The sequence below is a fragment of the Oncorhynchus mykiss genome, chromosome 5 (assembly GCF_057628025.1).
Source record: "Oncorhynchus mykiss isolate SJ-2025 chromosome 5, ASM5762802v1, whole genome shotgun sequence".
NCBI classification, from domain to species: Eukaryota; Metazoa; Chordata; class Actinopteri; order Salmoniformes; family Salmonidae; genus Oncorhynchus; species Oncorhynchus mykiss.
This window is the reverse complement of record NC_143026.1, coordinates 1,487,220-1,559,308: the sequence shown is the minus strand read 5'-3', so window position 1 is coordinate 1,559,308 and position 72,089 is coordinate 1,487,220. Positions and strand designations below refer to the sequence as shown.

The window sequence follows — 72,089 nt, the reverse complement described above, 5'->3', positions numbered from 1 at the left end:
AATCAGATATTCAGGGCCTTGCATAACTGAGAGGACTGTTACTGAGGGGACTGTTACTGAGGGGACTGTTACTGCCAGTGAAAATCAGATATTCAGAGCCTTGCAGAACTGAGAGGACTGTTACTGAGGGGACTGTTACTGCCAGTGAAAATCAGATATTCAGAGCCTTGCAGAACTGTAAAGGAATTCCAGAGCAGATCCATATCATCCACAGGGGAATCCGGTGAGAGATTTAACCGTACACTATTTTCAATGTTGCGCACACTAGATGAAGAGAAAAGAGACAACTGGGGTGAATATCTAGAAAAAGGTCAGTCAACTGGGGTGATTATCTAGAAAAAAGGTTTATATAATAGCACCACCAGTGTTGCTACTGGGTTCTCACCTTATTTCCTGCCATTCAGAAGGGCTCCACTGCTACCTGTTGACCTTGTCTTTGGGTTACAGATAAAGGAACAGGATAAATCATGTTTATTATGCTAAGAAGTGGCAGCAAGAGATGCCAGAAACCTACGACATTCCCATAAGAAACATAGAGAAATCAACAGTAAAGGGAGAAGCCTACTACGATGGGAATAAAAATTAGTTATGGTGAGGAACATGTCAGGAACATGTCAGAAAGCAGGGGACCAAAGAGCTAAGATCACCCCAGCATAGAGATCACACTGGGAGGACTGAGGAAAGGTGATGACAGCACTGTCTATGAGGTCAAACCTGAGAGAGGTACTAGCAGGGCCTTGGTTATGCATCGCAATATGCTCATGTCATGTATTTCCCTACCATTTGAGGAACCAGTTCAAGCACAGAGTAAAGATCATTGGAGAAGGGAACCACTCCAGCATAGAGGACTGTGGAGAAGGGAACCAACCCAGCGTAGAGGACTGTGGAGAAGGGAACCACCCCAGCGTAGAGGACTGTGGAGAAGGGAACCAACCCAGCGTAGAGGACTGTGGAGAAGGGAACCACCCCAGCGTAGAGGACTGTGGAGAAGAGAACCACTCCAGCATAGAGGACTGTGGAGAAGGGAACCACCCCAGCGTAGAGGACTGTGGAGAAGGGAACCACCCCAGCGTAGAGGACTGTGGAGAAGGGAACCAACCCAGCGTAGAGGACTGTGGAGAAGGGAACCACCCCAGCGTAGAGGACTGTGGAGAAGGGAACTACCCCAGCAAAAGCAGCAATATGCTGGGAGCGCTGAGTCTGAGAGCTCAGACGAGGATTCTTAGCCAGTATTCATCAACAGGTCCCGAAGGGGTGAAGAGAGCAGACAGTGTAGTACACAGCTAGTATGTGATAATAGTGAGGAACAGGGTCAGAATGATAGAAACATCACTGTGAAGGAGTGCCAGCCTGTCCTCGGGGAGACCCCGTAGGCTCAGAGACTATAAAGTGGACACTAATTCATTGGGGTCACATATGACCTTGCCCTGCCATTCATCCCTGCAGAGGAGGCCCAGAAACATTCTAATCTATAACACTTTAGGTCTGCCAAGCTCTTATCAGGATACCAACTAGAGATTATCAGGTTTTTTCTTAACCTTAACTAATCCCAGCATGATAATGCTGCGTGTGGGTCTTTGTCCATACAGGTAGATATGTCTAACTAGTTATATGGCTGGTAGTTCAGCTTTCTCAGGTGTTCTCATGACTTATGTCCTCTGATTTTGTTTTGGGGCCAGTGAAATGTTTGGGATAACATTAACATTTTGATGGGAGGGTGTTGTAAAGGGGCTTAATACACCTGTATACACCTATTCTATTCCAGCCACTAGGGGGCGTGAAGCCCCACCTATTGTATTCCAGCCACTAGGGGGCGTGAAGCCCCACCTATTGTATTCCAGCCACTAGGGGGCGTGAAGCTCCGCCTATTGTATTCCAGCCACTAGGGGGGCGTGAAGCCCCACCTATTGTATTCCAGCCACTAGGGGGCGTGAAGCCCCACCTATTGTATTCCAGCCACTAGGGGGCGTGAAGCCCCACCTTTTGTATTCCAGCCACTAGGGGGCGTGAACCCCCACCTATTGTATTCCAGCCACTAGGGGGCGTGAAGCCCCACCTTTTGTATTCCAGCCACTAGGGGGCGTGAAGCCCCACCTATTGTATTCCAGCCACTAGGGGGCGTGAAGCCCCACCTATTGTATTCCAGCCACTAGGGGGCGTGAAGCCCCACCTATTGTATTCCAGCCACTAGGGGGCGTGAAGCCCCACCTATTGTATTCCAGCCACTAGGGGGCGTGAAGCCCCACCTATTGTATTCCAGCCACTAGGGGGCGTGAAGCCCCACCTATTGTATTCCAGCCACTAGGGGGCGTGAAGCCCCACCTATTGTATTCCAGCCACTAGGGGGCGTGAACCCCCACCTATTGTATTCCAGCCACTAGGGGGCGTGAAGCCCCACCTTTTGTGTTCCAGCCACTAGGGGGCGTGAAGCCCCACCTATTGTATTCCAGCCACTAGGGGGCGTGAAGCCCCACCTATTGTATTCCAGCCACTAGGGGGCGTGAAGCCCCACCTATTGTATTCCAGCCACTAGGGGGCGTGAAGCCCCACCTATTGTATTCCAGCCACTAGGGGGCGTGAAGCCCCACCTATTGTATTCCAGCCACTAGGGGGCGTGAAGCCCCACCTATTGTATTCCAGCCACTAGGGGGCGTGAAGCCCCACCTATTGTATTCCAGCCACTAGGGGGCGTGAAGCCCCACCTATTGTATTCCAGCCACTAGGGGGCGTGAAGCCCCACCTATTGTATTCCAGCCACTAGGGGGCGTGAAGCCCCACCTATTGTATTCCAGCCACTAGGGGGCGTGAAGCCCCGTGGGAAATAAATATGAAAAGTTGAAGTGGAGAGGAATAAAAACAAAGCAAAAATGCTGTAAACTGTTTCATCTAGGATTACAATTCACCTTTCACCTTTCACCTTGGAGTGTCTACTACATGCTCACAGGCAGGGAAACATAAGTATATAGGAGAACCTGTTTCTTTGTTAACGGAATAGCCGCATGTGTGCACTCCCTCAAATCGTTTGGAGTAAATATCATTTACATTTTTTTCATTTTTGTTCAATTGTATTTTTCATAATATATAAAGGCTGTAACGTATCAAAATGTGGAAAAAGTCAAGGGGTCTGAATACTTTCCGAAAACACTGCATGTTAATTAACGGTAAATTGCCGTGAGACCTGCAGTTATTTGCTTGACAATCACTGGCTGACAAAATGTCATGAACGCCACAGCCCTAGAACAGAGTGCCCCATGATGGCGGTGGCGTTATGGTGAGGGCAGGCATAAGATATGGACAACAAACACAATTGCATTTTATCAATGGCAAAGAGAGATGAACCTGGGGTAGAGTCCCCTAAGCCAACTGGTCCTGGGGCTCTGTTGACAAACACAAACATACCCCACAGAGCCCCAGGACAGCAAGACAATTAGACCCAATAAGAAGTTCAATACTTGGCACGTTGGAAAGAATTAACAAAAAAACAGAGTAAACTAGAATGCTATTTGGCCCTAAACAGAGAGTACACAGTGGCAGAATTCCTGACCACTGTGATTGACCCACAAATAAGGAAATCTTTGACAATGTACAGTGAGCATAGCCTTGATATTGAAAAAGGCCGCCGTAAGCAGACATGGCTCTCAAGAGAAGACATGCTATGTGCACACTGCCCACAAAATGAGGTGGAAACTGAGCTGCACTTCCTAACCTCCTGCCCAATGTATGACCATATTAGAGACACATAATTCCCTCAGATTACACAGATCCACAAAGAATTAGAAAACAATTTCCAATTTTGATAAACTTCCTCATCTACTGAGTGAAATATAGAAGGTAACTACACCCTGCACTGCCCTCTAGTGTTATAGAAGGTAACTACACCCTGCAATGCCTTCTAGTGTTATAGAAGGTAACTACACCCTGCACTACCCTATAGTGTTATAGAAGGGAACTACACCCTGCACTGCCCTCCAGTGTTATAGAAGGTAACTAACTACACCATGCACTGCCCTCTAGTGTTAGAGAAGGTAACTACACTCTGCACTGCCCTCTGGTGTTATAGAAGGTAACTACACCCTGCACTACCCTATAGTGTTATAGAAGGGAACTACACCCTGCACTGCCCTCCAGTGTTATAGAAGGTAACTAACTACACCATGCACTGCCCTCTAGTGTTAGAGAAGGTAACTACACTCTGCACTGCCCTCCAGTGTTATAGAAGGTAACTAACTACACCTTGCACTGCCTTCTGGTGTTATAGAAGGTAACTACACCCTGCACTGCCCTCTAGTGTTATAGAAGGTAACTACACCCTGCACTACCCTATAGTGTTATAGAAGGTAACTACACCCTGCACTGCCCTCCAGTGTTATAGAAGGTAACTACACCATGCACTGCCCTCTAGTGTTGGAGAAGGTAACTACACTCTGCACTGCCCTCTAGTGTTATAGAAGGTACCTACACCCTGCACTGCCCTCTAGTGTTATAGAAGGTAACTACACCCTGCACTACCCTATAGTGTTATAGAAGGTAACTACACCCTGCACTGCCCTCCAGTGTTATAGAAGGTAACTACACCATGCACTGCCCTCTAGTGTTGGAGAAGGTAACTACACTCTGCACTGCCCTCTAGTGTTATAGAAGGTACCTACACCCTGCACTGCCCTCTAGTGTTATAGAAGGTAACTACACCCTGCACTGCCCTCTAGTGTTAGAGAAGGTAACTACACCCTGCACTGCCCTCCAGTGTTATAGAAGGTAACTACACCATGCACTGCCCTCTAGTGTTAGAGAAGGCAACTACACCCTGCACTGCCCTCCAGTGTTACAGAAGGTAACTACACCCCACACTGCCCTCTAGTGTTATAGAAGGTAACTACACCCTGCACTGCCCTCTAGTGTTAGGGAAGGTAACTACACCCTGCACTGCCCTCTAGTGTTATAGAAGGTAACTACACCCTGCACTGCCCTCTAGTGTTATAGAAGGTAACTACACCATGCACTGCCCTCTAGTGTTAGAGAAGGTAACTACACCCTGCACTGCCCTCTAGTGTTATTAAAAGGTAACTACACCCTGCACTGCCCTCTAGTGTTAGGGAAGGTAACTACACACTGCACTGCCCTTTATGAGAAGTATGTTACTGAGGGGACTGTTACAGAGGAGACTGTTACAGAGGGGACTGTTACTGAGGGGACAGTTACTGAGGGGACTGTTACTGAAGGGACTGTTACTGATGGTACTGTAACTGAGAAGACTGTTACTGAGAGGACTTTTACTGCCATTGGGGATGTGTTACTGAGAGGACTGTTACTGAGAGGACGGTTACTGAGAAGACTGTTCCCTAGAGGACTGTTACTGCCAGTGTGGACGTGTTACTGAGGGGACTGTTACTGAGGGGACTGTTACTAAGAGGACTGTTACTGAGAGGAATGTTACTGAGAGGACTGTTACTGAGAGGAATGTTACTGCCAGTGGGGACGTGTTACTGAGAGGACTGTTACTGAGTGGAATGTTACTGAGGGGAATGTTACTGAGGGGACTGTTACTGAGGGGACTGTTACTGAGGGGACTGTTTCTGAGAGGACTGTTACTGAGAGGACTGTTACTGAGGGGACTGTTACTGAGGGGAATGTTACTGAGGGGACTGTTACTGAGAAGACTGTTACTGAGAGGAATGTTACTGAGAGGAATGTTACTGCCAGTGGGCACGTGTTACTGAGAGGACTGTTACTGAGAGGACTTTTACTGAGAGGACTGTTACTGAGAGGAATGTTACTGAGGGGAATGTTACTGAGGGGACTGTTACTGCCAGTGGGGACTGTAACTGCCAGAGGGGACTGTTACTGAGAGGACTTTTACTGAGGGGACTGTTACTGAGGGGACTGTTACTGAGGGGACTGTTACTGTCGATGGGGACTGTTACTGTCGATGGGGACTGTTACTGTCGATGGGGACTGTTACTGAGAGGACTGTTACTGTTGATGGGGACTGTTACTGAGAGAACTGTTACTGTTGATGGGGACTGTTACTGTGAGGACTGGTACTGTTGATTGGGACTGTTGCTGTGAGGACTGTTACTGTCAATGGGGATTGTTACTGAGGGGACTGTTACTGCCAGTGGGGATGTGTGACTGAGAGGACTGTTACTGAGAGGACTGTTACTGAGAGGACTGTTACTGAGAGGAATGTTACTTAGGGGACTGATACTGAGGGGAATGTTACTGCCAGTGGGGACATGTTACTGAGAGGACTGTTAATGAGAGGAATGTTACTGAGAGGACTGTTACTGAGAGGAATGTTACTGCCAGTGGGGACGTGATACTGAGAGGACTGTCACTGAGAGGACTGTTACTGAGAGGACTGTTACTGGGGGGACTATTATTACCAGTGGGGACGTATTACTGAGAGGACTGTTACTGAGAGGACTGTTACTGAGAGGACTTACTGCCAGTGGGGACATGTTACAGAGAGGACTATCACTGAGAGGTCTGTTACTGAGAGGACTATTACTGAGGGGACTGTTACTGAGAGGACTGTTACTGAGAGGACTGTTACCGAGAGGACATTTACAGAGGGAACTGTTACTGAGCGGAATGTTACAGGGGGGACTGTTACAGAGGAGACTGTTACTGAGGGGACTGTTACTGAGAGGACTATTACTGAGAGGACTGTTACTGAGGGGACTGTTACTGAGAGGACTGTTTCTGTCAATGGGGACTATTACTGAGAGGACTGTTAATGTGAGGACTGGTACTGTTGATTGGGGACTGTTGCTGTGAGGACTGTTACTGTCACTGGGGATTGTTACTGAGGGGACTGTTACTGCCAGTGGGGATGTGTTACTTAGAGGACTGTTTCTAAGAGGAATGTTACTGAGGGGACTGTTACTGAGAGGACTGTTACTGCCAGTGGGGATGTGTTACTTAGAGGACTGTTTCTGAGAGGAATATTACTGAGGGGACTGTTACTGAGAGGACTGTTACTGCCAGTGGGGACGTGTTACTGAGAGGACTGTCACTGAGAGGACTGTTACTGAGAGGACTGTTACTGAGGGGGCTATTATTACCAGTGGGGACGTATTACTGAGAGGACTGTTACTGAGAAGACTGATACTGAGAGGACTTTTACTGAGAGGAATGTTACTGCCAGTGGGGACGTGTTACTGAGAGGACTGTTACTGAGGGGACTGTTACTGAGGGGACTGTTACTGAGGGGACTCTTACTGAGAGGACTGTTACTGAGGGGACTGTTACTGCCAGTGGGGACATGTTACTGAGAAGACTGTTAATGAGGGGACTGTTACTGCCAGTGGGGACGTGTTACTGAGAGGACTGTTCCTGAGAGGACTGTTACTGAGGGGACTCTTACTGAGGGGACTCTTACTGAGAGGACTGTTACTGAGAGGACTGTTACTGAGAGGACTGTTACTGCCAGTGGGGACATGTTACTGAGAGGACTGTTACTGAGAGGACTGTCACTGGGGGGACTGTTACTGAGAGGACTGTTACTGAGGGGACTGTTACTGAGGGGACTGTTACAGAGTGGACTGTTACTGAGAGGACTGTTACTGAGAGGACTGTTACTGTCAATGGGGACTGTTACTGAGAGAACTTTTACTGTTTATGGGGACTGTTACTGTGAGGACTGGTACTGTTGATTGGGACTGTTGCTGTGAGGACTGTTTCTGTCGATGGGGATGTGTTACTGAGAGGACTGTTACTGAGAGGACTGTTATTGAGGGGACTGTTACTGAGAGGACTGTTACTGAGGGGACTGTTACTGAGGGACTGTTACAGAGGGGACTGTTACTGAGGGGACTGTTACTGAGGGGACTGTTACTGAGAGGACTGTTACTGTTGGTGGGGACGTGTTACTGAGAGGACTGTTACTGAGAGGACTGTTACTGCCAGTGGGGACATGTTACTGAGAGGACTGTTACTGAGGGGACTGTTACTGAGGGGACTGTTACTGTCGATGGGGACTGTTCTGAGGGGACTGTTACTGAGAGGACTGTTACTGTCAGTGGGGACATGTTACGGAGAGGACTGTTACTGAGAGGAATGTTACTGAGAGGATTGTTACTGAGAGGAATGTTACTGCCAGTGGGGACGTGTCACTGAGGGAACTGTTATTGAGGGGACTGTTACTGAGAGGACTGTTACTGAGAAGACTGTTACTGAGAAGACTGTTACTGAGAGGAATGTTACTGAGAGGATTGTTACTGAGAGGAATGTTACTGCCAGTGGGGACGTGTCACTGAGGGGACTGTTACTGAGAGGACTGTTACTGAGAGGACTGTTACTGAGAGGACTGTTACTGAGAGGACTGTTACTGTTGATGTGGACTGTTACTGTGAAGACTGTTACTGTCGATGGGGACTTTTATTGCCAGTGGGAACGTGTTACTGAGGGGACTGTTACTGAGGGGACTGTTACTGAGGGGACTGTTACTGGGAGGAATGTTACAGAGAGGACTGTTACTGAGGGGACTGTTACTGAGGAGACTGTTACTGTCAGTGGGCACGTGTTACTGAGATGTCTGTTACTGTCGATGGGGACTGTTACTGCCAGTGGGGACTGTTACTGACAGGACTGTTACTGTCGATGGGGACTGTTAGTGCCAGTGGAGTGGGCACGTGTTACTGAGAGGACTGTTACTGTCGATGGGGACTGTTACTGCCAGTGGGGACTGTTACTGAGAGGACTGTTACTGAGAAGACTGTTACTGAGAGGAATGTTACTGCCAGTGGGGACGTGTTACTGAGAGGACTGTTACTTAGAGGACTGTTACTGAGAGGACTGTTACTGGGGGGACTGTTACTGAGAGGACTGTTACTGAGAGGACTGTTACTTAGAGGACTGTTACTGAGAGGACTGTTACTGAGAAGACTGTTACTGAGAGGAATGTTACTGCCAGTGGGGACGTGTTACTGAGAGGACTGTTACTTAGAGGACTGTTACTGAGAGCACTGTTACTGAGAGGATTGTTACTGAGAGGAATATTACTGCCAATGGGGATGTGTTACTGAGAGGACTGTTATTGCCAGTGGGTACGTGTTACTGCGAGGACTGTTACTGAGGGGACTGTTACTGAGAGGACTGTTACTGAGAGGACTGGTACTGAGAGGAATTTTACTGCCAGTGGGGACGTGTTACTGAGAGGGCTGTTACTGAGGGGACTGTTACTGAGAGGACTGTTACTGAGAGGAATTTTACTGAAAGGACTGTTACTGAGAGGACTGTTACTGAGAGGAATGTTACTGCCAGTGGGGACGTGTTATTGAGAGGACTGTTACTGAGAGTACTGTTACTGAGAGCACTGTAACTGAGAGGATTGTTACTGAGAGGTATATTACTGCCAATGGGGATGTGTTACTGAGAGGACTGTTACTGCCAGTGGGTACGTGTTACTGAGAGGACCGTTACTGGGGGGACTGTTACTGAGAGGAATGGTTCTGCCAGTCTGGACATGTTACTGAGAGTACTAATACTTAGAGAACTGTTATTGAGAGGACTGTTACTGAGAGGACTGTACTGAGAGGACTGTTACTGAGAGGACTGTTACTGCCAGTGGGGACGTGTTACTGAGAGGACTGTTACTGAGAAGACTGTTACTGAGAGGAATGTTACTGAGAGGACTGTTACTGAGAGCACTGTTACTGAGAGGATTGTTACTGAGAGGAATATTACTGCCAATGGGGATGTGTTACTGAGAGGACTGTTACTGAGGGGACTGTTACTGAGAGGACTGTTACTGAGAGGAATTTTACTGAGAGGACTGTTACTGAGAGGACTGTTACTGAGAGGAATGTTACTGCCAGTGGGGACGTGTTATTGAGAGGACTGTTACTGAGAGGACTGTTACTGAGGGGACTGTTACTGAGAGGACTGTTACTGCCAGTGGGGACGTGTTACTGAGAGGACTGTTACTGAGAGGATTGTTACTGAGAGGACAGTTACTGCCAGTGGGGACGTGTTACTGAGAGGACTGTTACTGAGAGGACTGTTACTGAGGGGACTGTTACTGCCATTTGGGACGTGTTACTGAGAGGACCGTTACTGGGGGGACTGTTACTAAGAGGAATGGTTCTGCCAGTCTGGACATGTTACTGAGAGTACTATTACTTAGAGAACTGTTATTGAGAGGACTGAAACTGAGAGGACTGTTACTGAGAGGAATGTTACTGAGAGGACTGTTACTGCCAGTGGGGACGTGTTACTGAGAGGACTGTTACTGGAGGGACTGTTACTGAGAGGATTGTTACTGAGAGGACTGTTACTGCCAGTGGGGACGTGTTATTGAGAGGACTGTTACTGAGGGGACTGTTACTGCCAGTGGGGACTGTTACTGAGGGGACTGTTACTGAGAGTACTGTTACTGACTGAGAGGACTGTTACTGAGGGGACTGGTACTGAGAGGACTGTTACTGAGGGGACTGTTACTGCCATTGGGGACAGGTTATTGATAGTACTGTTACTGACTGAGAGGACTGTTAATGAGAGGACTGTTACTGAGAGGACTGTTACAGAGGGAACTGTTACTGAGGGGACTGTTACTGCCAGTGGGGACTGTTACTGCCAGAGGGGACTGTTACTGTGAGGACATTTACTGAGGGGACTGTTACTTAGGGGACTGTTACTGAGGGGACTGTTACTGTCGATGGGGACTGTTACTGAGGGGACTGTTACTGTCGATGGGGACTGTTACTGAGAGGACTGTTACTGCAAGGACTGTTACTGAGAGGACTGTTACTGACGGGACTGTTACTGAAGGGACTATTACTGAGGGGACTGGTACTGAGGGGACTGTTACTGAGGGGACTGTTACTGGGGGGACTATTACTGAGGGGACTGTTACTGAGGGGACTATTACTGAGGGGACTGTTACTGCCATTGGGGACGTTTTACTGAGAGGACTGTTACCGAGGGAACTGTTACTGAGGGGACTGTTACTGCCAGTGGGGACTGTTACTGCCAGAGGGGACTGTTACTGAGAGGACATTTACTGAGGGGACTGTTACTGAGGGGACTGTTACTGAGAGGAATGTTACTGCCAGTGGGGACGTGTTACTGAGAGGACTGTTACTGAGGGGACTGTTACTGCCAGTGGGGACTGTTACTGCCAGTGGGGACGTGTTACTGAGGGGACTGTTACTGAGGGGACTGTTACTGAGAGGACTATTACTGTCGATGGGGACGTGTTACTGAGAGGACTGTTACTGAGAGGACTGTTACTGAGAGGACTGTTACTGAGAGGACTGTTACTGAGAGGACTGTTACTGGAGGGACTGTTACTGAGAGGACTGTTACTGAGAGGACTGTCACTGAGAGGACTGTCACTGAGAGGACTGTTACTGAGAGGACTGTTACTGAGAGGACTGTTACTGAGATAACTGTTACTGAGAGGACTTTTACTGAGAAGACTGTTACTGAGAGGACTGTTACTGAGGGGACTGTTACTGAGAGGAATGTTACTGTCGATGGGTACGTGTTACTGAGAGGACTGTTACTGAGAGGACTGTTACTGAGAAGACTGTTACTGAGAGGACTGTTACTGAGAGGACTGTTACTGAGGGGACTGTTACTGAGAGGAATGTTACTGTCGATGGGGACGTGTTACTGAGAGGACTGTTACTGAGAGGACTGTTAATGAGAGGACTGTTACTGAGGGGACTGTTACTGAGAGGAATGTTACTGTCGATGGGGACGTGTTACTGAGTGGACTGTTACTGAGAGGACTGTTACTGAGGGGACTGTTACTGAGAGGACTGTTACTGAGAGGACTGTTACTGAATGGACTGTTACTGAGGGGACTGTTACTGAGAGGAATGTTACTGTCGATGGGGACGTGTTACTGATAGGACTCTTACTGAGAGGACTCTTACTGAGAGGACTGTTACTGAGAAGACTGTTACTGAGAGGACTGTTACTGAGGGGACTGTTACTGAGAGGAATGTTACTGTCGATGGGGACATGTTACTGAGAGGACTGTTACTGAGAGGACTGTTACTGAATGGACTGTTACTGAGGGGACTGTTACTGAGAGGACTGTTACTGAGAGGACTGTTACTGTCGATGAGGACGTGTTATTGCCATGTTACTGAGTCCTGGTAGCGCAGCTATTACTGTTTGTTGGGACATATCTTTTGTCACACTGTAAACACCTAGAACCAGTCGGAACATTCTGCTCTCATCCTCCATTTCATAGTCTAATGGCCCAGCCTTTATTTTATGTATGTATCTTAAAGACACATTGATACCAAAAGTCTTAAAGGGTGAGCTAATTCTGATTTAAATTGCTTCACTGTCTAGATCTGTGTCCACTTAAAAGAAATGCGTTTAGTGTTTTTAACATCTACACCTGTCTAACAATGTGGGGACAATCATAATGAGTAGAAGATCAGGACAAATGACGCATGTCATCACCAGGTATAAACGGGGCTTTAGAGTAAAGGATAACAATGATTCTAACATAGTTATTGATCACATTAGCCACATTACATCTTACACAGTATTTTACACAACGGAACAGTGTTGTGGTGCATTAGGAACGCATGGACTTCTGGGGAAACAGGTGATCTAAGGTGGTTGAGTGGTGTCTGGCCCTCCGGGTAAACAGGTGATGTGAGGTGGTTGAGTGATGTCTGTCCTTCTGGGTAAACAGGTGATTTGAGGTGGTTGAGTGGTGTCTGGCCCTCTGGATGAACAGGTGATTTGAGGTGGTTGAGTGGTGATTGGCCCTCTGGGTAAACAGGTGATTTGAGGTGGTTGAGTGATGTCTGGCCCTCTGGGTAAACAGGTGATCTGAGGTGGTTGAGTGGTGTCTGGCCCTCTGGATGAACAGGTAATTTGAGGTGGTTGAGTGGTGTCTGGCCCTCTGGATGAACAGGTGATTTGAGGTGGTTGAGTGGTGATTGGCCCTCTGGGTGAACAGGTGATTTGAGGTGGTTGAGTGGTGTCTGGCCTTCTGGGTAAACAGGTGATTTGAGGTGGTTGAGTGGTGTCTGGCCTTCTGGGTAAACAGGTGATTTGAGTTGGTTGAGTGGTGATTGGTCCTCTGGGTAAACAGGTGATTTGAGGTGGTTGAGTGGTGATTGGCCCTCTGGGTAAACAGGTGATTTGAGGTGGTTGAGTGGTGATTGGCCCTCTGGGTAAACAGGTGATTTGAGGTGGTTGAGTGGTGTCTGGCCCTCTGGGTAAACAGGTGATCTGAGGTGGTTGAGCGGTGAAGTGTTGTTCCCGGAGGTAAAAGTGTGTTAATTCATACACACTCTACCCTGTGGTGTGACACACACACACACACACACACACACACACACACACACACACACACACACACTCAGCCACCTCCCTCTCTTACCGTCTGTCTCTACATGTTCTGTAATGATTAACTCCTTTTCTGCCTCCACGCTCTTCTCTTTCACTTCACAACGTCAACGTGCTTCTCATTCTGGACACGCAGGAAAATACACAGGAACACACGCAGGAAGAGACACAGGAAGAGACACAGGAAGAGACACAGGAACACACGCAGGAAGAGACACAGGAAGAGACACAGGAACACACGCAGGAAGAGACACAGGAAGAGACACAGGAAAAGACACAGGAACACACGCAGGAAGAGACACAGGAAGAGACACAGGAAGAGACACAGGAAGAGGCACAGGAACATACACAGGAAGAGACACAGGAACATACACAGGAAGAGACACAGGAAGAGACACAGAAAGAGACACAGGAACACACACAGGAAGAGACACAGGAACACACACAGGAAGAGACACAGGAACACACACAGGAAGAGACACGGGGAATTATAACACCAGTATGGAGGGATGATGACCTGGCTAGCAGCTCAATCACACAGAATTCAGGCTGTAAGAAGGTGAGTTATTATTGTGCTGTATATGTGTGCTTCGTAAACAAATAATGAATCGGCCAGAGTTCGTATTCCTGCCGTAATCAAATGCTTCTCATTTGCATGTGTTAGAGTAGGAAAAAGTCAGTCTGTAAAAGTGTAGACAAAGACTTGAATTCATAACTTGTCTCATTAATGATGTGAATACAGTGAGGGCTACTCATGTTGTTTTGAAAGAGTCTATCCTCTAAACTGGTGTGGTGTGGTGTGGAGCAGGCAGGCAGGCAGGCAGGCAGGCAGGCAGGCAGGCAGGCAGGCAGGCAGGCAGGCAGGCAGACCAGTATAACGCCCCTCCGGCTACATGTTATTAAGAGCTCACAGGATTGGATGTTACAAACAGGGACAATTCATTTCTGTTGAAAGTACTGCTGCTGTTGACTCTGGAATGTTTCCGTTGGGTCCCTGGTTCCAAGGTCTTTTCTCTCTGCTGAGAGGACGCACTGTGAAAGTTACAACACACAGGTTCAGGCAGAGCCAGGCCACTCCCTCTGAAGTAGTCTACCGACTGAGGCACGTATTAAATCTCTCAGCGGAGACATTATTTAGAGAAAGAGAGAGAGATAAAGAATGAGTGAGAGGGAGAGTTAAGCGGCTTCATCTGGGTTAGTGTTTAGTGGGTTGCTCTATTCACTATGTTTAAGCATGGTCTGACTGACTGACTGTCTGATTGACTGTCTGACTGACTGACTGTCTGACTAACTGTCTGACTGACTGACTGACTGATTGACTGACTGACTGACTGACTGTATCGCTGGCAGCTGTTGGTTTTAAATACTTTGGATTCCTTTCCAACAACCAGCACAGGTTTAGACAGAGAGGGGAGGCATTAGGATACTGTTTTAGCATCCCAAATGTCACCCTATTCCCTATAAAGTGTGTAGGTCTAGGTCAAAAGTAGTGCACTATAGAGGGAATAACATGCCATTTGGGAGAGTCTCAACTATCAGAACGCTGTCTAACACAACAACATTACTCTGACCAATAGAATACAGATGATTTCTGAAGTGGAAACATGTTACAATGAAATGCACTGCAGCCATTTGTTTCAGACGTAGAAGGATTGTTAACGTGTTTACTGGGTTAATAACACGGTTAATATTTGTCCTTGCAGGTGACTATCGGGTTTGAATCCATGACTCCATGATGAATACACATGTAGTTATGAGAGACGGGCGAGTGCTGTCAAGGTATGTCATTACTGTGTTTTTTTACTGACTCTGTTGATTGTTCCAAGATGATAGAATACGTGAAGGTCCGTACAGAAGGCTTGAGAAGGAACGAGAAGTCTAAATTAGAGTTCAAAAGTCCAAGCGAGATACTGTATATACATAACAACCAAGTGAGCTATAACAAAGGAGAGTTGTGCTTTCAGTTTTCACACTGTATATCTCAGCTGTGTATTATCTTGTGCTTTATATCCAAACTAATATCTTGGATGTTATTCCAGAATGTTTTGGCATTCTAACAATTCACTATTAAACATACACAGTGAAATTGCAAGAGTTAATGCAACTCCTATGGAGTTAAATTAAACAGTATTTTGGGGTTTATATGGTCCAACCCTTATATTGTGTTAAAACTACTCTGGTCATGGTGTTGATATTTTTGTAGTTAAACGATAGTAAATGGAGCAAATATCAAACTCTCAGAGAGTTGATTAAATTGAACTCCAACTGCCATTTTACTGTTTTCAGTGTTGTTGTTGTTTTTTTAAAATGTAACCATTATTTAACTAAGCAAGTCAGTTAAGAACAAATTCTTAATAACAATGACTGCCTACCCCGGCCAACCCTGGGCCAATTGTTCGCCACCCTATGGGACTCCCTATCACGGCCGGATGTGATACAGGCTGGAATAGAACCAGGGACTGTAGTGACGCCTCTTGCACTGAGATGCAGTGCCTTAGACTGCCACGCCAATCAACTCCCTTGCCATTTTACATTTTTCTGTGGCGTTTTAAATTAGGAATTAACACCAACAGAGTACATTTCTGTTTCAGTGTATTTCCTTTCAGTTATAAGGGTGTAAAGCCTTGTTTGAATATTTATTAACGTGGCACATTAGGGTGGATTGCAATGTGATTTCCAATCTGTGTTGGAAGCCAATCTGCAGAAAAATATCTTGAGCTTTTAGATCACTCACAACAAATATCTTATTACTTTTAGATCACTCACAACAAATATCTCATTACTTTTAGATCACTCACAACTTTCATTTCAAATGCCTGTCACCATGTCATCTGGAAAAATTATCTAACTAACGGTTTTCATAAATCCATTCACTTTCAGATTGGATTAGTTTAGAAAAAAATGGTTTCTTACCTTTTTGTGTAGCATAAAATCAAAATGTAAAAACACAGATATTGAAATAAACAATTTTAAAAAAATCTGCAACAGAGCATGCTGGGAAATACGACAATGAGGCCAATCCCACATCTGTGGATAACTCCATAGATTTAACTCCCTGTCTCTGGTTACTTAATGGAGTTAAAAGTACTCTGTCCCAATGAACTCCAGTTATCAGCATTAACTTTATTTTTTTGGGGGTGGTAGGGTAGCCTAGTGGTTAGAGCAGTGGGCTATCAACTGGAAAGTTGCTAGTTCAAACCCCGGAGCTGACAAGGTACAAATCTGTTGTTCTGCCCCCTGAACAGGCAGTTAACCCACTATTCCTAGGCTGTCATTGAAAATAAGAATTTGTTCTTAACTGACTTGCCTAGTTAAATAAAGTTAAAATAATAAACTCCAGGCAGTGTACCACTCTCTTGAGGAATTAGATAACTCCCAATAGAGTCAATTTAACAATATATTTTTTTAAAACTCTGATTTCAACTATCCTTGATTTACTGTGTACCTTGTGTTTCTGACAGGGCTGAGTTCTTGTCATTGCTGAACACGTACAACTGTTTTCTGAAAGACAAGACCCAGCAGCATCTTGTCTTCTATGAGGTAGGTTGACCCTCGCTGCTCCATTGAATTATTTACATGTTTTATTTACACCAAAGAAAACACGTAATGAAAACAATTAAAATATTTACTAATTAAATCAAACTTCTGCAGTTTACATTTTAGTTCAAGTTGAATTTATTTGAAAATAAGAACTAATAAATACAAACACCAGTGTGGTGAAACCCAAAGGCTGATATGAAACCAAAACTATATACACAAGTACAACAATTAAACACGTTTGTTACAACAGAGAACACAAACAACTAATTATAAATGTATAAATCAATAATCACAAAAAAATATTTATTTTTTTGTTTAAATGTGAATGTGAGAGTTAAGCTATATGGAGGACATTACTGAGTATTTTGGTTCATCAGGCTGACCTCCAGTCTTCATGGAGGGGATTACTGAGTAGTTTGGTTCATCAGGCTGACCCCCAGTCTTCATGGAGGAGATTACTGAGTAGTTTGGTTCATAAGGCTGACCTCCAGTCTTCATGGAGGAGATTACTGAGTAGTTTGGTTCATCAGGCTGACCCCCGGTCTTCATGGTTCATCACGCTGACCCCCAGTCTTCATGGAGGGGATTACTGAGTAGTTTGGTTCATCAGGCTGACCTACAGTCTTCATGGAGGAGATTACTGAGTAGTTTGGTTCATCAGGCTGACCTCCAGTCTTCATGGAGGAGATTACTGAGTAGTTTGGTTCATCAGGCTGACCCCCAGTCTTCATGGAGGAGATTACTGAGTAGTTTGGTTCATAAGGCTGACCTCCAGTCTTCATGGAGGAGATTACTGAGTAGTTTGGTTCATCAGGCTGACCCCCGGTCTTCATGGTTCATCACGCTGACCCCCAGTCTTCATGGAGGGGATTACTGAGTAGTTTGGTTCATCAGGCTGACCCACAGTCTTCATTGGTTCACCAGGGTGACCCCCAGTCTTCATGGAGGAGATTACTGAGTATTTTGGTTCATCAGGCTTACCAGTCTTCATGGAGAAGATTACTGAGTAGTTTGGTTCATCAGGTTGACCCCCAGTCTTCATGGAGATTACTGAGTTTTGGTTACTGAGTTTGGCAATGTGAAGATAAGAATTCCAGAGTTTGGTACCCTCCCCAGCAGTGGAGTTTGTCACAGTGTCTGGTGTTATATAGATAGATTTCAGAATTAACCTGGAAGAATCCATTGAAGGGTTTAGGTAAACTGGGACCTGGTAGAATCCATTGAAGGGTTTAGGTAAACTGGGACCTGGTAGAATCCATTGAAGGGTTTAGGTAAACTTGGACCAGGTAGAATCCATTGAAGGGTTTAGGTAAACTGGGACCTGGTAGAATCCATTGAAGGGTTTAGGTAAACTGTCTGGGACCTGGTAGAATCCATTGAAGGGTTTAGGTAAACTGTCTGGGACCTGGTAGAATCCATTGAAGGGTTTAGGTAAACTTGGACCAGGTAGAATCCATTGAAGCGTTTAGGTAAACTGGGACCTGGAAGAATCCATTGAAGGGTTTAAGTAAACTGTCTGGGACCTGGTAGAATCCATTGAAGGGTTTAGGTAAACTGGGACCTGGTAGAATCCATTGAAGGGTTTAGGTAAACTGGGAGCTGGTAGAATCCATTGAAGGGTTTAGGTAAACTGGGACCTGGTAGAATCCATTGAAGGGTTTAGGTAAACTGGGACCTGGTAGAATCCATTGAAGGGTTTAGGTAAACTGGGACCTGGTAGAATCCATTGAAGGGTTTAGGTAAACTGTCTGGGACCTGGAAGAATCCATTGAAGGGTTTAGGTAAACTGGGAGCTGGTAGAATCCATTGAAGGGTTTAGGTAAACTGGGACCTGGTAGAATCCATTGAAGGGTTTAGGTAAACTGGGACCTGGTAGAATCCATTGAAGGGTTTAGGTAAACTGTCTGGGACCTGGTAGAATCCATTGAAGGGTTTAGTTAAACTGGGACCTGGTAGAATCCATTGGAGGGTTTAGGTAAACTGTCTGGGATCTGGAAGAATCCATTGAAGGGTTTAGGTAAACTGGGACCTGGTAGAATCCATTGAAGGGTTTAGGTAAACTGGGACCTGGTAGAATCCATTGAGGGGTTTAGGTAAACTGGGACCTGGTAATATCCATTGAAGTGTTTAGGTAAACTGGGACCTGGTAGAATCCATTGAAGGGTTTAGGTAAACTGTCTGGGACCTGGTAGAATCCATTGAAGGGTTTAGGTAAACTGGGACCTGGTAGAATCCATTGAACGGTTTAGGTAAACTGGGACCTGGTAGAATCCATTGAAGGGTTTAGGTAAACTGGGACCTGGTAGAATCCATTGAAGGGTTTAGGTAAACTGGGACCTGGTAGAATCCATTGAACGGTTTAGGTAAACTGGGACCTGGTAGAATCCATTGAAGGGTTTAGGTAAACTGGGACCTGGTAGAATCCATTGAAGTGTTTAGGTAAACTGGGACCTGGTAGAATCCATTGAAGGGTTTAGGTAAACTGGGACCTGGTAGAATCCATTGAAGGGTTTAGGTAAACTGGGACCTGGTAGAATCCATTGAAGGGTTTAGATAAACTGGGACCTGGTAGAATCCATTGAAGGGTTTAGGTAAACTGTCTGGGACCTGGTAGAATCCATTGACGGGTTTAGGTAAACTGGAACCTGGTAGAATCCATTGAAGGGTTTAGGTAAACTGAGACCTGGTAGAATCCATTGAAGGGTTTAGTTAAACTGTCTGGGACCTGGTAGAATCCATTGACAGGTTTAGGTAAACTGGGAGCTGGTAGAATCCATTGAAGGGTTTAGGTAAACTGGGACCTGGTAGAATCCATTGAAGGGTTTAGGTAAACTGAGACCTGGTAGAATCCATTGAAGGGTTTAGTTAAACTGTCTGGGACCTGGTAGAATCCATTGAAGGGTTTAGGTAAGCTGGGACCTGGTAGAATCCATTGAAGGGTTTAGGTAAACTGGGACCTGGTAGAATCCATTGAAGGGTTTAGGTAAACTGGGACCTGGTAGAATCCATTGAACGGTTTAGGTAAACTGGGACCTGGTAGAATCCATTGAAGGGTTTAGGTAAACTGGGACCTGGTAGAATCCATTGAAGTGTTTAGGTAAACTGGGACCTGGTAGAATCCATTGAAGGGTTTAGGTAAACTGGGACCTGGTAGAATCCATTGAAGGGTTTAGGTAAACTGGGACCTGGTAGAATCCATTGAAGGGTTTAGATAAACTGGGACCTGGTAGAATCCATTGAAGGGTTTAGGTAAACTGTCTGGGACCTGGTAGAATCCATTGACGGGTTTAGGTAAACTGGAACCTGGTAGAATCCATTGAAGGGTTTAGGTAAACTGAGACCTGGTAGAATCCATTGAAGGGTTTAGTTAAACTGTCTGGGACCTGGTAGAATCCATTGACAGGTTTAGGTAAACTGGGAGCTGGTAGAATCCATTGAAGGGTTTAGGTAAACTGGGACCTGGTAGAATCCATTGAAGGGTTTAGGTAAACTGAGACCTGGTAGAATCCATTGAAGGGTTTAGTTAAACTGTCTGGGACCTGGTAGAATCCATTGAAGGGTTTAGGTAAGCTGGGACCTGGTAGAATCCATTGAAGGGTTTAGGTAAACTGGGACCTGGTAGAATCCATTAAATGGTTTAGGTAAACCTGGACCTGGTACAATCCATTGAAGGGTTTAGGTAAACTGGGACCCGGTAGAATCCATTGAGGGGTTTAGGTAAACTGGGACCTGGTAGAATCCATTGAAGGGTTTAGGTAAACTGTCTGGGACCTGGTAGAATCCATTGACGGGTTTAGGTAAACTGGGACCTGGTAGAATCCATTGAAGGGTTTAAGTAAACTGTCTGGGACCTGGTAGAATCCATTGGAGGGTTTAGGTAAACTGGGACCTGGTAGAATCCATGAAATGGTTTAGGTAAACTGGGACCTGGTAGAATCCATTGAAGGGTTTAGGTAAACTGGGACCTGGTAGAATCCATTGAGGGGTTTAGGTAAACTGGGACCTGGTAATATCCATTGAAGTGTTTAGGTAAACTGGGACCTGGTAGAATCCATTGAAGGGTTTAGGTAAACTGTCTGGGACCTGGTAGAATCCATTGAAGAGTTTAGGTAAACTGGGACCTGGTAGAATCCATTGAAGGGTTTAGGTAAACTGGGATCTGGTAGAATCCATTGAAGGGTTTTGGTAAACTGGGACCTGGTAGAATCCATTGAAGGGTTTAGGTAAACTGGGACCTGGTAGAATCCATTGAAGGGTTTAGGTAAACTGGGACCTGGTAGAATCCATTGAAGGGTTTAGGTAAACTGGGACCTGGTAGAATCCATTGAAGGGTTTAGGTAAACTGTCTGGGACCTGGTAGAATCCATTGAAGGGTTTAGGTAAACTGGGACCTGGTAGAATCCATTGAAGGGTTTAGGTAAACTGGGACCTGGTAGAATCCATTGAAGGGTTTAGGTAAACTGGGACCTGGTAGAATCCATTGAAGGGTTTAGGTAAACTGGGACCTGGTAGAATCCATTGAAGGTTTTAGGTAAACTGGGACCTGGTAGAATCCATTGAAGGGTTTAGGTAAACTGGGACCTGGTAGAATCCATTGAAGGCTTTAGGTAAACTTGGACCAGGTAGAATCCATTGAAGGGTTTAGGTAAACTGGGACCTGGTAGAATCCATTGAAGGGTTTAGGTAAACTGGGACCTGGTAGAATCCATTGAAGGGTTTAGGTAAACTGGGACCTGGTAGAATCCATTGAAGGGTTTAGGTAAACTGGGACCTGGTAGAATCCATTGAAGGGTTTAGGTAAACTGGGACCTGGTAGAATCCATTGAAGGGTTTAGGTAAACTGGGACCTGGTAGAATCCATTGAAGGGTTTAGGTAAACTGGGCCCTGGTAGAATCCATTGAAGGGTTTAGGTAAACTGGGACCTGGTAGAATCCATTGAAGGGTTTAGGTAAACTGGGACCTGGTAGAATCCATTGAAGGGTTTAGGTAAACTGGGACCTGGTACATCCAGTTGGCTTCATTAATTTTAGTGTGATAAATCCAGTTGGCTTCATTAATTTTAGTGTGATAAATCCAGTTGGCTTCATTAATTTTAGTGTGATAAATCCAGTTGGCTTCATTAATTTTAGTGTGATAAATCCAGTTGGCTTCATTAATTTTAGTGTGATAAATCCAGTTGGCTTCCTTAATTTTAGTGTGATAAATGCAGTTGGCTTCATTAATTATAGTGTGAATAATCCAGTTGGCTTCATTCATTTTAGTGTGATAAATCCAGTTGGCTTCATTAATTTTAGTGTGATAAATCCAGTTGGTTTCATTAATTTTAGTATGATAAATCCAGTAGGCTTCATTAATTTTAGTGTGATAAATCCAGTTGGTTTCATTAATTTTAGTGTGATAAATCCAGTTGGCTTCATTCATTTTAGTGTGATAAATGCAGTTGGCTTCATTCATTTTAGTGTGATAAATCCAGTTGGCTTCATTAATTTTAGTGTGATAAATCCAGTTGGCTTCATTAATTTTAGTGTGATAAATCCAGTTGGTTTCATTAATTTTAGTGTGATAAATCCAGTTGGCTTCATTAATTTTAGTGTGATAAATGCAGTTGGTTTCATTAATTTTAGTGTGATAAATCCAGTAGGCTTCATTAATTTTAGTGTGATGAATCCAGTTGGCTTCATTAATTTTAGTGTGATAAATCCAGTTGGTTTCATTAATTTTAGTGTGATAAATCCAGATGGTTTCATTAATTTTAGTGTGATAAATCCAGTTGGCTTCATTAATTTTAGTGTGATAAATCCAGTTGGCTTCATTAATTTTAGTGTGATAAATCCAGTTGGCTTCATTAATTTTAGTGTGATAAATCCAGTTGGCTTCATTAATTTTAGTGTGATAAATCCAGTTGGCTTCATTAATTTTAGTGTGATAAATCCAGTTGGTTTCATTAATTTTAGTGTGATAAATCCAGTTGGCTTCATTAATTTTAGTGTGATAAATCCAGTTGGTTTCATTAATTTTAGTGTGATAAATCCAGTTGGTTTCATTAATTTTAGTGTGATAAATCCAGTTGGCTTCATTAATTTTAGTGTGATAAATCCAGTTGGTTTCATTAATTTTAGTGTGATAAATCCAGTTGGTTTCATTAATTTTAGTGTGATAAATCCAGTTGGTTTCATTAATTTTAGTGTGATAAATGCAGTTGGTTTCATTAATTTTAGTGTGATAAATCCAGTTGGCTTCATTAATTTTAGTGTGATAAATCCAGTTGGTTTCATTAATTTTAGTGTGATAAATCCAGTTGGTTTCATTAATTTTAGTGTGATAAATCCAGTTGGCTTCATTAATTTTAGTGTGATAAATCCAGTTGGTTTCATTAATTTTAGTGTGATAAATGCAGTTGGTTTCATTAATTTTAGTGTGATAAATCCAGTTGGTTTCATTAATTTTAGTGTGATAAATGCAGTTGGTTTCATTAATTTTAGTGTGATAAATCCAGTTGGCTTCATTAATTTTAGTGTGATAAATCCAGTTGGTTTCATTAATTTTAGTGTGATAAATCCAGTTGGTTTCATTAATTTTAGTGTGATAAATCCAGTTGGCTTCATTAATTTTAGTGTGATAAATCCAGTTGGCTTCATTAATTTTAGTGTGATAAATCCAGTTGGTTTCATTAATTTTAGTGTGATAAATCCAGTTGGCTTCATTAATTTTAGTGTGATAAATCCAGTTGGTTTCATTAATTTTAGTGTGATAAATCCAGTTGGCTTCATTAATTTTAGTGTGATAAATCCAGTTGGTTTCATTATTTTTAGTGTGATAAATGCAGTTGGCTTCATTAATTATAGTGTGAATAATCCAGTTGGCTTCATTCATTTTAGTGTGATAAATCCAGTTGGCTTCATTAATTTTAGTGTGATAAATCCAGTTGGTTTCATTAATTTTAGTATGATAAATCCAGTAGGCTTCATTAATTTTAGTGTGATAAATCCAGTTGGTTTCATTAATTTTAGTGTGATAAATCCAGTTGGCTTCATTCATTTTAGTGTGATAAATGCAGTTGGCTTCATTCATTTTAGTGTGATAAATCCAGTTGGCTTCATTCATTTTAGTGTGATAAATGCAGTTGGCTTCATTAATTTTAGTGTGATACATCCAGTTGGCTTCATTAATTTTAGTGTGATAAATCCAGTTGGTTTCCTCAGCAAAGAGAATGGGAAGTACGGTAGAAGATACAGCAGCAAGGTCATGGAGATTAGGAATAACTAAGGTCCAATGATCACACCCTGTGGGACGCCACAGGATATCTTGGCCCTGGTACATGCACATCCATTTGCATAAACAAATTGTTCTCTATCATAAACATAACGACAGTGCATTCGGAAAGTATTCAGTCCACATTTTGTTACGTTACAGCCTTATTCTAAAATGGATTCAATATGTTTTTTTTGCTCATCAATCTACACACAATACCCTATAATGACAAAGCAAAAACAAGTTTAGAATTTTATTGCTAATTTATATATATATAAAAAAACTGAAATATCACATTTACATGAGTATTCAGACCCTTTACTCAGTACTTTGTTGAAGCACCTTTGACAGCGATTACAGCCTCCAGTCTTCTTGGGTATTACGCTACAAGCTTGGCACACCTGTATTTGGAGAGTTTCTCCCATTCTTCTCTGCAGATCCTCTCAAGCTCTGTCAGGTTGGATGGGGAGCGTCGTTGCACAGCTATTTTCAGGTCTCTCCAGAGATGTTAGATCGGGTTCAAGTTAGATCGGGTTCAAGTCCGGGCTCTGGCTGTGCCACTCAAGGACATTCAGAGACTTGTCCCACAATTGCGTTGTCTTGGCTGTGTGTTTAGGGCCGTTGTCCTGTTGGAAGGTGAACCTTCACCCCAGTCTGAGGTCCTGTGCGCTCTGGGGTGAAGGTTTTCATCAAGTTTCTCTCTGTACATTGCACTGTTCATCTTTCCCTTGATATTGACTAGTCTCCCAGTCCCTATGACTGAAAAACATCCCCACAGCATGATGCTGCCACCACCGTGCCTCACCGTAAGGATGGTGCCAGGTTTCCTCTAGATGTGATGCTTGCCATTCAAGCCAAAGAGTTCAATCTTTCATCAGACCAGAGAATATTATTTCACATAGTCTGAGAGTCCTTTAAGTACCTTTTTGCAAACTCCAAGCGGGCTGTCATGTGCCTTTTACTGAAGAGTGGCTTATGTCTGGCCACTACCATAAAGGCCTGATTGATGGAGGACTGCAGACATGGTTGTCCTTCTGGAAGGTTTTCCCATCTCCACAGAGGAACTGAGAGAGTGACTATCGGTTTCTTAGTCACCTCCCTGACCAAGGCCCTTCTCCCCCGATTGCTAAATTTGGCCGGGCGGCCAGCTCTAGGAAGAGTCCTGGTGGTTCCAAACTTCTGTTGTTTAAGAATGACGGAGGCCACTGTGTTTTTGAGGACCTTCAATGCTGCAGAACATTTTTGGTACCCGTCCCCAGATCTGTGCCTCAACAGAATCCTGTCTCGGAGCTCTACGGACGATTCCTTCAACATTGCATGGTGTTTGCTCTGACATGCGCTATCAACTGTGGAACCTTATAAAGACGTGTGTTTGCCTTTACAAATCATATCCTACTAATTGAATTTACCACAGGTGCTCCAATCAAGTTGTAGAAACATCTCAAGGATGATCAATGGAAACAGGATGCACCTGAGCTCAATTTCGAGTCTCATAACAAAGGGTCTGAATTATTATGTAAATATGTTTTAAAAAATTGTTTTTTTATAAATGTGAAACAAATTATTTAAACCTGTTTTCACTTTGTAACTATCGGGTAAAGGATTTTCTTTTTTAAATGTAAAAAAATGATTGACTCCATTTTTAAATAAGGCTGAAACAAAACGTGGGAAAGGGAAGGGGTTAGAATACTTTCAGAATGAGCTGTATAATTATATGTATAACCATGAAACTGTAGTAATGCAATTTGGAAAGTAATATTTCATGACCAACATTTGGATCAATATCAAAATATGCCAAGAGCGTATTCATTGTTTTAAAGGGCAGTAAAGATTTTATCAACGAGTTGCTAAAGAGCCACATCTGTTGAGTGGTTTTTACCAAAACCATATTGGTTCTCATATAGAATACAGAATATAGAATACAGGGTTGATTTAAATGCTTCAACATTCTCTTAAATTCATTATAATTAACATTCTCTTATACACCATGTTTCTAGGATTTTAGAAAAACATAGTACTGATATGGGGTGGTAATTTGTAAAAACAATCTGGGATCCCCAAATCTATAGAGGGGGATAACTTTGGCAATTTTTTTAATCTTTAGGAGCATTGCCAGTTTGCAATGATTTGGTGAAAATATACATTCGAGGCTCAGCAATCATGAGACACTGATTTCACCAAAGAGGCACCAATCTCATCATGACCTGCTGCTGATATCTCTAAGTTACCAATTACCTCCATCCCCTCCATTACACCAGGAGGATCAAACAGAAGCAGAAGAGGAACATGTCCCTTAATGTAATCCAGGAGATTTACATCAGTTCTCTATTTTCTTTGACAGAGAGGAACCAACATTCACAAAAAAGTTTTTAAATTAACATGAAATACAGTCAAGATCAATATCGGTCTTATTTCCCACAATACATTGAGATGGAATAGTTGTAGATGCCTATTTCTTATTCAACAGTTGATTGATGATTTTCCAAGTTGACTTTATATATTATTTAAGGATTCTTGGAATATGTTAGGAAAATATATTTTTGGGGATATCCGAAGTAAGAGATTAAATTTGCTCATACACTTTTTGTAATGTGCAGAGAATGTTTTGAGACCGGTTGTAAACCAAGGTTTCCTGAAACCTTCTTGTGCTCTCTTACATGGTTTGACTAAGGGAAAGCAGTGGGGAAATACACCATTAAATGATGTGAGAAAAGTCAGGTAAAGCAGACTCCACATCAGCCTGATTATAAACATTTTCCCATGAAATATCATCAATCAACATCTTAATGAGCTCACAATTACTTTAGTTAAATATTCTACCCTTAATGCTACTAATCATTCCCATCTGTTCATGTCCAACTGCCAAAGAGAAGTGGAAAATTGGAAAGTGGTCAGAAATGTCAGAATACAGTATACCTGTATTAGCCACATTATTCAAATAATTTGTAAAAATATGATCAATAAGGGTGTCAGGTGAACTGGTCAGTCTGTGGTCTTATAGATGAGGGGATACAGGTGAACTGGTCAGTCTGTGGTCTTATAGATGAGGGGATACAGGTGAACTGGTCAGTCTGTGGTCTTATAGATGAGGGGATACAGGTGAACTGGTCAGTCTGTGGTCTTATAGATGAGGGGACACAGATAGATGGAGTATCAGGTGTCAGTGAGTGGTTCTCATTTTTAATTTAACTTATGTTGAAAACATCCAATAGAAATTAATCACCCAATCAAATCCAAGGTTGATGCAAGGATATCAGTGAAACGACCAATGTCAGAATCGGGTGGACGATAGATGCATCTAATTACCACTTTTTAACCACCCAAAAAACAGCTCAGTTTACAGCTCTGGACCCTTGTGCCGTTAAAACCTAACTAACGTGTTTACAGTTCTGGACCCCTGTACCGTTAAAACCTAACCAACGTGTTTACAGCTCTGGACCCCTGTACTGTTAAAACCTAACTAACGTGTTTACAGTTCTGGACCCCTGTACTGTTAAAACCTAACTAACGTGTTTACAGTTCTGGACCCCTGTACCGTTAAAACCTAACCAACGTGTTTACAGCTCTGGACCCCTGTACTGTTAAAACCTAACCGACGTGTTTACAGTTCTGGACCCCTGTACTGTTAAAACCTAACTAACGTGTTTACAGCTCTGGACCCCTGTACTGTTAAAACCTAACCGACGTGTTTACAGTTCTGGACCCCTGTACTGTTAAAACCTAACCAACGTGTTTACAGCTCTGTACCGTTAAAACCTAACCGACGTGTTTACAGTTCTGGACCCCTGTACCGTTAAAACCTAACCAACGTGTTTACAGCTCTGGACCCCTGTACTGTTAAAACCTAACTAACGTGTTTACAGCTCTGGACCCCTGTACTGTTAAAACCTAACCGACGTGTTTACAGTTCTGGACCCCTGTACTGTTAAAACCTAACCAACGTGTTTACAGTTCTGGACCCCTGTACCGTTAAAACCTAACCGACGTGTTTACAGTTCTGGACCCCTGTACTGTTAAAACCTAACTAACGTGTTTACAGCTCTGTACCGTTAAAACCTAACCAACGTGTTTACAGCTCTGGACCCCTGTGCCGTTTAAACCTAACCAACGTGTTTACAGTTCTGGACCCCTGTACCGTTAAAACCTAACCAACGTGTTTACAGCTCAGTACCGTTAAAACCTAACCAACGTGTTTACAGCTCTGGACCCCTGTGCCGTTTAAACCTAACCAACGTGTTTAAAGTTCTGGACCCCTGTACCGTTAAAACCTAATCAACATACAGTATATGTTATATTTGAAATGTTAAGACTAAGAACTGTGTTTATCTCCACTAGAGAGATGGAGAGGTGGTGTTCGAGGGATTCCTGACTATCTCCTGGGGAGTACGGCAGCCCATCAGGCTCAAAATACAGGATGACAAACAACAACCAATCACCAGCCTCCTGTCACCTGACCCAGTCAGTCCAGTCAGTCCTCATGGACGCAAGAGGTTACCTTTGACCTTTATCATGCATTATGTCAATACCATAGTTAAAATGGAGTAATACAAGCATCACTCAGGCTAAACCCTCTCTGTCTGTCAGGGGGATGACACGATGGGGGGAGTTTGAAGATCTCCATCAGATCAATGAGACAGAGGAGACCAACAAGCAGCATCCTGCAGAGGAGACCAGCAACCACACGACAGGTAATCTCACCTTAACTATAGCAACCACATTACAGGTAACCTCACCTTAACGATAACAACCACACTACAGGTAACCTCACCTTAACTATAGCAACCGCATTACAGGTAACCTCACCTTAACAACCACACTACAGGTAACCTCACCTTAACTATAACAACCACACTACAGGTAACCTCACCTTAACTAACTCCTCTCTCGGAGGACCTGAGCCCTAGGACCATGCCTCAGGACTACCTGACATGATGACTCCTTGCTGTCCCCAGTCCACCTGGCCGTGCTGCTGCTCCAGTTTCAACTGTTCTGCCTTATTATTATTGGACCATGCTGGTCATTTATGAACATTTGAACATCTTGGCCATGTTCTGTTATAATCTCCACCCGGCACAGCCAGAAGAGGACTGGCCACCCCACATAGCCTGGTTCCTCTCTAGGTTTCTTCCTAGGTTTTGGCCTTTCTAGGGAGTTTTTCCTAGCCACCGTGCTTGTACACCTGCATTGCTTGCTGTTTGGGGTTTTAGGCTGGGTTTCTGTACAGCACTTTGAGATATCAGCTGATGTACGAAGGGCTATATAACTACATTTGATTTGATTTGATTTGATTTGAACTATAACAACCACACTACAGGTAACCTCACCTTAACTATAACAACCACACTACAGGTAACCTCACCTTAACAACCACACTACAGGTAACCTCACCTTAACCTTAACAACCACACTACAGGTAACCTCACCTTAACAACCACACTACAGGTAACCTCACCCGAACCACACTACAGGTAACCTCACCCTAACCACACTACAGGTAACCTCACCTTTACAACCACACTACAGGTAATCTCACCCTAACCACACTACAGGTAACCTCACCTTAACCTTAACAACCACACTACAGGTAACCTCACCTTAACAACCACACTACAGGTAACCTCACCCTAACCACACTAGAGATAACCTCACCCTAACCACACTACAGGTAACCTCACCTTTACAACCACACTACAGGTAACCTCACCTTAACAACCACACTACAGGTAACCTCACCCTAACCACATTACAGGTAACCTCACCTTGACAACCACATTACAGGTAACCTCACCCTAACCACATTACAGGTAAACTCACCTTCACAACCATACTGCAGGTAAACTCCCCTTAACAACCACACTGTAGGTAAACTCCCCTTAACAACCACACTGCAGGTAACCTCACCCTAACCGCATTACAGGTAAACTCACCTTAACAACCACACTGCAGGTAAACTCACCTTAACAACCACACTGCAGGTATTTCCCTTCAGTTCATTGACACTAAATCCATCAGTTGAATGAATAGTTGATTGAAGGTCTAAATTAATCTCCAATTAATGTCTCCATAGAGAAATTAACTAAATTTGCTGTACGGTGTCCATATTAGGACAACGTCATTTTAACGAATGAGTCATGAGACAGTTGCAACTCCTGCTGAGACTGAAACATCTCTTGCTGAGACTGTCCTAATATGGATACCGTACACATATTCTGTCTCAGGATACAGGGGTTATTTAAAGCTCTGTATTATAAGGTTGTGAGATGTCAACCCTTATCCGATCGTGATTATTTGCCCATAAAACATTATGATGTGTAATATATATATGTATATTTCGTACCAGTCAAAAGTTTTAGAACACCTACTTAATCAAGGGCTGTTCTTTATTTGTACTATTTTCTACATTGTAGAATAACAATGAAGACATCAAAACTATGAAATAACACATATGGAGATATGTAGTAACCAAAAAAGTGTTAAAACAAAACCAAATATATTTTAAACTCTTCAATGTAGCCACCCTTTGCCTTGGTGACAGCTTTGCACACTCTTGCATTCGCATTCTCTCAACCAGCTTCACCTGGAATGCTTTTCAAACAGTCTTGAAGGAGTTCCCACATATGCTTAGCACTTGTTGGCTGCTTTTCCTTCACTGCGGTCCAACTCATCCCAAACCATCTCAATTGGGTTGAGGTTGGGTGATTGTGGAGGCCTAGTCATCTGATGCAGAGTTCAATCACTCTCCTTCTTGGTCAAATTGCCCTTTCAAAGACTGGAGGTGTATTTGGGGTCATTGTCCTGTTGAAAAACAAATGGTAGTCCCACTAAGGACAAACCAGATGGGATGGTATATCGCTGCAGAATTCTGTGGTAGCCATGCTTATTAAGTGTGCCTTGAATTCTAAATAAATCACTGAGTGTCACCAGCAAAGAACCCACACAACATCACACCTCCTCCTCCATGGTGGGAACATGTGGAGATCATCCGTCCACCTACTCTGCGTCTCACAAAGACACTGCGGTGAACCAATTTGTTTTTATTTGGACTCATCAGACCAAATGACAGGTTTTCACAGGTCTAATGTCCATTGCTTGTGTTTCTTGGCCCAAGCAAGTCTCTTCTTATTATTGGTGTCCTTTAGTAGTGGTTTCTTTGCAGCAATTCGACCACGAAGGCCTGATTCACGCAGTCTCCTCTGAACAGTTGATGTTGAGATGTGTCTGTTACTTAAACTCTGTGAGGAATTTATCTACAATCTGAGGCTGGTAACTCTAATGAACTTATCCTCTGCAGAGGTAACTCTGCGTCTTCCTTTCCTGTGATGGACCTCATGAGAGCCAGTTTCATCATAGCGCTTGATGGTTTTTGTGAATGCCCTTTAAGAAACTTTCAACGTTTTTGACATTTTCCGTATTGACTGACCTTCATGTCTTAGAGTCATGATGGTCTGTCGTTTCTCTTTGTATATTTGAGCTGTTCTTACCATAATATGGACTTGGTATTTTACCAAATAGGGCTATCTTCTGTATACCACCCCTACTTTGTCACAAGTCAACTGATTGGCTCAAACGCATAAAGGAGGACATAAATTCCACAAAATAACTTTACGGCAAAACCTCTTAATTAAAATGAATTTCAGGTGACTACCTCATGAAGCTGGTTGAGAGAATGCCAAGAGTGTGCAAAGCAGTCATCAAGGCTACTTTGAAGAACCTAAAAAAAATGTTTTAGATTTGTTTACATTTTTTTTGGTTACTACATAATTCGATGTGTTATTTCATAGTTTTGATTTCTACACTATTGTTCTACAATGTAGAAAATAAAGAAACCCTTGAATGAGTAGGTGCATTTTGACTGGAACTGTATATTTACACCACTAGTCAAACGTTTAAGAACAACTAAAAGGGAAGGGGAGCAACTGTCCATTTTGAAGTCAGAGGGGACGCAACCACTGGTCAGGGATGAGTTGATGAGGGAAGTGAGGAATGGGAGAAGGTCTCCAGAGATGGCCTGGATAAGAGAGGAGGGGATGATCAATAGGATGTGAATGAGTAAAAGATATCGTCAATCGTCAATCTAAAAGTCACCTGCAGAGAGGGAGGGGGGGGATTAAGGATGGAGGAGAAGGTAGAAAATAGTTTCAGGGTAGAACCATGACATTTAATGGTAGAAAGTGGCTTTAGCAGCAGATACAGAGGAACAGAAAGAGACAGGAGGGAGTGAAAGGATGATAGGTCCTCGGGAAGTTTAGTATTTAAAAAAATATTTGCTCAGCTGCCCGCAGCCCTGTTCTGTAAGCTTCACAATGAGTCACTCAGCGACGTAGCAGGAGCGGAAGGCCGAACCAGCTGGGAGGAAAGGGGAGAGTGCGAGTCATAAAATGCGGAATGGGAGTGGAGTAGGGTCGAAACAGAGAACAGGGACATGGAGGGGGTTACAGTGAGATTAATAGGAGAACAGAGACCTGGAGGGGGGTTACATTGAGATTAGTAGGAGAACAGAGACCTGGAGGGGGTTACAGTGAGATTAGTAGGAGAACAGAGACTGGGGGGGTTACAGTGAGATTAGTAGGAGAACAGAGACCTGGAGGGGGGTTACAGTGAGATTAGTAGGAGAACAGAGACCGGGGGGGTTACAGTGAGATTAGTAGGAGAACAGAGACATGGAGGGGGGTTACAGTGAGATTAGTAACAGAACAGAGACCTGGAGGGGGTTACAGTGAGATGTGGAGGGGGGTTACAGTGAGATTAGTAGGAGAACAGAGACCTGGAGGGGGTTACAGTGAGATTAGTAGGAGAACAGAGACCTGGAGGGGGGTTACAGTGAGATTAATAGGAGAACAGAGACCTGGAGGGGGGTTACAGTGAGATTAATAGGAGAACAGAGACCGGGGGGGGTTACAGTGAGATTAGTAGGAGAACAGAGACCTGGAGGGGGGTTACAGTGAGATCAGTAGGAGAACAGAGACCTGGAGGGGGTCACAGTGAGATTAGTAGGAGAACAGAGACTAGTAAAGATGAGGTTAAGAGAATTGCCTGTCTTGTGAGTTGGAGGGGATTGGGAAAGGGTGAGGTAATATCGCCCAACTCTACTGTCCAGGGAGCTACAGGAGTTATGAAAGCTGTACGCTGCGTCCCACCCCAACAAAGCAGAAGACGGAGGTGGAGGAGGAGCAGTCCAACCTGATCCGCTGTATGAGTGATGCTTCCTTGGTGAAGAGGAGGGTGAAGAGGAGTCCCTCACAGAGAGAGAGGAACAGGCAACACTGCTTCTCCATCAACGGACACTTTTATAACTACAAGGTAACGTCAATGAGAGAACTGACCTGATCATTACCTATCTAGGACATGATTTGATCCATCAAATTTCTTTCTTTCTTTCTTTCTTTCTTTCTTTCTTTCTTTCTTTCTTTCTTTCTTTCTTTCTTTCTTTCTTTCTTTGCATGCTGGGAGTGTTTAGTGCATGCTGGGAATTTTGTGAGCGGTGTCTGGAGTTAGATCGCCTGTGTAATCTTTCTTGTTTTCTTTTCTTGGTGGTTTTCTTTTCTATGAATGATGATTTTTTTGTGGTAGAGGCTTTGGGAGATGCACAGAGGGTCCTCGTAACGCCTGACCCACTAATGTAGGGAGAGGTGGGCCTCATAATGCCTGACCCACTAATGTAGGGAGAGGTGGGCCTCATAATGCCTGACCCACTAATGTAGGGAGAGGTGGGCCTCATAATGCCTGGACCCACTGGTGTACAGAGAGATGGGCCTCGTAATGCCTGACCCTCTGATGTAGGGAGAGGTGGTCCTCGTAACGCCTGTGCCCACTGATGTAGGGAAAGGTGGGGATCATAACGCCTGGGCCCACTGATGTAGGGAGAGGTGGGGATCATAACGCCTGGGCCCACTGATGTAGGGAAAGGTGGGGATCATAACGCCTGGGCCCACTGATGTAGGGAGAGGTGGTCCTCGTAACACCTGGGCCCACTGATGTAGGGAGAGGTGAGCCTCGTAACGCCTGTGCCCACTGATGTAGGGAAAGGTGGGCATCGTAACGCCTGGGCCCACTGATGTAGGGAGAGGTGGTCCTCGTAACACCTGGGCCCACTGATGTAGGGAGAGGTGGGCCTCGTAACGCCTGGGCCCACTGATGTAGGGAGAGGTGGTCCTCGTAACACCTGGGCCCACTGATGTAGGGAGAGGTGGTCCTCGTAACACCTGGGCCCACTGATGTAGGGAAAGGTGGGGATCATAACGCCTGGGCCCACTGATGTAGGGAGAGGTGGTCCTCGTAACACCTGGGCCCACTGATGTAGGGAAAGGTGGGGATCATAACGCCTGGGCCCACTGATGTAGGGAGAGGTGGTCCTCGTAACGCCTGGGCCCACTGATGTAGGGAGAGGTGGGCATCGTAACGCCTGGGCCCACTGATGTAGGGAGAGGTGGTCCTCGTAACACCTGGGCCCACTGATGTAGGGAGAGGTGGGCCTCGTAACGCCTGTGCCCACTGATGTAGGGAAAGGTGGGGATCATAACGCCTGGGCCCAATGATGTAGGGAGAGGTGGTCCTCGTAACGCCTGGGCCCACTGATGTAGGGAGAGGTGGTCCTCGTAACACCTGGGCCCACTGATGTAGGGAGAGGTGGTCCTCGTAACACCTGGGCCCACTGATGTAGGGAGAGGTGGTCCTCATAACGCCCACTGATGTAGGGAGAGGTGGTCCTCATAACACCTGGGCCCACTGATGTAGGGAGAGGTGGTCCTCGTAACGCCTGGGCCCTCTGATGTAGGGAGAGGTGGTCCTCATAACACCTGGGTCCACTGATGTAGGGAGAGGTGGTCCTTGTAACGCCTGACCCACTAATGTAGGGAGAGGTGGTCCTCGTAACGCCTGGGCCCACTGATGTAGGGAGAGGTGGTCCTCGTAACGCCTGGGCCCAATGATGTAGGGAGAGGTGGTCCTCGTAACGCCTGGGCCCACTGATGTAGGGAGAGGTGGTCCTCGTAACGCCCACTGATGTAGGGAGAGGTGGTCCTCGTAACGCCTGGGCCCACTGATGTAGGGAGAGGTGGTCCTTGTAACGCCTGGGCCCACTGATGTAGGGAGAGGTGGTCCTCGTAACGCCTGGGCCCACTGATGTAGGGAGAGGTGGTCCTCGTAACGCCCACTGATGTAGGTAGAGGTGGTCCTCGTAACGCCTGGGCCCACTGATGTAGGGAGAGGTGGTCCTTGTAACGCCTGGGCCCACTGATGTAGGGAGAGGTGGTCCTCGTAACGCCTGGGCCCACTGATGTAGGGAGAGGTGGTCCTCGTAACGCCCACTGATGTAGGGAGAGGTGGTCCTCGTAACGCCTGGGCCCACTGATGTAGGGAGAGGTGGTCCTTGTAACGCCTGGGCCCACTGATGTAGGGAGAGGTGGTCCTCGTAACGCCTGGGCCCACTGATGTAGGGAGAGGTGGTCCTCGTAACGTCTGTGCCCACTGATGTAGGGAGAGGTGGTCCTCATAACGCCCACTGATGTAGGGAGAGGTGGTCCTCGTAACACCTGGGCCCACTGATGTAGGGAGAGGTGGTCCTCGTAACGCCTGACCCACTAATGTAGGGAGAGGTGGTCCTCGTAACGCCTGGGCCCACTGATGTAGGGAGAGGTGGTCCTCGTAACACCTGGGCCCACTGATGTAGGGAGAGGTGGTCCTCGTAACGCCTGGGCCCACTGATGTAGGGAGAGGTGGTCCTCGTAACACCTGGGCCCACTGATGTAGGGAGAGGTGGTCCTCGTAACGCCTGGGCCCTCTGATGTAGGGAGAGGTGGTCCTCGTAACGCCTGTGCCCACTGATGTAGGGAGAGGTGGTCCTCGTAACACCTGGGCCCACTGATGTAGGGAGAGGTGGTCCTCGTAACGCCTGGGCCCACTGATGTAGGGAGAGGTGGTCCTCGTAACGCCCACTGATGTAGGGAGAGGTGGGCCTCGTAACGCCTGGGCCCACTGATGTAGGGAGAGGTGGGCCTCGTAACGCCTGGGCCCACTGATGTAGGGAGAGGTGGTCCTCGTAACGCCTGGGCCCACTGATGTAGGGAGAGGTGGGCATCGTAACGCCTGGGCCCACTGATGTAGGGAGAGGTGGTCCTCGTAACGCCTGTGCCCACTGATGTAGGGAGAGGTGGTCCTCGTAACGCCTGGGCCCACTGATGTAGGGAGAGGTGGTCCTCGTAACACCTGGGCCCACTGATGTAGGGAGAGGTGGGCATCGTAACGCCTGACCCACTAATGTAGGGAGAGGTGGGCATCGTAACGCCTGGGCCCACTGATGTAGGGAGAGGTGGTCCTCGTAACGCCTGGGCCTACTGATGTAGGGAGAGGTGGTCCTCGTAACGCCTGGGCCCACTGATGTAGGGAGAGGTGGGCCTCGTAACACCCACTGATGTAGGGAGAGGTGGTCCTCGTAACGCCTGGGCCCACTGATGTAGGGAGAGGTGGTCCTCGTAACACCTGGGCCCACTGATGTAGAGAGAGGTGGTCCTCGTAACGCCTGGGCCCACTGATGTAGGGAGAGGTGGTCCTCGTAACACCTGGGCCCACTGATGTAGAGAGAGGTGGTCCTCGTAACGCCTGGGCCCAATGATGTAGGGAGAGGTGGTCCTCGTAACGCCCACTGATGTAGGGAGAGGTGGTCCTCGTAACACCTGGGCCCACTGATGTAGGGAGAGGTGGTCCTCGTAACACCTGGGCCCACTGATGTAGGGAGAGGTGGTCCTCGTAACTTCTTGGCCCAATGATGTAGGGAGAGGTGGGCATCGTAACGCCTGGGCCCACTGATGTAGGGAGAGGTGGTCCTCGTAACGCCTGGGCCCAATGATGTAGGGAGAGGTGGGCATCGTAACGCCTGACCCACTAATGTAGGGAGAGGTGGGCATCGTAACGCCTGGGCCCACTGATGTAGGGAGAGGTGGTCCTCGTAACACCTGTGCCCACTGATGTAGGGAGAGGTGGGCCTCGTAACACCTGGGCCCACTGATGTAGGGAGAGGTGGGCCTCGTAACGCCTGGGCCCACTGATGTAGGGAGAGGTGGTCCTCGTAAAGCCTGTGCCCACTGATGTAGGGAGAGGTGGTCCTCGTAACGCCTGGGCCCACTGACGTAGGGAGAGGTGGTCCTCGTAACGCCTGGGCCCACTGATGTAGGGAAAGGTGGGGCCGACAGTGGTAGAGCAGCCACAAGCACCTGTTGCTGAGGAACAAGTTGTCCATGTTGAGGGTACTGAGTTGCTGCTTGTACCAGAGGGGAACATAGTGTCTGATGTTCAGCAGAAAAATATTGTTGGAGGAGGTAAGGAAGGATCTTGGGGTGCCATTTCCCCAGACTGGTGAGGAGATGCCCAGTACGAGTGATGGGGTACAGAAGAGGGTTCAGGTGGAGCTAGTCTCCCAGGTAGTGGAGGAGATGCCCAGTACTCGTGATGGGGTTCAGGTGGAGCTAGTCTCCCAGGTAGTGGAGGAGATGCTCAGTACGAGTGATGGGGTGCAAGTGGGGAGTATTGAGAGGGATGTGGCAGAGGGGAGTCAGACTGTGGCCTCAGTTGAGGAGGATCAGGAGAAGGATATGGACATCTCTATTGATAAGATAGCAGCTGGTGACGACTCAATTTACAATGTAGATGAGGTAAATTGATTCCTGGATCAGACTTTGGGGAAATCTGTCAAATTGGCAGATTTTTTGGGATGTTGATAAGTTTGTGAGGTCAGCTGTGGTGTTACAGAAGATGGTGGGGTTAGACCAGTTGAGTGTGAAGAGAAGAGTTTCCTCTTGAGGAAATGTGTTACTGCTGTTACGGCAATAAAAGGTAGTGGGAAACATGGTTCAGAGAAATGAGAGCAATGATGATGATCCTTTTAGGGTGGGTTTTTTCTTCTGGCTTCTGGTTGTCTCTTTTCTATATTGACAATCAATTGCAAGGATCCTTAATCAACGTGGACAAACCGAGTGTGATATATAATAATCGTAAAGTACATAGCAAACTCACTTGGAATATAGTGGCTTTGAGACGAGCCTTGCTTTTCGTTTTCAAACTGGGTGACTGAAGCAAAACGGCTACCTTTTACCTAGATGTGCTCGGCATGAAGATTTTACGTCACAAAGAGTTTGAAGAAGGATGTAAACTTGTTAAGGGCCCTCATGATGGAGAATAGAGCAAGACAATGGTCGGCTTTGGGCCAGAGAATGATGATGACTTTGTGGATGAACTGATCTACAATTATGGAGTGGGAGAATATCGCCTGGGCAATGACATCCTGGGTTTGACTCTGCATTCTAGCCAGGCTGTCAGCAATGCTAAGCAGCTTGGTTGGCCCCTCACTGAGGGGATCTGCTTGGTTGGCCCCTCACTGAGAGGATCTGCTTGGTTGGCCCCTCACTGAGAGGATCTGCTTGGTTGGCCCCTCACTGAGAGGATCTGCTTGGTTGGCCCCTCACTGAGAGGATCTGCTTGGTTGGCCCCTCACTGAGGGGATCTGCTTGGTTGGCCCCTCACTGAGGGGATCTGCTTGGTTGGCCCCTCACTGAGAGGATCTGCTTGGTTGGCCCCTCACTGAGAGGATCTGCTTGGTTGGCCCCTCACTGAGGGGATCTGCTTGGTTGGCCCCTCACTGAGAGGATCTGCTTGGTTGGCCCCTCACTGAGAGGATCTGCTTGGTTGGCCCCTCACTGAGGGGATCTGCTTGGTTGGCCCCTCACTGAGAGGATCTGCTTGGTTGGCCCCTCACTGGAGGGATCTGCTTGGTTGGCCCCTCACTGAGGGGATCTGCTTGGTTGGCCCCTCACTGAGAGGATCTGCTTGGTTGGCCCCTCACTGAGGGGATCTGCTTGGTTGGCCCCTCACTGAGAGGATCTGCTTGGTTGGCCCCTCACTGAGGGGATCTGCTTGGTTGGCCCCTCACTGAGGGGATCTGCTTGGTTGGCCCCTCACTGAGGGGATCTGCTTGGTTGGCCCCTCACTGAGGGGATCTGCTTGGTTGGCCCCTCACTGAGAGGATCTGCTTGGTTGGCCCCTCACTGAGAGGATCTGCTTGGTTGGCCCCTCACTGAGGGGATCTGCTTGGTTGGCCCCTCACTGAGAGGATCTGCTTGGTTGGCCCCTCACTGAGAGGATCTGCTTGGTTGGCCCCTCACTGAGAGGATCTGCTTGGTTGGCCCCTCACTGAGGGGATCTGCTTGGTTAGCCCCTCACTGAGAGGATCTGCTTGGTTGGCCCCTCACTGAGGGGATCTGCTTGGTTGGCCCCTCACTGAGAGGATCTGCTTGGTTGGCCCCTCACTGAGGGGATCTGCTTGGTTGGCCCCTCACTGAGAGGATCTGCTTGGTTGGCCCCTCACTGAGAGGATCTGCTTGGTTGGCCCCTCACTGAGGGGATCTGCTTGGTTGGCCCCTCACTGAGAGGATCTGCTTGGTTGGCCCCTCACTGGAGGGATCTGCTTGGTTGGCCCCTCACTGAGGGGATCTGCTTGGTTGGCCCCTCACTGAGAGGATCTGCTTGGTTGGCCCCTCACTGGAGGGATCTGCTTGGTTGGCCCCTCACTGAGGGGATCTGCTTGGTTGGCCCCTCACTGAGAGGATCTGCTTGGTTGGCCCCTCACTGGAGGGATCTGCTTGGTTGGCCCCTCACTGAGGGGATCTGCTTGGTTGGCCCCTCACTGAGAGGATCTGCTTGGTTGGCCCCTCACTGAGGGGATCTGCTTGGTTGGCCCCTCACTGAGGGGATCTGCTTGGTTGGCCCCTCACTGAGGGGATCTGCTTGGTTGGCCCCTCACTGAGGGGATCTGCTTGGTTGTTTGAGTGTTTATTGTGTTGTGGGTTCCCAGACCCAATAAAGTTTTTTTTAAACTGTCTCTGTCTCTCTCCTCTCTCTCTCTCTCTCTCTCTCTCTCTCTCTGTCTCTCTCTGTCTCTGTCTCTCTCGTCTGTCTCTCTCGTCTCTGTCTTTCTCTGTGTCTGTCTCTGTTTCTCTCTCTTTCTCTGTCTCTGTTTCTCTCTCTTTCTCTGTCTTTGTTTCTCTCTCTTTCTCTCTCTTTGTGTCTCTTGTGTCTGTCTCTGTTTCTCTCTCTTTCTCTGTCTCTGTTTCTCTCTCTTTCTCTGTCTTTGTTTCTCTCTCTTTCTCTCTCTTTGTGTCTCTTGTGTCTGTCTCTGTTTCTCTCTCTCTCTCTGTCTCTGTTTCTCTGTCTCTGTTTCTCTCTCTCTCTCTCTCTCTCTTTGTGTCTCTTGTGTCTGTCTCTGTTTCTCTCTCTCTCTGTCTCTGTTTCTCTCTCTTTCTCTCTCTTTGTGTGTCTTGTGTCTGTCTCTGTTTCTCTCTCTCTCTCTTTCTTTGTGTCTCTTGTGTCTGTCTCTGTTTCTCTCTCTCTCTGTCTCTGTTTCTCTCTCTTTCTCTCTCTTTGTGTCTCTTGTGTCTGTCTCTGTTTCTCTCTCTCTCTCTCTCTTTGTGTCTCTTGTGTCTGTCTCTGTTTATCTCTCTCTCTGTCTCTGTTTCTCTCTCTTTCTCTCTCTTTGTGTCTCTTGTGTCTGTCTCTGTTTCTCTCTCTTTCTCTCTCTTTGTGTCTCTTGTGTCTGTCTCTGTTTCTCTCTCTCTCTCTCTCTTTGTGTCTCTTGTGTCTGTCTCTGTTTCTATCTCTCTCTGTCTCTGTTTCTCTCTCTTTCTCTCTCTTTGTGTCTCTTGTGTCTGTCTTTGTTTCTCTCTCTTTCTCTCTCTTTGTGTCTCTTGTGTCTGTCTCTGTTTCTCTCTCTCTCTCTTTGTGTCTCTTGTGTCTGTCTCTGTTTCTCTCTCTCTCTGTCTCTGTTTCTCTCTCTTTCTCTCTCTTTGTGTCTATTGTGTCTGTCTCTGTTTCTCTCTCTCTCTCTCTCTTTGTGTCTCTTGTGTCTGTCTCTGTTTCTCTCTCTCTCTGTCTCTGTTTCTCTCTCTTTCTCTCTCTTTGTGTCTCTTGTGTCTGTCTTTGTTTCTCTCTCTTTCTCTCTCTTTGTGTCTCTTGTGTCTGTCTCTGTTTCTCTCTCTCTCTCTCTCTTTGTGTCTCTTGTGTCTGTCTCTGTTTCTCTCTCTCTCTGTCTCTGTTTCTCTCTCTTTCTCTCTCTTTGTGTCTCTTGTGTCTGTCTCTGTTTCTCTCTCTCTCTCTCTCTTTGTGTCTCTTGTGTCTGTCTCTGTTTCTCTCTCTCTCTGTCTCTGTTTCTCTCTCTTTCTCTCTCTTTGTGTCTCTTGTGTCTGTCTCTGTTTCTCTCTCTCTCTGTCTCTGTTTCTCTCTCTTTCTCTCTCTTCGTGTCTCTTGTGTCTGTCTCTGTTTCTCTCTCTCTCTCTCTGTGTCTCTTGTGTCTCTCTCTCTTTCTCTCTCTTCGTGTCTCTCTCTCTCTGTCTCTGTTTCTCTCTCTCTCTCTAGACGGCTATATTCACTCCAACCTATGGAACATCCACTAACGTCCGTATCAACAGCAAAATGACAACACATCAGGTCATATCACAGCTCCTTCAGAAATTCAAGGTGAATTATGTCAAATGACCAGGTTGTATTGTTGTTAGATCACTTGGGGGAAGTCTTCTGGTTTGGTTCTAATAGTACGTGTGTCTGGTTCACTGCTGTGTTTCCATGTTGTGTTGCAGATAGAAAATGATCCTAATGAGTTTGCCCTCTACTGTGTCCATCAAAGTGGAGGTACGTTGAGCCATTCTCTTCCAGAACACAACTGATGCTGCTATCCTTCTGACATCATTAACACGTTGGACGGGGTATAATTGGTGTAAACTGGGGCTCTCCAGGGTTCTCCATTGTTAGGGTTCTCCAAGGTTATGGTTCTCCAGGGTTAGGGTTCTCCATTGTTAGGGTTCTCCAAGGTTATGGTTCTCCAGGGTTAGGGTTCTCCAGGGTTAGAATTAATAGTGTCTGTTTTCTCCTATAGAGAAGAAGAAGCTGTCGGACTCAGATCTGCCGCTGTGGGAGAGGCTTGTTCAGGGCCCAGCAGAGACCATCATGAAGATGTTCCTAATGGACAGAGATGAAGAGGAAGTCAGCAACGATGTGAGTGTCTACCCTTCAGCAGGGTTTTGGGGCCAGAATGAGTTTCGGACACTAGCCACACACAGTGCACTAACCCCCTGCCTATGACTAGCTCTGCTCTCTCCCCAGGTGGCCCAGTACCTCAACCTGGAGCTGCCCATCCTGGAGGGGGTTCTAGTGAAGCTGGAGGAAGAGGAGAACAGAGCGGTGCAGAGAATCACCACCAAGTGAGTTATGAAGGAGTTAAACTATCCTAACTGTTATCTAAAGTAGAGGGGGACCGAAACATTCAGACTAGGTTCTGGGTTAACATGCACTGAATCAACCCTGTCAGGTCAACTGGGTCAATCTGGAATCTAAACCGTACTGTGTTTACTCTGTGTCACCTGTAGTTAAACAGTGATGTGTCACCTGTAGTTAAACGGTGATGTGTCACCTGTAGCTAAACAGTTATGTGCTATTTTTGTGTCCTATAGGTACAACCAGCAGCAAATAGTCTTGTCTCAGCTTCTCAGCTCCAAGATCACCAAGACCGAGACAGAGGTGTAAGGAGTGGACTTCACACAGACTGGACTTCACACAGACTGGACTTCACACAGACTGGACTTCACACAACACATACCAGAACAACAGTACACAGAATACATGAAGGGACATAGTGTCCAGGGAAGAGGACGTTCAAGATTAAACTAATACCTGTGTCCCAAATGGCACCCTATTCCCTATATAGTGCACTACTTTAGACCAGAGCCCTATTCCCTATATAGTGCACTACTTTAGACCAGAGCCCAATTCCCTATATAGTGCACTACTTTATACCAGAGCCCTATTCCCTATATAGTGCACTACCTTAGACCAGGACGTTGCGCTGTATAGGGAATAGGGTGCCATTTGGGACTCAGACATACTACACCATAACTAAACCTGAAAGACTCCAGGAGGAAACAGATGTCCAGGGAAGGTATTGTTCAATGTCAACCTGAAAGATGATGATCAGTGATGAACTGAAAGCAACAAGTAGAAAAAAGTTAAATATGGAAATATTTTTCAATGAACCTGATGCATCTAATAGAAAGCCCTTTTGGTACCAGAAGGACTAGTCATCCCTCCAACTACACAGCTGAACTAGTAGTCATCCCTCCACCTACACAGCTGAACTAGTAGTCATCCCTCCACCTACACAGCTGAACTAGTAGTCATCCCTCCACCTACACAGCTGAACTAGTAGTCATCCCTCCACCTACACAGCTGAAATAGTAGTCATCCCTCCACCTACACAGCTGAACTAGTAGTCATCCCTCCACCTACACAGCTGAACTAGTAGTCATCCCTCCACCTACACAGCTGAACTAGTAGTCATCCCTCCACCTACACAGCTGAACTAGTAGTCATCCCTCCACCTACACAGCTGAACTAGTAGTCATCCCTCCACCTACACAACTGAACTAGTAGCCATCCCTCCACCTAGACTGCTGACCTAGTAGTCATCCCTCCACCTACACAGCTAACAGCTAGCTCCTGAATGAGTTGTCATTCCTCCGCCTAGACAGCTAACTCCTGTTTCTGTAATAGAGGCTTGACAACACAACAAATAAATGCTAGCTAGCTGCCAGTTTGTTACTGTTGAATCATGAAGTGATTCAGTCATTTTTCAATAACACGCAGCTAGCTAACTAACTGGCTAGTGGAGGTGTTATGATCACTAACATCATGGCTGGAATGTACTTTTGACCAATCAGATTACTTGTCCCGGACTAACTGTTTAATAAGCCCTATAAAGTGATTGTCTGATCATAGCAAAGATTATAATTACCTAATATTGGCCAGTGGCGTCATTTACATTGGGAGCTTCCTCCGGATGCTTCATGTTTTTCTGGAGGCCGTACATATATTTTCAGATTCCTGTGATTACAGGACGTGACTTAACTGGGGGTCATAGGGGTGGTTTTGAAGAGTTTAAAATATTTGTGACCAGGGGACAGTTTTGACCCGGCATATGAAATCTGAATTCAATCTGCCCAAAAGGATTGTTGACCTCCATTGGTCCTAATTGTCTTACAGTACCAGAGGCGTCTATACTGTATGTCCCCACCACCTTCTTCAAAATAGTTTCCATTCTTAACCAAAATCCTGGAAAAATTAGTTTTCAAACAGCTGAATGATTTTTAAAGTGCCAACTGTATTTTTGACAAATACCAATCTGGTTTTGCAGCCCACCACAGCGTTAGTTCAAGTGGTAAATGATCCCAGAGCCAACAGAGAGACAGCCTTAGTTAGAGGCAAATGATCCTAGAGCCAATACAGATGCCAAACAGCTCTATGTCCTTGTATTTAAATGGTGCATTCCTGACTGTTGACCATGATGTCCTTCTAATAGTTGTTGTAGACAAAGCACAGAGAGAGAATCTCAACGCACATTTTAAATCACAGGCAATAAAGATAAAACACCAGTTAAAAAACTGGCTGTTATTTTAGATTCTGAACTCCATTTTGAATCACACTTTAGGAATATGACCAAAATAGTTTTTTTACCACCTGAGGAACATTGCCACGGTGCAGGCGTTTCTCTCAGGCTGATACAGAGAGACTCATCCATACTTTTATTATAAGCAGGCTTGACTACTGTAATGCTCTCCTGTCTGGTCTACTCAAGAAAGCCATTGGTCAACTGCAAAACATACAGAATGCTGCAGCGCGGGTACTGACCAAGACTAGACGGAGAGAACACATTACACCAGTTCTAAGGTCTCTGCACTGGCTGCCTGTGAGTTTTGGAATTAATTTAAAGATTATTCTAACCCCAATACACACACGCACTTAAGTTTTGTACCCAGTATGTTCCTCAGGTCCTCTGGTACTGGCCTTTTAACTATCCCAAAGCCTCGGACCAGGAGACATGGAGAGGCAAACTTTAGTTATTATGCCCACAGCCTCTGGAATAGAATGCCAGAGAACCTGAGGGGGACCAAGAGGCATGGAGAGACAGCCTTTAATTACTATGCCCTCAGTCTCTGGAATAGAATGCCAGAGAACCTGAGGGGGACCAAGAGACAAGGAGAGGCAACCTTTAATTACTATGCCCTCAATTCTCTGGAATAGTCTGCCGGAGAACTTGAGGGGGACCAAGAGACATGGAGAGGCAACCTTTAATTACTATGCCCCCAGCCTCTGGAATAGTCTGCCAGAGAACTTGAGGGGGACCAAGAGACATGGAGAGGCAACCTTTAATTACTATGCCCTCAGTCTCTGGAATAGAATGCCAGAGAACCTGAGGGGGACCAAGAGACAAGGAGAGGCAACCTTTAATTACTATGCCCTCAATTCTCTGGAATAGTCTGCCGGAGAACTTGAGGGGGACCAAGAGACATGGAGAGGCAACCTTTAATTACTATGCCCCCAGCCTCTGGAATAGTCTGCCAGAGAACTTGAGGGGGACCAAGAGACATGGAGAGGCAACCTTTAATTACTATGCCCCCAGCCTCTGGAATAGAATGCCAGAGAACCTGAGGGGGACCAAGAGACATGGAGAGGCAACCTTTAATTAATATGCCCTCCGTCTCTGGAATAACCTGCCACTGTGGACATTTTTAAAAGAGATCAAAACACACAATTTTAGCTTTGATTTTCCTTAGGGTGATTTGAGTCGTTCAGGTTATATTATTATTCTTTAGTTGTTTTAAATAGAACATTGTGTTGCATTCCACGTCTGAAATGTGCTGTATAAATAAAGTTTGATTAGATTTGACCTGTCTGTCTCTTTGTCCGTCTGTCTGACTGAGACTTTCACAAATTTCAGCTTTATCGACATTATTTTGTTACCTTGAATGCAATGTATTGACGAGAGAAAAGCGTGTTGTGGGAATATAGAGGATAGTTTGAGGAAATAGTGACAGACAAGAAGTTTGAGGTTTAATTAGTACCACATGACACACATGGTATACATCTTCCAACAAAATGCAGGTTCCTTCTGGACAGTCAGAAATAATAAACGATGAGAATAGGAACATAAAGCTAGTTCCATTCATCCCGAAAAAAAAGAGTCCTATTTAGACTCAGGAGGTGTGGCGTCACTTCAGGAGGCGTCACTTGAGTCTGACGTGCTCTTCCTGTCCGGGTTAGGCCTGGATGGATGTGATGTACTGGGCCGTCTTCACCACCCGCTGGAAGGCCTTGCGGTCATGGACCCGTACCAGGTCGTGATGCAACTGGTCAGGACACTCTCGATGGTGCAGGGGTAGTATTTGGAGATGAACCTGGGGTGGCATGCTGAATTTCTTCAGCTGCCTTCGGAAGTAGAGACACTGTTGTGCCATCTTGTCCAGAGTGGTGGTGTTGTTGGTCCATGTAAAGTCCTCTGTGATGTGGACGACCAGGAACTTCAAGCTGCTGACTCTCTCTACTGCAGAGAGTGGATCGGGGCATGTTCCCTCCTCTGCTTCCGGAAGTCAACAATCAACTCCTTTGTTTTGTTGACATTGAGGGAGAGGTTGTCCACAATGCCAGTTCACTTACCTCCTTCCTGTAGGCTGACTCTTCATTGTTGGTTATCAGGCCTACAACTGTGGTGTTGTCAGCAAACATGAACTGGCATTGTGGTGCCATGACAACCTCTTCCTCAATGTCAACAAAACAAAGGATTTGATTGAATCACACTTTAGGAATGTGACCAAAATAGCTTTTTACCACCTGAGCCTATCTCTTAAAGGCCCTTAGGATCCATGTGGTCTTCTAAAGGATAGGTCCATATCTCTTAAAGGCCCCTAGGATCCATGAGTACAGGGATGGTCAGCCAGTCACTGGGAGGACAACTCAATATGGGGAGAATATAACACGGTTTTAAATACCTCAATGGACCTTACAGGAAATCACACTACAAACTTTCACCCTCGGGCACTGAAGGAAATTACGAAAGTCATGAATATATTGGAATTAGTGGATATATGGAGACTTAAATATCCTGACCTAGTGAGAGATACATTGCCGAGGCTTTAATGAAGCTAGTCGTCTTGACTGCTTTCTCATGTTATTCTTTCTTGCACCAAAAGTTTCAAATGTGTTGACAGAGGACAGAATGCGGTCAGACCATCAAATACTTGGTATACCCATTACTCTTACAGAATTTCCGCAAGGATATTGGAAATGTAATCAAAGCCTGTTATGAACTAACATATATGAAATCATGTAGTAACCAAAAAAGTGTTAAACAGATATAAATAAAGCTAAATATATTTAAAATAGCCACCCTTTGCCTTGATGACAACTTTGCACAATCTTGGCATTCTCTCAACCAGCAACACCTGGAATGCTTTTCCAACAGTCTTGAAGGAGTTCCCACATATGATGAGCACTTGTTGGCTGCTTTTCCCTCACTCTGCAGTCCGACTCATCCCAAACCATCTCAATTTGGTTGAGGTCGGGTGATTGTGAAGGCCAGGTCATCTGATGCAGCACTCCATCACTTTCCTTGGTCAAATAGCCCTTACACAGCCAGGAGGTGTGTTGGGTCATTGTCCTGTTGAAAAACAAATGATAGTCCCACTAAGCCCAAACCAGATGGGATGGCGTATCGCTGCAGAATACTGTGGTATCCATGCTGGTTGTGTGCCTTGAATTCTAAATAAATCACAGACAGTGTCAGCAGCAAAGCACCCCAAAACCATAACACCTCCTCACTGCTTTATGGTGGGAAATATAAATGCGGAGATAATCCGTTCACCCACACAGTGTCTCACAAAGACACAGTGGTTGGAACCAAAAATCTCCAATTTGGATTTCAGACCAAAGGACACATTTCCATCGTTATAATGTCCATTGCTCGTGTTTCTTGGCCCAAGCAAGTCTCTTCTTCTTATTGGAGTCCTTTAGTAGTGGTTTCTTTGCAGCAATTCAACCATGAAGACCTGATTCACAGTCTCCTCTGAACAGTTGATGTTGAGATGCGTCTGTTACTTGAACTATGTGAAGCATTTATTTGGGCTGCAATTTCTAATGCTGGTAACTCTAATGAACGTATCCTCTGCAGCAAAGGTAACTCTGGGTCTTCCTTCCCTGTGGCGGTCCTCATGAGAGACAGTTTCATCATAGCGCTTGGTGGTTTTTGAGACTGCACTTGAAGAAACTTTCAAAGTTCTTGAAATGTTCCGCACTGACCGACCTTCATGTCTTAAAGTAATGATGGACTGTCGTTTCTCTTTGCTTATTTAAGCTGTTCTTGCCATAATATGGACTTGGTCTTTTACTAAAGAGGGCTATCTTCTGTATACCACCCCTACCTTGTCACAAGTCAACTGATTGTCTCAAACGCATTAAGAAGGAAATAAATTCCACAAATGAACTTTTAACAAGGCACACCTCTTAATTAAAATGCTTTCCAGGCGACTACCTCATGAAGCTGGTTGAGAGAAGGCCAAGCATGTGCAAAGCTTTCATCATTGCTTTCATCATTGTTTAACACTGTGTTGGATATAACATGATTCCATGTGTGTTGTTTGTTCGTTTTGATGTCTTCACTATTATTCGACAATGTAGAAAATAATAAAGATGAAGAAAAACCCTGGGATGAGTAGGTGTGTCCACACTTTGACTGGTACTGTTTATTTGGACTGTTTTTTATTTATTTTTTTTATTTATTTTTTACTTCAGTTTATTTGAGAAAATACTTTCTTAACATGTATTTTTCTTAACTGCATTGTTGGTTAATATGGGCTTGTAAGTAAGAATTTCACTGTAAGGACAAAATAGTGCTGGTTTTTGTTGGTCACCCAATAGTGCACTTGGCTGAACATATCAGCCTCTGAAGTGCCTTGCAGTCCGCAGGGGAGTTGCCGTACCATGATGTGATGCATCCCAACAGTATGCTCTCGCTGGTGCTCCTGTAAATCAATGTGAGGCCCCCGGGACAAACTTCTTCAGCATCCTGAGGTTGAAGAGTCGCTGTCGTGCCTTCTTCACCACAGTGTCCGTGTGGTTTGACCATTTCAGCTTCTCTAAGATGTGTACACCAAAGAATTTGAAGTTATTGACGGTCTCCACGGTAATGAGGATGAGGTTGAGTTCAGCCTGGTTCCTCCTGAAGTCCACAATCAGCTCCTTTGTTTTGCTAACGTTGAGGGAGAGGTTGTTTACCTGGCACGACGCCATCAGAGTGCCTTACTCCTCATTGTAGGCCGTCTCGTCGCTGTTGGTAATCAGGCCTAATACTGTTGTGTTGTCAGCGTACTTGGTGATGGAACTGTCTGAGGCCATGCAGTCCTACAGAGTGGGCATCTCTGTCCCAGTAGGGAACACTGTCATCTCTGTCCCAGTAGGGAACTCTGTCATCTCTGTCCCAGTAGGGAACTATGTCATGACTGTAACCAGTAAGTAACTATGTAATCTCTGTCCCAGTAGGGAACTATGTAATCTCTATCCCAGGAGGGAACTATGTCATCTCTGTTCCAGTAGGGAACTATGTCATCTATGTCCCAGTAGGGAACTATGTCAACTCTGTCCCAGTAGGGAACTATGTCATCTCTGTCATCTCTGTCCCAGTAGAGAACTATGTCATGACTGTAACCAGTAAGTAACTAAGTCATCTCTGTCACAGTGGGGAACTATGCAATCTCTATCCCAGGAGGGAACTATGTCATCTCTGTCCCAGTAGGGAACTATGTCATGACTGTAACCAGTAAGTAACTATGTCATCTCTGTCCCAGTAGGGAACTATGTAATCTCTATCCCAGTAGGGAACTATGTTATCTCTATCCCAGTAGGGAACTATGTCATCTCTGTCCCAGTAGAGAATTATGTCATGACTGTAACCAGTAAGTAACTATGTCATCTCTGTCCCAGTAGGGAACTATGTAATCTCTATCCCAATAGGAAACTATGTCATCTCTGTCCCAGTAGGGAACTATGTCATCTCTGTCCCAGTAGGGAACTATGTCATCTCTGTCATAGTGGGGAACTATGCAATCTCTATCCCAGGAGGGAACTATGTCATCTCTATCCCAGTAGGGAACTATGTCATCTCTGGCCCAGTAGGGAACTATGTCATGACTGTAACCAGTAAGTAACTATGTCATCTCTGTCCCAGTAGGGAACTATGTAATCTCTATCCCAGTAGGGAACTATGTTATCTCTATCCCAGTAGGGAACTATGTCATCTCTATCCCAGTAGGGAACTATGTCATCTCTGTCCCAGTAAGGAACTATGTCATCTCTGTCCCAGTAAGGAACTATGTCATCTCTGTCCCAGTAGGGAACTATGTTATCTATATCCCAGTAGGGAACTATGTCATCTCTGTCCCAGTAGGGAACTATGTCATCTCTGTCCCAGTAAGGAACTATGTCATCTCTGTCCCAGTAAGGAACTATGTCATCTCTGTCCCAGTAGGGAACTATGTCATCTCTGTCCCAGTAGGGAACTATGTAATCTCTATCCCAGTAGGGAACTATGTCATCTCTGTCCCAGTAGGGAACTATGTAATCTCTATCCCAGTAGGGAACTATGTCATCTCTGTCCCAGTAGGGAACTATGTAATCTCTGTCACAGTGTGGAACTATGCAATCTCTATCCCAGGAGGGAACTATGTCATCTCTGTCCCAGTAGGGAACTATGTCATCTCTGTCCCAGGAGGGAACTATGTCATCTCTGTCCCAGGAGGGAACTATGTCATCTCTGTCCCAGGAGGGAACTATGTCATCTCTGTCCCAGGAGGGAACTATGTCATCTCTGTCCCAGTGTCATCTCTGTCCCAGGAGGGAACTATGTCATCTCTGTCCCAGTAGGGAACTATGTCATCTCTGGTCTTGTTGGGAACTCTGTCATCTCTGTCCCAGGAGGGAACTATGTCATCTCTGTCCCAGTGTCATCTCTGTCCCAGGAGGGAACTATGTCATCTCTGTCCCTGTAGGGAACTATGTCATCTCTGTCCCTGTAGGGAACTCTGTCATTTCTGTCCAAGAGTAAAATGAATCTGGTCATCCACTGATAACATTTCCCCCAAAATCATATGATTAAAAACCACAAAAAATAGGTCCTTAAATAATGTCAGTTGAAAACGATTTTATTAGAAACAAAATCACATCAAATCCTAAAAGAAATCTAAGCAGTTTTGAAAAGTCAAGTCATTCAATGATGAAGCATTCCGTTGTAGCGTAACTCTGTAGATAGTCATTGTCATGTTCAGGTAGTCAGTAGACTGTGATGACTGGTCTAGAGTCAGTGTTACTTATTACAGGAGGAAGAGGACAGATCATGTAGTTGTTGGTTGAAACTGATCTGGAGTCAGATTTGCTTCTGGCAAGAGGAGTTGGTGATCTCGTACTTTTCATTGCGAGGGTTAAACCACACCTCAAATGTACATGTCAGGCGCTGTAAAACAAACGATTACGTCACATTAATGTCAATAAACTGTATAGACACTGTGATCTATGAGGTCAATATTACATGGTGTACTGTATGTATAGCCTGAGTACCAGACCTGTCTGGGACATGACATGGAGTGGAATGATAACACAAACCGTTCTGGTACCACCAGGTATGTACTGCATGCTATAAAATTGTCATTTTGTTTTACTTACGTAAGTAAAAGGCTCTAATGCCCAGCTCAGTATCTGCATTAAGTGCTTAAATCTCTCCATTAAAAGGAAAGAACTGCTAAATCTGTAGCTTTCCAATGCAGAAGCACTTATATCATAATTATACTTATGCAACACCATGTGGCACCCTATTCCCTTAGTAGTGCACTACTCTGGTGAAAAGTAGTGCACTACTCTGGTGAAAAGTAGTGCACTACTCTGGTCAATAGTAGTGCACTGTATAGGGAATATGGTGCCATGTGGGACATACATCCAGTTTCTAAGTCCCGTACAGTATATCCGTATCATCTTTGCTCTGTATATCCATGAGCATCAGAAAAAGTAACCTTTTTCCCCAGAACACAGGACTCCACATCTGAGTTGTGCTCTGTCTTGAGGCACTTGGTCTTCCCGATGATCACCTCGATCCTATAGTTGATCATGTTAGTCACCTGTTTGGGTCATATAAAGGAGAGCCTTAGTAAGAAACAACCATACCACCTGTTGACATCAGCTTTTTAGTTGAATAAATTAATAATAAGAGATGTTTGTGCAAGTATATACAATTAATGTTATACATGAATAGCAGAAGTTGTGTAAATGACTTTACCACTTAAAGGGAGGTAGTTAGAAGAATAGGACAGTGTCCCAAATGAAAAAGGTAGTGCACTCTAGGGTTAATAGGAGGGCATTTAGGATGTAGCCTAGAGGAAATAGGGGACCATTTAGGATGTAGCCTAGAGGAAATAGGGGACCATTTATGATGTAGCCTAGAGGAAATAGGGGACCATTTATGATGTAGCCTAGAGGAAATAGGGGACCATTTAGGATGTAGCCTAGAGGAAATAGGGACCATTTAGGATGTAACAGAGGAAATAGGGGACCATTTATGATGTAGCCTAGAGGAAATAGGGGACCATTTAGGATGTAGCCTAGAGGAAATAGGGGACCATTTAGGATGTAGCCTAGAGGAAATAGGGGACCATTTAGAATGTAGTCTAGAGGAAATAGGGGACCATTTAGAATGTAACCTAGAGGAAATAGGGACCATTTAGGATGTAACAGAGGAAATAGGGGACCATTTATGATGTAGCCTAGAGGAAATAGGGACCATTTAGGATGTAACAGAGGAAATAGGGGACCATTTATGATGTAGCCTAGAGGAAATAGGGGACCATTTAGGATGTAGCCTAGAGGAAATAGGGGACCATTTATGATGTAGCCTAGAGGAAATAGGGGACCATTTAGAATGTAGTCTAGAGGAAATAGGGGACCATTTAGAATGTAACCTAGAGGAAATAGGGGACCATTTAGGATGTAGCCTAGAGGAAATAGGGGACCATTTAGGATGTAGCCTAGAGGAAATAGGGGACCATTTAGGATGTAGCCTAGAGGTAATAGGAGACCATTTAGGATGTAGCCTAGAGGAAATAGGGGACCATCTAGGATGAAACCTGGATAATACTGTCACCTGAGTCTCAGCAGAGATGACATTGATCAGTCTGAAGAATTTCCTGGCATTAGACTGGGTGTTAAAGTGGTCCACAGCAGCTTTAGCAGTGGTCTGCACCTCCAGGCTCTCTGGGTCTCTGCTGAACCAGCCACCCAGAAGCTGGATGTTCTCTACAACCACAACACTCAGTTACATGGAGCTGAACAAGCAGTGAGGTTAGGAAGCTAACTCCTGTACTAAAGTAGGAGCAGTCAGTAAAAACAGAACAACAACACAGTCCAACTCCTCTGACTCATAGGAACCAGAGAGCTGAGTGGGCAGGACGGCGTCAATATTGCGGTAAAAAGGGAAAATAACCAGCCGCAAATTGAGTCACTTCTGCCTTCTGCCCAACTCAACATATGACATCAACTGCTCTGATATTTCTGAGACTCATTAATGTCTGGACAACAGACAGTTTTTCTAAACACCTTAGAATGGCATTTGGGGATTCGAAAAAGAGTTGAGGCCAAAAATGTATGTACCAATTGTTTGGATTGTATATATTTTTCTTAAAGTCCAAATTGGCACCAATTCCGGATTGCCCCGTTAAATGTTTCACGTCCACCAGAGCAAGCAGACTTTTAACACACTATGTCTTGTTAGTTCTGTTGACATCAACATTTTTAATGAATCATCAAATGAACTGGGTTTGGATGAAGGAATTGAACCATTTCATGCTTTCCCTGTTTGGGGTTCATTAGTAAAGTACACAATCATTCCAGTGTCAAGTTTGTAGTTACATTTCCTATAGTATCATTCATAACACACATTGTTACAACTTCAAAACAGACACGATCACAACACACTAAAATACATTACGCAGTTGAGTTTATCATTAACAAAAAGCAACAGCTTTGGATTGGATGCAGAGTTATCTTAAAATGGAATCTAGTCCGCAGTAGGACCAGTTAGTGAACAGGCATTAACTGAGGTAAATAACAGTAAGGTAAGATAAGCTAGTCCACAGTACTTACTCGCTGTGATAGGTTCCTCCTCTATGGGTTGAGGCTGCTCCTGTCCCTGGGCCACCAGGTAGAGAGTTGAGACCAGAGACAACAACGGCAACAACTGGGGAGCCATGGTGTTATGGTATCCTGGGAAGTTAGATGAAGCTGTTAGCTCGAAACAGAGACAGAGAGAGAGACACAGAGAGAGAGAGGGAGAGAGACACAGAGACAGCTGTATTACCAGTAGCTATCCTCTGTGGTCTGAGTCAGTTTGCTGTTGAATGAGAGAAAGGAAGGGTTCTGTATTTAGGCAGTGGAATGTTTAACCAGCCAGTTAAGTCCACACCCTCTTCCTGGCAGTAACAGCAGTAAGAGCTGAGTACTCAGTCAGCAGGGCTTTAATATAGATGACTGAGTACTGGGCATTGGGTGGGTGGGTATTATGCCAGTCAGCAGGGCTTTAATATAGATGACTGGGCATTGGGTGGATGGGTATTGTGTGGGTGTGTGTATTGTGTGGGTGTGTGTATTTTGTGGGTGTGTGTATTTTGTGTGTGTAGGGGTTTTCAAAGGTGTGGATGTTTCTATGTGAACCTAAATCACATTGTATTTGTCACATGCACCGAATACAACAGACTTTACCATCACGGACTGACTGACTAGCCCTTCCCAACGATGCAGAGTTTAAATATATATAGACACACCCTACATTCACCAATGCTGTTCTTCATGTTCTACTGTAGGTGACAGGGCAACATGTGTGGACTAAAACAACATAAAACTGGCTGTATCACAAAGCATGATCAAATTCATTAGCCAGCGACAGTAATTGAGAAACATTGAGAAATAGTTTGAACGATTTTTTGGGTGTCAAATTAACCAGTTATCTACCTTTCATAAGCAGCTAGCTAGTAATAGCTAGCTGGTAGCATGGTAGCTAGTTAGATCCCAAATCTTTCTAAACTAATATCTGACTAACTCAGAAATATGAAGTAATTTCTGAATGAAAAATAACTATAAATAATAATACATAATGATAATAATAAATAAATTAATTCAAATATACAGTTGAAGTCGGAAGTTTACATACACTTAGGTTGGAGTCATTAAAACTTGTTTTTTTCAACAAATTTCTTGTTATTAACAAACTATAGTTTGGGCAAGTCAGTTAGGACATCTACTTTGTGCATGACACAAGTCATTTTTCCAACAATTGTTTACAGACAGATTATTTCAATTATAATTGTTGCGCCCTGACCTTAGAGATCCCTTTTATGTCTCTATTTTGGTTCTGTCAGGGCTTGATTTGGGGTGGGCATGTTTTTTTCTGATCTATGTTTTCTATTTCTGTGTGTTTGGCCGGGCATGGTTCTCAATCAGAGGCAGCTGTCTATCGTTGTCTCTGATTGAGAACCATACTTAGGTAGCCTTTTCCCACCTGTGTCTTGTGGTTAGTTATTTTCTGTTTAGTGTTTATGCACCTTACAGGACTGTTTCGGTTTCGTTTATTCAAGTTGTTGTTTTGTGTTTTAGTGTTCAGTCAAATAAAGATCATGAACAAGTACCACGCTGCGCTTTGGTCCACACCTCCTTCCAACAGCTGTTACAATAATTCACTGTATCACAATTCCAGGGGGTCACAAGTTTACATACACTAAGTTGAATGTGCCTTTAAACAGCTTGTAAAATTCCAGAAAATTATGTCATGGCTTTAGAAGCTTCTTATAGGCTAATTGACATAATTTGAGTCAATTGGAGGTGTACCTGTGGATGTATTTCAAGGCCTACCTTCAAACTCAGTGCCTCTTTGCTTGACATCATGGGAAAATCAAAAGAAATCAGCCATGAAAAATTGTAGACCTCCACAAGTCTGGTTCATCCATGGGAGCAATTTCCAAATGCCTGAAGGTACCACGTTCATCTGTACAAACAATAGTACGCAAGTATAAACACGCAGCTGTCATACCGCTCAGGAAGGAGACGCGTTCGGTCTCCTAGAGATCAACGTACTTTGGTGCGAAAAGTGCAAATTAATCCCAGAACAACAGCAAAGGACCTTGTGAAGACGCTGGAGGAAACGGGTGCAAAAGTATCTATATCCACAGTAAAACGAGTACTATATCAACATAACCTGAAAGGCCGCTCAGCAAGGAAGAAGCCCTGCTCCAAAACCACCATAAAAAGCCTGACTACGGTTTGCAACTGCACATGGGGACAACGATTGTACTTTTTAGAGAAATGTCCTCTGGTCTGATGATACAAAAATAGAACTGTTTGGCCATAATGACCGTCGTTATGTTTGGAGAAAAAAGGGGGAGGCTTGCAAGCCGAAGAACACCATCCCAACCGTGAAGCAAGGGGGTGGCAGCATCATGTTGTGGGGGTGTTTTTCTGCAGGAGGGTCTGGTGCACTTCACAAAATAGATGGCTTCATGAGGGAGGAAAATTATGTGGACGTATTGAAGCAACATCTCACGACATCAGTCGGGAAGTTAAAGCTTGGTCGCAAATGGGTCTTCCAAATGGACAATGACCCCAAGCATACTTCCAAAGTTGTGACAAAATTTAAGGACAACAAAGTCAAGGTATGGGAGTGGCCATCACAAAGCCCTGACCTCAATCCTATAGAAAATGTGTGGGCAGAACTGAAAAAGCATGTGCGAGCAAGGAGGCCTACAAACCTGACTCAGTTACACCAGTTCTGTCAGGAGGAATGGGCCAAAATTCACCCAACTTATTGTGGGAAGCTTGTGGAAGGCTAACTGAAATGTTTGACCCAAGTTAAACAATTTAAAGGCAATGCTACCAAATACTAATTGAGTGTATGTAAAGGACTAGCCTCTTCTGGCTTCCATATGCAGACAACTACGGACCAGATCCTTGGGCTGACCAGAGGTGTACTGTTCCAGGTAATAGAGCCTATCCTGGTGACTGCTTGTCTTATCTTCTATACCATGCTCAAATGCACGCATAAATGGCCTAAAGTTTAGAGGATCACCGTCAAACATAGGCATCTCCCTAACAGGGAGTGTGGCCTGTTTGTGCTGTAGTACAAGGAGGTCAGCAATTTCATTCTGCCTTTGCATGACAGTAGAGAGGTCATCATGGCTGGTATTATGGCTGATACCCGCAGTGTTGATTCTGTGTTGATTGCTAGACCTTGATGCTGGCTGCTGAAGGGTGTGGTTTATGGCTGTTTTCTGAATAGGTTTTGATGGCTTTGTGGTCGGTTGTTGTAAAACTCTTTGGAACTGCACCTAATGTAGCAAACTCAACAGGTGATGGTTCAGGTTCCTTATAGACCTCGGGTTCCTGGTTCTCAAAATAAAGAGTTCGTTCCATCTTCTTGGCTTAGAAAATGGGCTGCCACAGCATGGGATTGAGAAGTTGACTCAACACTCTCCAGAACCTTCAGTTTGGCATTATATGCTGCTATGTCTGTTTCCAGTGCCATTTTTTCCATCCTAACATTCAGTTGAGCATTCTGTTGTTCCAGTTGAGCTTTCTGTTGTTTCAGTTGAGCTTTCTCCAGTTCCAATGCATGCTTGTCCTGTAATGATGCTTGGCGAGCTAGTAGAGCTGCTCGTTCTGCCTCAGCTTTTAGGCGTGCAGAGGACACTGAGGAAGCAGTCTTAGAATACTTTGTTTTACTTGATGTTTTTGACACATTGGAAATGCTGTCGTGTGGTTCAATTAGCGTTTGTGACTCGATTTCAGCTTTTTTCCATATTTCCACCTCTTTCAGGAAATGTTCATAAGTTCTCATTCTTGGTTGATAATAGTTAATGCTCTCCTGTTCGTGTTCCTCCTCTGTGACCAGCTCTAGCACAGAATCATGAGCATTCTTAAAGTCATTGAGAACAGCATGAAATGCTTCAAGACTCTCATCCACAGTTTCAATGTTTCCTCTATCAACAAGAAGGGCTTTTATTTCATTCATTTTGCGTGTACACACTCCAAGTTTGCCTCTCCGGGCTGCATGGAGTGAATTTAGATGCCCCTCTGCCCTCTCCAGTGGAGTCTTATTTGGGATTTCATCCTCCATCATTCACTTTTAGTTCACTCAATTTACAATGATACAGTTGTTGGTTTTTGATTGTTAAACGTAATGCCCCTTTAGACCTCCTTTAATGCTTTAAAACACAGTCCTCCATTTCAGCATATTGACCCATTTTGAATTGAACATGTGCAAGTTCGTCATTTTAGATGCATTTTAAACATTTCATCCCATTATAAGTTGTCCCTTTAATGAAGTTTAAACACGCAGTATCCTTAGATTGCATGCGTTGCGTTGATCCATTGCATTTCCACGTTAGGCCAAATATTAGACGTAAGATTAGGCTACATTGTGCGTAGGATCTCAGTGTTTCCCAAACGTAAACTTCTTAATTGTTTTCACAGCGCTGTGTTTTGAATTCCATTCCCAAGTTTATCAAACATTCCAATTAAAAGCACATTTGCGCTTCCATAATAAGCATGATCAAACGATCGCATTGAACAGGGCAGCTCATTAATTCGCAGTGGTTGCTCACGGCTGGCGAATACTAGGAGTTCAAATCCTTCCAAGCGAGCTGTCCTTACGATCCGAATGCAATTACAAATAGAACAATATCCAGCGTGTGTCCGAACCGGAGATTTCCTTCCGATAGAAATCCTTCACGGAGTTTTTTGACTTGAATGTAGTGGCTTCCTTTGGTCTTTACCGCTACACCCCTCGTATCTGCCTTCAGAGATCTAAATCTCTCTCTTCCTTCAATGTGCAGGATAGTGGGGTGCTGTCTTTGACATTTCTGACAGGTCATCCTTCTTTTACATTCTTTGCTTAAGTGTCCCCTCATCAAACAGCCAAAACAAAGGCCTTTTGATCTCAGAAACTCAACCTTGGCTTCGTGTGGCTGTGCCTTCACCTGTTGGCAGTCGACCAGGAAATGCTCACCAGCGCAAAATACACATGAGATACTGGGAGCATCAGAAGGGTAGGCGCCTGGAGAGGGGCTACAAGAGTGATCAGATTAATATTGCCATTGAGAAAATTCAAAACAAAACGAGACATGACCTTTTTCAGGGTCAGTCTCGCAAAAAGACGCATTCTTGCGTTCTAACTACCCGCTATTCAAAGTGCTCTGAACAAATTAAGGGAATTGTTCAAACATTGGCACATCCTATAATCCGATGATAGTCTCCATAATGTGTTTTCGGACTTTCCCTTGGTCGTATTCTTGAGGGGCAGAAATCTCAGAGACCAATTGGTACACTCTGATTAACCACCCCAAGATATTCCTGAACAACGTCTATTTGCACCCCTACTGGATGGAAATTACAAATGTAATGGCTGTGCTCAATGCAATGGCACTTATAAATGTAGATCCTTCAAACACCCACAAACAGGGAAATCGATCCCAATAAAAGGTGTTATTACGTGCTCCACTAAGGCAGTTATTTATCTTATAACTTGTCCTTGTGGTAAAAATGATGTAGGTAAAACAAAGCGTGAATTAAAGGTACGTATCTCAGAGCATCGTAGCACCATTAGGTGTAAAAACTTTACTTACCCAGTTGCGGCCCACTTCTTGGAGGCAGGCCACTCGATTTCGTCTCTGCGTTATATTGGCATCGAACATGTCACCCTCCCTTGGAGAGGGGGTGACCTTGATAATTTATTGTTAACTCTTCAGTCTACCCCCTCCTTTTTCGAACATTCTGTTAAAAATCGCGCAACATTTCAGCGTCCTGCTACTCATGCCAGGAATATAGTATATGCATATGATTAGTATGTGTGGATAGAAAACACTCTGAAGTTTCTAAAACTGGTTAAATCACGGCTGTGACTATAACAGAGCGTGTGTTACATCGAAAAGCGCAAGAAAAACTGGAAGAGAGAAAAAGGGACATTGTTTTCTTGAGCAGCTGCTATTGAATACAGATCGCCCAGTGATCAATTTGATCGCTTATTAACGTTTACAAATACCTAAAGTTGGGTTACAAAAGTAGGTTGAAGTGTTTTGTCAAAGAATATAGGCAATTTATATAATTTTAAAAAATGACGTTGCGTGTTGGAAGAGAGCTTTTTTCCTGAACCAGACAGGCTATACAAATTGATATTTTGGGCATACATGGAAGGATTTAATCGGGAAAAAGACCCAATTGTGATGTTTATGGAACATATAGGAGTGCCAACAAAGAATATCATCAAAGGTAATGAATGTTTTATATTTTATTTCTGCGTTTTTGTGTAGCGCCGGCTACGCTAATTCTTTTGTTTACGTCCCCTTCAGGTATTTCGGGGTGTTGCATGCTATCAGATAATAGCTTCTCATGCTTTCGCCGAAAAGCATTTTAAAAATCTGACTTGTTGGCTAGATTCACAACGAGTGTAGCTTTAATTCAATACACTGCATGTGTGTTTTAATGAACGTTTGAGTTTTAACGAGTACATTTAGCATTTAGCGTAGCGCATTTGCATTTCCAGGTGCCTAGTTGAGACGTCTGCGTCTCAAGTAGGATCAAGAGGTTAAAACGAGAGGCTGCCTGGATCTTTAATTTAAAGACCCTCGCGCCCTTCGGTCTCAACGTAGACTTTGATCTGAAGACATTCTTGTGACTATTGTGACTTTGCCATTGTAATTGTTTGTAAACTTGTGTAGTTAAATTAATCTATGATCGTATGCTATCCATTTGTTGTTTGTATGCTGTTCTTTGTATGACATTTTAATATTTGATTATTAACCAATGATATTAGGCCACTCTTGGCCATGATTACAGACACCTGTGTCTTTTGACACTATATAAACGAGTCATCCCGCAGTGTTTGTGATTATACTCTGATGAAGACAGCTTGGCTGTCAAAACGTTGGTTTTAAATTTTTGCATCTGAGCTCTTAGAGTGTGCGGCTCTCTTTTATTTTCAAATCACAAAGCCTTGACCTCAATCCTAAAGAAAATGTGTGGGCAGAACTGAATAAGCATGTGCGAGCAAGGAGGCCTACAAACCTGACACCAGCTCTGTCAGGAGGAATGGGCTATAATTCACCCAACTTATTGTGGGAAGCTTGTGGAAGGCTAACCGAAATGTTTGACCCAAGTTAAACAATTTAAAGGCAATGCTACCAAATACTACTAAATACTATACTAGTATGTAAACTTCTGACCCACTTGGAATGTGTTGAAAGAAATTAAAGCTGAAATCACTCTGACATTTCACATTCTTAAAATAAAGTGGTGATCTAAACTGACCTAAGACAGGTCATTTTTACTAGGATCAAATGTCAGGAACTGTGAAACTGAGTTTAATGTATTTGGCTAAGGTGTATGTAAACTTACGACTTCAACTGTATAAGTCAACATGAGTGCAGAGGACAAGGGGCAAACTAGATGATGACATAAGCGCTGATCACCTGATGCCTCATGTAGAGGAAACTCCTCGGATCCCTGATAAAATAAAATCTGCATCCTCCACCTCCACACCAACAGGGGCAGTCTCCACAACCACCACACCAACAGGGGCAGTCTCCACAACCACCACACCAGCAAGTGCAGCCTCCACAACCACCACACCAACAGGGGCAGTCTCCACAACCACCACACCAACAGGGGCAGTCTCCACAACCACCACACCAGCAGGGGCAGCCTCCACAACCACCACACCAGCAGGGGCAGCCTCCACAACCACCACACCAACAGGGGCAGTCTCCACAACCACCACACCAGCAGGGGCAGCCTCCACAACCACCACACCAGCAGGGGGAGCCTCCACAACCACCACACCAACAGGGGCAGTCTCCACAACCACTACACCAGCAGGGGCAGCCTCCACAACCACCACACCAACAGGGGCAGTCTCCACAACCACCACACCAACAGGGGCAGCCTCCACAACCACCACACCAGCAGGGGCAGTCTCCACAACCACCACACCAGCAGGGCAGCCTCCACAACCACTACACCAGCAGGGGCAGCCTCCACAACCACCACACCAACAGGGGCAGTCTCCACAACCACCACACCAGCAGGGGCAGCCTCCACAACCACTACACCAGCAGGGGCAGCCTCCACAACCACCACACCAGCAGGGGCAGTCTCCACAACCACCACACCAGCAGGTGCAGCCTCCACAACCACCACACCAGCAGGGGTAGCCTCCACAACCACCACACCAACAGGTGCAGCCTCCACAACCACCACACCAGCAGGGGCAGCCTCCACAACCACCACACCAACAGGGGCAGTCTCCACAACCACCACACCAGCAGGTGCAGCCTCCACAACCACCACACCAGCAGGGGCAGCCTCCACAACCACCACACCAACAGGGGCAGCCTCCACAACCACCACACCAACAGGGGCAGCCTCCACAACCACCACACCAACAGGGGCAGCCTCCACAACCACCACACCAACAGGGGCAGCCTCCACAACCACCACACCAACAGGGGCAGCCTCCACAACCACCACACCAACAGGGGCAGCCTCCACAACCACTACACCAGCAGGGGCAGCCTCCACAACCACCACACCAGCAGGGGCAGCCTCCACAACCACCACACCAACAGGTGCAGCCTCCACAACCACCACACCAGCAGGGGCAGCCTCCACAACCACCACACCAGCAGGTGCAGCCTCCACAACCACCACACCAGCAGGGGCAGCCTCCACAACCACCACACCAACAGGTGCAGCCTCCACAACCACCACACCAGCAGGGGCAGCCTCCACAACCACCACACCAACAGGTGCAGCCTCCACAACCACCACACCAGCAGGGGCAGTCTCCACAACCACCACACCAGCAGGGGCAGCCTCCACAACCACCACACCAGCAGGGGCAGCCTCCACAACCACCACACCAACAGGGGCAGTCTCCACAACCACCACACCAACAGGGGCAGCCTCCACAACCACTACACCAGCAGGGGCAGCCTCCACAACCACCACACCAGCAGGGGCAGCCTCCACAACCACCACACCAGCAGGGGCAGCCTCCACAACCACCACACCAACAGGTGCAGCAGCTACTGATATAAACAAATGTATGTTTGTAATCTTGTCAGGTTGATCCATGTATATATCTCAGTACACTTACAGGTATATGTTTCCAGGAGTTGCAGAGGCTTGGGGAGGAAAATATGTATTTATGCTGTTGTCTAGAATCGGCACATATAACATCTTTTTTCAGGATCTCAACAGAACTGGTCCAAATATGGAGCTGGAAAGTGAGGTAAGACTGTGTTGCACATACAGTATATGTTAAACTATATGTGTGATTAATCTGTATTTATAAGGAAAACCTAAATTGTGGTTTTCCATGTATCCTTCATTGTCTTTCTTTTTTTCTGTCAGACCATCAATGCCCGCATGTTCCATCTGGTGCAGAATTTGAACAGGCAGTTTTCTACATTGACACTTTTTAAATTTAATTACATTTTTATTTACTGATAGCCAGGGGCACACTCCAACACAGACATCATTTACAAATGAAGCATGTGTGTTTAGTGAGTGTGCCAGATCAGAGGCAGGGGATGACCAGGGATGCTCTCTGTTTAGTGAGTCCTCCAGATCAGAGGCAGTAGGGATGACCAGGGATGTTCTCTGTTTAGTGAGTCTATCAGATCAGAGGCAGTAGTGATGACCAGGGATGTTCTCTGTTTAGTGAGTCCTCCAGATCAGAGGCAGTAGGGATGACCAGGGATGTTCTCTGTTTAGTGAGTCTATCAGATCAGAGGCAGTAGTGATGACCAGGGATGTTCTCTGTTTAGTGAGTCCTCCAGATCAGAGGCAGTAGGGATGACCAGGGATGTTCTCTGTTTAGTGAGTCTATCAGATCAGAGGCAGTAGTGATGACCAGGGATGTTCTCTGTTTAGTGAGTCCTCCAGATCAGAGGCAGTAGGGACGACCAGGGATGTTCTCTGTTTAGTGAGTCCTCCAGATCAGAGGCAGTAGGGATGACCAGGGATGTTCTCTGTTTAGTGAGTCCTCCAGATCAGAGGCAGTAGGGCTGACTAAGGATGTTCTCTTGATGTGTGCGTGAACTAGACCATTTTCCTGTCCTGCAAAGCGTTCTAAATTTAACGAGTACTTTTGTGTGTCAGAGGAAACGTATGGAGTAAAAAGTACCTTATTTTCTTTAGGAATATAGTGGAGTAATAGTAAGTTGTCAAAAATATAAAATAGTATATTACAGTACAGAGACCCCCAAAAACCTACTTAAGTAGTACTTTAAGGGATTGTTTGGTGCTACCTCTGAGATTACCACACAATGTTACAAATGAAAAACATGTCCTATTTGTATGATCTACATTTTACATGTTTTTGTGGGGAGGATAGGTTTCCGCTATTGCGACAATTTCAGAATGTTACAATTTCAGGTAAAAACTCTAACAAGTCTCAAATATTAGGAAAATGTCTGTAAGCTGTTTTCAAAAACTTGCTCTGCTCTTACCATCTATACAACGACTGTGGTGCTATACCTCTGGGGGTAGCGTTCGAGACGTAGCAAGTATGCAAGTTTACATTTGAGTGATGTGTAGCCATCGGTCTTTCTACAAAGTGTAGTAAGTGTTTCTGGGGATTAGGGAGATTTTTAGCTACGGTAAATAGATCCCTAGCAACAATGGAAAACCATTTACTACGTATCATCATCATCTATCACCACCATGCTAAGGATCAACTTTAAAAGATCATCAGCGAGCTCCATTGTGCTGACATTTGCCTTTCATTCAAAGACAATGGCTGATATTCAGTCCTTTATAATGATTTATTACTAAAAACACAAGGAAGGGGTAACATTAAAGTATTAGAACATGAAGGACAAACAATACAGCCATCCTTATGTTTGAGGGTGCGTGTGCATGATAGGGATCTAAAATATATGTCATAGTTTCCTTTTTCATGATTACAATCTAGTGAAACCCGCACCCTCCAAGATCCCCCCCACAGTTCCCCAATAGCTGTCTCTCAACCATTCAAGACCCCTCCCACAGCCCCCCCACCCCCCGGGAAGAAAATAAATAACTAAATTCCCCCAAGAACCACCAACAACCAAGAGAATGAACCCCCACCCCCAAGAACCCCCCCCCCCCCAATGCACCAACAACCAAGAGAATGAACCCCACCCCCAAGAACCCCCCAATGCACCAACAACCAAGAGAATGAACCCCCACCCCCAAGAACCCCCCAATGCACCAACAACCAAGAGAATGAACCCCCACCCCCAAGAACCCCCCAATGCACCAACAACCAAGAGAATGAACCCCCACCCCCAAGAACCCCCCAATGCACCAACAACCAAGAGAATGAACCCCCACCCTCAAGAACCCCCCAATGCACCAACAACCAAGAGAATGAACTAAAGACAAAAAGGAAAAGACCGAAGAAAACAGCAAACAACAATGCAAAAAAAATATTATATTTATTTTTAAACAAAGGACTTCAAGGACAACTAAAATCATAACAGCAATGCCGACTGTATGTTTGTGTGCATGTCTGGCACTATTACATGTATATGTGTGTTCTTGTACAATATGTGTTTATTTGAATGAGAGTGTGTGTATATGCATGTGTACCAACAACTGCACGGCATCAGCCTCAGGCAAACCGCCAGTAGTTGTAAAAACACTGCCACTTAGTGTCATTCAAATGTACTTTTATTATGATTTATTTAAAATTTTCTTTCCTTTATCTTTTGACCATCATTCTCTCTCTCACACAGCAACTCCACTCCCACTTGTCTCCAATTCCACATACCAACCCTCAGCTTCCCTCAGCCCATCCCATCCATCTCCAATTCCACATACCAACCCTCAGCTTCCCTCAGCCCATACCATCTATCTCCAGTTCCACATACCAACCCTCAGCCCGTCCCATCTATCTCTGCTGGCCACCCACTTCGTGTTTCTACGCAACACATATCTTTCAACTTTGCTGTGATGTTTCAATCTATCTAATCGAATAGAATCCATAGATTGCGAGTTGAAGATAAATACTTTTACTAAGAGTATTAGTATATTACTAATTGACTGACCCGGTCTCTCCAGATCTCTTAGTACTATTTCTAGGGTCAGTTTTAGATCAATGCTCTGCATTTTCAGCCATTCCTGAACCTGAGACCAGAAACAGGCTACCTGAGGGCAATACCAAAATAAATGGTCTATTGACTCTGTTATATGTTATATTATATATGATATTGTATGTTATAATTAATTATATGTTATATTTTATGTTATATTATATATTATCTTATATTATGTGCTATATTAACTTATATTATATGTTATATTATGTTATATTATATGTTATATTATGTTATATTATATGTTATATTATGTTATATTATATGTTATATTATGTTATATTATATGTTATATTATGTTATATTATATGTTATATTATGTTATATTATATGTTATATTATGTTATATTATATGTTATATTATGTTATATTATATGTTATATTATGTTATATTATATGTTATATTATGTTATATTATATGTTATATTATGTTATATTATATGTTATATTATGTTATATTATATGTTATATTATGTTATATTATATGTTATATTATGTTACATTTTATGTTCAATTATATATTATTATATATTATATGTTATATGTTATATTATATACAGTGCCTTGTGAAAGTATTCGGCCCCCTTGAACTTTGCGACCTTTTGCCACATTTCAGGCTTCAAACATAAAGATATAAAACTGTATTTTTTTGTGAAGAATCAACAACAAGTGGGACACAATCATGAAGTGGAACGACATTTATTGGATATTTAAAACTTTTTTAACAATTCAAAAACTGAAAAATTGGGCGTGCAAAATTATTCAGCCCCTTTACTTTCAGTGCAGCAAACTCTCTCCAGAAGTTCAGTGAGGATCTCTGAATGATCCAATGTTGACCTAAATGACTAATGATGATAAATACAATCCACCTGTGTGTAATCAAGTCTCCGTATAAATGCACCTGCACTGTGATAGTCTCAGAGGTCCGTTAAAAGCGCAGAGAGCATCATGAAGAACAAGGAACACACCAGGCAGGTCCGAGATACTGTTGTGAAGAAGTTTAAAGCCGGATTTGGATACAAAAAGATTTCCCAAGCTTTAAACATCCCAAGGAGCAGTGTGCAAGCGATAATATTGAAATGGAAGGAGTATCAGACCACTGCAAATCTACCAAGACCTGGCCGTCCCTCTAAACTTTCAGCTCATACAAGGAGAAGACTGATCAGAGATGCAGCCAAGAGGCCCATGATCACTCTGGATGAACTGCAGAGATCTACAGCTGAGGTGGGAGACTCTGTCCGTAGGACAACAATCAGTCGTATATTATATGGTATATTACATATTATATGTGTTATATTATGTATTATATGGTATATTATATATTATGTGTTATATTATATGCTGTATTTAATATTATGTTATATTATATCTCATATATTATTTGTTATAATATTTGTTATAGTATATTATATGTTATATTATGTTATATTATATGTTATATATATTAGGTTTAATGTTATATTATATATTATGTTACATGTTATATTTCTGATTGATCCAATGATGTACAAGTACATTATTGGCATCATCAATTAACACAACCTCTGGACTGTGACGGTAAGACCTGCTAAGGCAGTATCTAGAACTAAGAAATACATACATAATACAGAATATACATGTCAACAAATATACGTGTATAAAATGTGCGTGCCATATGTGTGTAATATGTGCGTGTAATATGTGTGTCTGTCTGTCTAAACTTCACAGGTTATGCTGCCATCCCAGAAGAGGATGGTTCCTCGACCCAATGGGGGAGCTGAAGGTCCTAGGGAACAGAGCAGTACATTATGAAGCTGAAGGTCCTAGTGAACAGAGCAGTACATTATGAAGCTGAAGGTCCTAGGGAACAGAGCAGTACATTATGAAGCTGAAGGTCCTAGGGAACAGAGCAGTACATTATGAAGCTGAAGGTCCTAGGGAACAGAGCAGTACATTATGAAGCTGAAGGTCCTAGGGAACAGAGCAGTACATTATGAAGCTGAAAGGTCCTAGGGAACAGAGCAGTACATTATGAAACTGAAGGTCCTAGGGAACAGAGCTGTACATTATGAAGCTGAAGGTCCTAGGGAACAGAGCTGTACATTATGAAGCTGAAGGTTCTAGGGAACAGAGCAGTACATTATGAAGCTGAAGGTTCTAGGGAACAGAGCAGTACATTATGAAGCTGAAGGTTCTAGGGAACAGAGCAGTACATTATGAAGCTGAAGGTTCTAGGGAACAGAGCAGTACACTATGAAGCTGAAGGTTCTAGGGAACAGAGCAGTACATTATGAAGCTGAAGGTTCTAGGGAACAGAGCAGTACACTATAAGTGTTTCTTATTGGATGGAGTCTCCTGTTGCTGCCTGATATTAAGTGATGGTGTAGTACATTAGGCCATGACGTATTAATAGCATGGTATGTTTCTAGGAAAGTGTGGGGAAGTCCAGGTGCACGATGGGGTCTGTTAGGGCTGTTGTTGTGTTAAGATCTGTTGTTATCTATATAGTCCATGGATGATTTGTTTTAGAGTGACACCTTTTAAACATTACTTTAATAGGTTCATATTTTTTGATCTTAACTTCTAGTAGTTTCTGTCTTTCTCATAATCTGTTGGTGATGGAGGAAGTGCTGCAGCCCTGACCTGCAGGGGGCATCAATGAGTCAAGTTGAATGTATTTGCCATGTGTAAGGACAAGCAGGATGGATGTATTTAACATGTGTAAGGACAAGCAGGATGGATGTATTTACCATATCTAAGGACAAGCAGGATTAATGTATTTACCATATCTAAGGACAAGCAGGATGGATATATTTACCATGTGTAAGGACAAGCAGGATGGATGTATTTAACATGTGTAAGGACAAGCAGGATGGATGTATTTACCATGTGTAAGGACAAGCAGGATGGATGTATTTAACATGTGTAAGGACAAGCAGGATGGATGTATTTACCATATCTAAGGACAAGCAGGATGGATGTATTTAACATGTGTCAGGACAAGCAGGATGAATATATTTACCATCTGTAAGGACAAGCAGGATGGATGTATTTAACATGTGTAAGGACAAGCAGGATGGATGTATTTAACATGTGTAAGGACAAGCATGATGGATGTATTTAACATGTGTAAGGACAAGCAGGATGAATGTATTTAACATGTGTAAGGACAAGCAGGATGGATGTATTTAACATGTGTAAGGACAAGCAGGATGGATGTATTTAACATGTGTAAGGACAAGCAGGATGGATGTATTTAACATGTGTAAGGACAAGCAGGATGAATGTATTTACCATGTGTAAGGACAAGCAGGATGGATGTATTTAACACGTGTAAGGACAAGCAGGATGGATGTATTTACCATGTGTAAGGACAAGCAGGATGGATGTATTTAACATGTGTAAGGACAAGCAGGATGGATGTATTTAACATGTGTAAGGACAAGCAGGATGAATGTATTTAACATGTGTAAGGACAAGCAGGATGTATATATTTACCATGTGTAATGACAAGCAGGATGGATGTATTTAACATGTGTAAGGACAAGCAGGATGTATATATTTACCATGTGTAATGACAAGCAGGATGGATGTATTTAACATGTGTAAGGACAAGCAGGATGTATATATTTACCATGTGTAAGGACAAGCAGGATGTATATATTTACCATGTGTAATGACAAGCAGGATGGATGTATTTAACATGTGTAAGGACAAGCAGGATGAATGTATTTAACATGTGTAAGGACAAGCAGGATGGATGTATTTAACATGTGTAAGGACAAGCAGGATGGATGTATTTAACATGTGTAAGGACAAGCAGGATGGATGTATTTAACATGTGTAAGGACAAGCAGGATGAATGTATTTACCATATCTAAGGACAAGCAGGATGAATGTATTTAACATGTGTAAGGACAAGCAGGATGGATGTATTTACCATATCTAAGGACGAGCAGGATGTATATATTTACCATGTGTAAGGACAAGCAGGATGAATGTATTTAACATGTGTAAGGACAAGCAGGATGGATGTATTTACCATATCTAAGGACAAGCAGGATGGATGTATTAACATGTGTAAGGAAAAGCAGGATGAATGTATTTACCATGTGTAAGGACAAGCAGGATGAATGTATTTACCATATCTAAGGACAAGCAGGATGGATGTATTTAACATGTGTAAGGACAAGCAGGATGGATGTATTTAACATGTGTAAGGACAAGCAGGATGAATGTATTTAACATGTGTAAGGACAAGCAGGATGTATATATTTACCATGTGTAAGGACAAGCAGGATGTATATATTTACCATATGTAATGACAAGCAGGATGGATGTATTTAACATGTGTAAGGACAAGCAGGATGAATGTATTTAACATGTGTAAGGACAAGCAGGATGGATGTATTTAACATGTGTAAGGACAAGCAGGATGGATGTATTTAACATGTGTAAGGACAAGCAGGATGGATGTATTTAACATGTGTAAGGACAAGCAGGATGAATGTATTTACCATATCTAAGGACAAGCAGGATGAATGTATTTAACATGTGTAAGGACAAGCAGGATGGATGTATTTACCTTATCTAAGGACAAGCAGGATGTATATATTTACCATGTGTAAGGACAAGCAGGATGAATGTATTTAACATGTGTAAGGACAAGCAGGATGGATGTATTAACATGTGTAAGGAAAAGCAGGATGAATGTATTTACCATGTGTAAGGACAAGCAGGATGAATGTATTTACCATATCTAAGGACAAGCAGGATGAATGTATTTAACATGTGTAAGGACAAGCAGGATGAATGTATTTACCATATCTAAGGACAAGCAGGATGGATGTATTTAACATGTGTAAGGACAAGCAGGATGGATGTATTTAACATGTGTAAGGACAAGCAGGATGGATGTATTTAACATGTGTAAGGACAAGCAGGATGAATGTATTTACCATATCTAAGGACAAGCAGGATGAATGTATTTAACATGTGTAAGGACAAGCAGGATGGATGTATTTACCATATCTAAGGACGAGCAGGATGTATATATTTACCATGTGTAAGGACAAGCAGGATGAATGTATTTAACATGTGTAAGGACAAGCAGGATGGATGTATTTACCATATCTAAGGACAAGCAGGATGGATGTATTAACATGTGTAAGGAAAAGCAGGATGAATGTATTTACCATGTGTAAGGACAAGCAGGATGAATGTATTTACCATATCTAAGGACAAGCAGGATGGATGTATTTAACATGTGTAAGGACAAGCAGGATGGATGTATTTAACATGTGTAAGGACAAGCAGGATGAATGTATTTAACATGTGTAAGGACAAGCAGGATGTATATATTTACCATGTGTAAGGACAAGCAGGATGTATATATTTACCATATGTAATGACAAGCAGGATGGATGTATTTAACATGTGTAAGGACAAGCAGGATGAATGTATTTAACATGTGTAAGGACAAGCAGGATGGATGTATTTAACATGTGTAAGGACAAGCAGGATGGATGTATTTAACATGTGTAAGGACAAGCAGGATGGATGTATTTAACATGTGTAAGGACAAGCAGGATGAATGTATTTACCATATCTAAGGACAAGCAGGATGAATGTATTTAACATGTGTAAGGACAAGCAGGATGGATGTATTTACCTTATCTAAGGACAAGCAGGATGTATATATTTACCATGTGTAAGGACAAGCAGGATGAATGTATTTAACATGTGTAAGGACAAGCAGGATGGATGTATTAACATGTGTAAGGAAAAGCAGGATGAATGTATTTACCATGTGTAAGGACAAGCAGGATGAATGTATTTACCATATCTAAGGACAAGCAGGATGAATGTATTTAACATGTGTAAGGACAAGCAGGATGAATGTATTTACCATATCT

The 72,089-nt window shown here is 44.3% G+C and overlaps 2 protein-coding genes across 6 annotated transcripts; one reads left to right on the top strand and one right to left on the bottom strand.

Annotated features, from left to right (window-relative positions):
• Nucleotides 1-13,266: 13,266 nt before the first annotated feature.
• rassf6 (Ras association domain family member 6) lies at nt 13,267-45,872 on the top strand. 4 transcript variants are annotated; one of them, XM_090236599.1, is made up of 12 exons: nt 13,329-13,882; nt 15,027-15,102; nt 16,785-16,863; nt 28,451-28,605; nt 28,700-28,803; nt 33,213-33,415; nt 41,513-41,614; nt 41,734-41,785; nt 42,030-42,148; nt 42,257-42,354; nt 42,604-42,709; nt 42,742-42,817. In XM_090236599.1, exons 2-11 carry the CDS (start codon nt 15,056-15,058, stop codon nt 42,674-42,676), a joined length of 1,032 nt encoding a protein of 343 aa, XP_090092725.1. In that variant the 5' UTR covers nt 13,329-13,882; nt 15,027-15,055; the 3' UTR covers nt 42,677-42,709; nt 42,742-42,817. The 4 variants fall into 4 exon arrangements, with proteins under 4 accessions (XP_036832509.1, XP_090092725.1, XP_036832511.1 ...); XM_036976614.2 differs by having other exon boundaries at nt 13,267-13,882; nt 42,604-45,872; XM_036976616.2 differs by having other exon boundaries at nt 42,240-42,354; nt 42,604-43,406.
• A 5,281-nt stretch (nt 45,873-51,153) lies between these two features.
• On the bottom strand, nt 51,154-59,040 carry si:busm1-57f23.1 (CY domain-containing protein). 2 transcript variants are annotated; one of them, XM_021601518.3, is made up of 5 exons: nt 54,372-54,565; nt 54,158-54,277; nt 53,160-53,311; nt 52,036-52,140; nt 51,154-51,482 (listed from the first exon to the last, which is right to left on the bottom strand). In XM_021601518.3, exons 2-5 carry the CDS (start codon nt 54,261-54,263, stop codon nt 51,396-51,398), a joined length of 450 nt encoding a protein of 149 aa, XP_021457193.1. In that variant the 5' UTR covers nt 54,264-54,277; nt 54,372-54,565; the 3' UTR covers nt 51,154-51,395. The 2 variants fall into 2 exon arrangements, with proteins under 2 accessions (XP_021457193.1, XP_090089694.1); XM_090233568.1 differs by having other exon boundaries at nt 54,158-59,040.
• Between the last annotated feature and the right edge of the window lie 13,049 nt (nt 59,041-72,089).

Excerpts from the sequence above, each read along its gene's own strand:
- rassf6 (XM_036976614.2), top strand. The coding sequence starts at position 15,056 with ATGATGAATACACATGTAGTTATGAGAGACGGGCGAGTGCTGTCAAG. Across the intron at positions 15,103-16,784 it reads GACGGGCGAGTGCTGTCAAG|GGCTGAGTTCTTGTCATTGC; the intron begins GTATGTCATTAC and ends TGTTTCTGACAG. Across the intron at positions 41,786-42,029 it reads CTGTGTCCATCAAAGTGGAG|AGAAGAAGAAGCTGTCGGAC; the intron begins GTACGTTGAGCC and ends TTTCTCCTATAG.
- si:busm1-57f23.1 (XM_090233568.1), bottom strand. The coding sequence starts at position 54,263 with ATGGCTCCCCAGTTGTTGCCGTTGTTGTCTCTGGTCTCAACTCTCTAC. Across the intron at positions 52,141-53,159 it reads TCATCTCTGCTGAGACTCAG|GTGACTAACATGATCAACTA; the intron begins GTGACAGTATTA and ends TGACCCAAACAG. Across the intron at positions 51,483-52,035 it reads CCTGTGTTCTGGGGAAAAAG|CGCCTGACATGTACATTTGA; the intron begins GTTACTTTTTCT and ends TTTGTTTTACAG.